The sequence below is a fragment of the Falco cherrug genome, chromosome 1 (genome assembly GCF_023634085.1).
Source record: "Falco cherrug isolate bFalChe1 chromosome 1, bFalChe1.pri, whole genome shotgun sequence".
Classification (NCBI taxonomy): domain Eukaryota; kingdom Metazoa; phylum Chordata; class Aves; order Falconiformes; family Falconidae; genus Falco; species Falco cherrug.
In genome coordinates this window covers 4,845,474-4,906,964 of record NC_073697.1, presented here as the reverse complement: position 1 = coordinate 4,906,964, position 61,491 = coordinate 4,845,474, and the positions used below count along the sequence as shown (strand labels likewise).

The window sequence follows — 61,491 nt, the reverse complement described above, 5'->3', positions numbered from 1 at the left end:
CCCTGACCTCTCCGTAACTGCAGGAGATAAGGTATCTGCAGTGTACGTCGGCGTTTACCCCCTTTCCAAAACAGAGGATCGTTTGTTTTGCCATCCCGCAAAATGTTGCAAAACATTCAGAACACTGATAGCAGCCCTAAGTCTCCAGCGCTGCAGGGGCCTCCCATTTCCAGGCTGCTTTTATTCCGCGTCTTGGAGGCATGTATGAGACAGTAGTGTGGCCACAGCAAGACTCATGCAGCTCAACTTGCTGAGGTCCCACAGGGATTTTGGTTGAGAAATGGAAAAAGCAAAACTCAGATCTAGTGAGATTAAAGTGAGATCCTAAGGGGTGTGTGTGGGGGTGGGGAATCAAGGAGAATTTAGCCCACCCGGGACTTTCAACATTGTTTTAAGGTGCAGGCAGCCCTGTCAGCCTTACTGCCATTGTGCTGGGCAGAGAGGAGTGGTCTTACCTGCGTGCCCCCGCTTACTGCTGGGGTACCTGGCAGTGCACTGGGGATTGCTATATGCCAGAGCTTTAATTTCCAGCCGGGATTAGCTGGCTTTGGCTTGCCAAAAGCAAGAGAGCCATGCCAGCTCAGGTGGGCTGAGGGCTGCACCTCTGCCGTTCCCATTTTACCATGAACATTGGAGTGACAGAGATGGCCTGTGGCCAGAAGGAGCCCTGTGATGACGGACACTCAACGAGCCCCCCAAGCCCCATGGCTTTTGTCCTTTGGGCATTTTCTTCAGGTTAGCAAAATGAGTGGCAGCTTTGTGTGCAAGCAACAGCATCTGAGTTCTGGTGGGACGTGGGAGACGAGGCAATGAGGAGCACCCGCACAGCGCCAGGCTTGTGGAGAGAAGTCGTGTCTTGTACCAGAACCACTAATAGAGTGGGAGAAAGGGACATTATGAGCAACCTGTGCTCCTTTGCCTTCCTCATCTCCCCAGCTGATCGGGACTACCACAACCTGGACACTGTGACTTAAGGAGAAAAACCAACAGTGCATCTCGGTCTTCTCTTTTGGTTGCTATTGTAGCTCACCTGTGCTGTCAGGCCAAAGAACAGAAGAGCAACGGTGAAGTTAAAGTACTTGCCACGAGCGATCAGATGGGATGGTAGGCCAAGTCATGAAGCTCTTCTCAGAGCTACCTTCCGTGTCTGTTCCCTTTTGCACGTGAATCTGTTTAATGCAGTGGCATTTGGCTTTGGCCAAGGGGGAGAAGCCATTCAGCCAGAGAGGCTGCGACTTCTGGCTTGAAGAAGTGAGAGATGCTGCTGCTGAGAGGGCCAGGTGCTAACACTGCTTTGGACAACTGGCCACGGACCTGCACTTACGGATGAGCACGTGCTTGTGGATGAGCTGAAATGTTCTTCTTAAGCGACAAGATTCCCTGGGTTGGGAAGAGAGAGGAGATAATGTGATGAAAACTTGAAATACACCGTCAGAAATAACGAGGGTAGCCTGTGCAAAGGCCACCACTCAATCTGCTAACAGCTTTTGTGGAAAGGTTCTCTGCAACTGTTCCACAAACCTATTTACGACTGGTTTATGTGCATTAAGTGTTGGCTTGCCAAGCAATGAAACATTACCCTTTCTTTGAAGCTGACTGGGAACTATTAACACCTGCTTATCAGGCTTTTACATATCTAGCCCAAGGTATAATTTTATAAGGCTTTCCCACACAGAGAACTCTTGACTCTTCAGCCAGATCCATTCCGCAAGTGAAACGGTGGTGCGAGAGGAAAAGAAATGCAGTGAAATTACACATAATTGCTTTTTCTCCACCTCTATTATACGGGGAGCAGGTGAGTCAGCATTCCCATGGAACTACTTTACTGGGAAAGGAGGAGCTCTGCCTTGGCCTGGCAGCTCTCTGCCCTCACCTCTGCTTTTGGTATCTGCATACCAGAACTTTCCTGCAGGGCTGGTTGCTGCTTATCAGCACCATAACATGCATACCTGTGGAGTACTCCTTTCATTAGCAGGAGGATTTGCCACCCCACGTGTAATTATTTAAAGCAAGGTGCAAATAGGGAAATAGTAACCACAAGCATCTGAGTTGTGTTTTTCAAAACGGTCCCACTAATTGAACGTACTACTGCAGTCCAGTTAGGTTCAGGGGTCCAGGTGTCATCAGAGCTAACGAAGCAAGCCTTCTCCCAGGTTTAAATCACCTAAATGGCTGCTTCTGGATGTTATTGTTGTTTACCTCCTGGAGATATTGAAAACACAAGCACAAATAAATTGTGCTACTGAAGAACCATGGTACAGAGCAATACTATTTCTTGCAGTACCGTACAAGAGCAGGATTCCTGTGAAAGTGAGACACATTTGTACCAGGCACTGTAAAACTGAGTAAGACGAGACAGCTGTTATCTCCATGAGCTTATCATCCACACAGGCATAAAAGACAAAGTCTGAGAGAAGTAAGAGTAATGGGGAAACCTCTCAGCAGGCAGGGAAGGTAACTTAAATCTCCTGAGTCTGAACTGGCACTGACTCCAGTAGCCTACTTTCAGAGACCACCTCTCTGAAGATCAAGGTTGATTGTTCTCCTGGTTATTTTTTAATTTGTACATTTTAAAAACCAAAACATGGGGGTTTTTATCTGTCTGCCTCTCCCTGATCTGCACTTGGGAAGTCAGCAGGCAGAGTGCATCGTGAGCCTTGCTTCTGCATTGCATGCCGCTAATTAAAGAAGCCATTCAAAATAAAGCTCCTACTCATATTCTCTATTAATAGCCAACAGCTTTCCTCCTCCCTCCCCTCCCACCACCTCTTTCTTTTAAAGGGATAAAGCTGCCCTGTCCAGGGTTTTGAGATTCCTTGCACTCAAATACCGACTCAGCATCTTTCAAGCTGCGTTACAGCCGTGCTCCCTATGGCAGTTTCCTCATAAATATGCCCCATCAAGACCCCAGTAGCGATCGCAAATTCTGGGACTAGATGACTTAAACTTGATGTCAGCTTTTACTGTGCCAAGGCTTCTTGTTAAGCCCCTGACACTCATTATCCACTTTCCTCTGAAAGAGCCTCTCCTCTGTTATGCGGGCTTAGCAAACCTGAGAGCAGGGCAACGGTCAGAGCAACAGAAATGACTTGTCAAGAGAGAAGTGCAGTGAGATGGGCTGCAGGAAAGATGAGTCATGGGTGAGCTGCACTCCAGAAACAGCTCAGCAGGGCCAGCTGCTGCCTTTCAGAAGATGAACTTGCTGGACTGGACGGGCTAGCACTGAAGGTGCAGCAGAGGAGCTCAGCTTCAGCCAGGTCAGTGCACTCCGAAGAAGCTGTACCTGCTCTTCTTTTGGGAGGATGGTCAGCTGGGTGTGCAGAAGCTATGGGAGACTGGCCTTGTCAGCCCAAATACACGCAGGCAGGCAGCAGGTGGGACTTGTTATCCAGAAATTACTCCGCTGTTAATAATTAAACACCGATTAGGAAAGGCAAAAGATCCAAAGCTTTAAAAAGGGTGCTGACTTGGAAATGGATTTGTAACTTGCTGTTTCCACTTTAACTTAAGGGAGAAGAGCCGTACATTAAATGTTTATAAATGGCTCCTCTTGTTGTTGTTGTTGTTCTGGAGTCACATCAGGTTGTCACCCAGGCTGTGCTGCAGTATGAGCTGGGGAGTGCACCAAAGAGGAAAGGTTCCAGCTATATTTAAGTAGCCCCCCAGACATGTAGCGTCAGAGGCAGCTGCAGGGTCAGACGAGCTGGGGGCCACACAGAGCAGCTGGGGGCACACAGAGCAGCTGGGAGGCACACAGAGCGCTGCCTGCTTTGCCAGCAGGAACCCTCCTGAGCAGGACCTGCCCATACTGGCACCTGTCTGTCTCCGCCACCCTTGAGGGGCTGGGTGAGGCGGCCATGCCCCAGCACCTCCTGCCTCTCCCCCTGAGCTGCGCAGTGGTCCCTACTGCCCAGCACAGGGATGCGCTGGCTTGGGCCGCAGGAGGCAGGGATGGGAGGTGGGATGCTGGTTCACCCATGTGGACGCATCTGCTAGCTGATGCCCAGGGCAGCCTGGGGAAGGGCCCATGGGTGGGTCAGCTCCCTCTGTCCTCCCATCCTCCAGCTCTGGAGGGGAGGAAAACACTCCTAGCATGGGGTGGGACCTTTCTCCTCACCAACGCTATGGGACCTTGGGAGGATTTTTGCAGAAGAGTGTTGTCTGCTTTAGATGGCAGTTGGTGGGGGAACACACCTGGTGAGCATTTCTGTGATGAGTGTCCCTGGAAAGGCTTCTTTATATGTGAAAATCCACTACAAAGAGAAAGTGAAAAGAGAAAAAAGTCCCTTCCCCCTCAACAAAGTGATCTGATTTCAATAATAAAAAAGTTCTGGATTAATAAATCAAAGCCTGTGTTTACACCTGATATGAAGCAAAGCTCTTAATATCTCGTTATTATCCAGAAGAAAAAGTATTTGTTCTGCTTTGTCAAGCCAATAGGCGATATATCACTTATCTTTTTATTCTACCTCAGTTTCACTGGGAAAATTGCCATAAAAGCTTCCACTTCAGCGAAACGCTCTATTAAAGCAGGACTAAGCGGGATCACTTTCAGGTAGGATCTGCTGAAGCAGCCTGGCTCTCATCCAGGTTTTCTTTGCCAAGCTCCACTCCAGCCCTGAAATGTCAAGATGCTGTACATGTTTTTAAAGGACTGCTTTCCTCCCTAAAATTTGCTGCAAGGGCCAAGAGACGTGAGGAACTAAAACTGTCTCACAGTGCTGGTGTTAAGCAAATTCCTCATTCCTTCTCTTCTCTCCTGTTAATGAACTGCGTACAGCAGCTGAGCTGGCAGAGTGATGGGCTGAAGTACTGCAGCCAAGGAAAAGCAGTGACAAGTAAAATGAACAGGCACTTCAGCCCTCAGTGGTGTTCTTCTTTGTCATATATACATGTTGCTGGTTCAGAAGAGAGGGTCTCCCCACCTACCTGTCCTCCTGGAGCACCTGGGTGCAGCCAGGCCAATATGATCCGGAAGGTATAAAAATTCTTTAGTAGAAAAGATGTCAGTTGTAGGTTATTATTTTATCTCTTGGCTCTTTCTGATTGAATTTGCTAAAGGATGGATAGAGCCGCACCTTAATGAGGACACATGCCTTTACTGAAATGGTAAGAGTCTTTGAGTTGCGATGGAAAAGTTTTATTTTGCAAGCTAGAGAAATTAGTGTTCAGAGATCTGGTCTGAGCGAATAGATTTTTCCATCCTGGAACAGTTTTCTGTAATTATGACTTTAACTATTACCAATAAAAACAAAACAGCACGCCCACCATATAAATTTTTTGCAGTCAGAAGATCAGCACAGCTGGAATATGAGAGCTGAGAAGTGCTTGCTAAATTAGACACCCTGTTAAGCCTCTCAAGGGCAGGTGTCCCCGCCGGTGTAACCCAACCGAAGACAAAGAAATTATCCCGTGGATGGATCTGCTCTGAAATGCATTAAGGAAATTCCATCTTTGTGCTGTGAATAGCACTGGGGTGGTGCTGCTGGCAGGCAGGATTGCTGCTGTGGTGAGTGAGTCCCTGCTGTGGCCGGCCAGGAGAAGCTGTGGCTTCTGTCCACCGAGGTGACACGGCTGAGCCCCACCAGGAAGGGGGCAGGGGTCCACATCCCATGGAAGCAGCCTGAGCAAGCTACATGCCACCCTGCAGCCGTTAGAGTGGGAAAGAAAAGGAGGAAAGACCACAAAAGGATGGAGCTGAGGAACCGAAGGCAAAGAGGGTGAGCTGGGAGTCTTCCCATCCGCCCTCCCGCGTGCGCACGTAACTGCAGGTGCGTGAAGACTCTCTGAACTCTGAACATGAGAGGAATTGCTCATGTCCTTGCATTTAAGGGCGCTCAATTGGGACTTAAGCGAGTCAGTCTTCCTCTCCCCCAGATGTGGGCTAAGGAAGAAGAGACCCAGCTGTATCTCCAGGTCAAACATCTGCGACGGTTTGCAGATGCTTCCTGATGGCCACGCTCTGCCCGGCCCCCTCCCCGTGTCCAGGCTGGGGTCACAGCAAACACAACAAAGGAGTAACAAGCTTTGGTTTCTATGAATTTTAAAATTGGCATAAATACTTCTAGAATGCTGCAGAAACACCAAAGACCATACAGTCTTTTTATTTACAACAGTATAAACACAAAGTAAATGCAACAAACAAACTCCTACAATGAATAAAACTGATTTCAGAGGAGGAATTAATTACAACTTTTTGAAGTGTTAGCTCGCATTTTTTCCATTATACTTGGGGTGATTATCTATGTTATAGTAATATGCAAATACTTTAAATTCTTAACTATAATCAGAAATGTCTTGTTTTGTTTGGGTTGTTTGGTTTGTGTTTTTTTTTTTTTTTAATAAGAAAAGTGCCATTACTATGTAGTATCTAAAAATATCAGTGCTACAGATTACATCAGCATCAGAATTTTTTTCACAGGACAAATTAAAATTGACAATAAATTTCACTGTACATCATGATCAAAAACATGTGTAGGCACTCAGGAAGACATGGGTAATAGTATTAAATAAGAATTATAGGACTCTTGCGATTGATTTATTTTCTTGATACGCACTGGCCTGTAATGCAAATTACCACCATGGCTTCTGCTGGAGAGCTTTCCTACTTTTAACGTAACAGAAAAATAAACAGGTCAGCTGTGGGTGAGTATGCAATCTTGGGACCCAGTTTCAGAAGAAAATTCAACTACTTGAATTCTACAGATAAAAAGTCCCGACCTCCATGACAGTGGTTTTAAGAACCAGAATGACGGTATAGTTGGCTCCATGTAAAGACAGGGTGAAGCCCCACAACAACAACAACAACAACAAAAAAGACAAAATGTCATAAATATTATTAAACTTTTCAAAAATATAATTCAATTTCAAAAATAAGCTGAATGGCTTGTTTTTCTTCTGGAACTTCAAGGATTCCCAGTTTCAAGTTTTTTCTCACAGAAATGAATGCCAGGCCAGCACAGTGACTTTTTTGTGAAGGAAGGATGCTGAGGGAAACAACCGATGCCAGTAGCTGTGTCCCTAAGGAAGGTGATTAAAAGAATAAGTTGCAAACCCTGGCAATTCTGCAGAGAAAAAGCTCTGGATATTTGATGCTTCTGGGTTACATTTCCTGATTCTAAAGCTTCCAGGTCCTACTGAAACAGCAAAGTCATGAGAGGTTCTGGAGGGAATGAGTCACTGCTGAAAGTTAAAGTTCAGAAAACAAAAGCTGGCCATTCCCATTACCTTTCAACATCAAAAAAAGAATCCCAACAGAAAACTAAATTCTGGTGCATCCTGCGAACCCGTGGTGCTAGAAGACATGGAGGGAAATGCTTTTTGTTTACACATTGGATGCACCCCATGGAGGTCCTTGAACGCGCCCCACTGGGATCGGCTGAAGGCGGTGGGGAGAAACAGCAAGAGCGAGCCGCACATTCTGCTCCATGGTTTGGCTAGTGTTTGCCAAGGAAGCCAACTGTGTTTTATTTGACCAAAACCAATTAATGTCATTCATGGCATTGCCACTTTGTGAATAAGCAGTCCTCTGAGCGTGAAATTAAATTATTAATATGATGGTAAGCATTTTTTCCCCACAGTATCTCCTGATACATAAGCTACAGTCCTCTTTGTCACAGCTGCCTCATTCCGTAAACAAATTAACAGCTCGTACTAGAAATGGCAACAGCCACCAAGCACTGCAGAAGCCAGCCCCAGCTGCTCTTCCCTTTGCTCGGAGGGAGGTGTTGGAGCGGTGATGGGCATCCCCCAGTCCTCAGCCATTTGCAGGCATTCCCAGCCAGGCCTTTTCCAAGGCTTAGGACAAGGGCATCCTCTGAACTGCTTCTAGCCCTTAGGAATTTGTGGCTTAGGGGGCTGCTTGGGGCAGAGTCGGTGTCTTTACATTTGATAACACTTCATGAAGTTTTTTTCTTCTGTGAATACCTATGGGTGCTTTTGTGGATCCTCTGTGAACTTTTGGCACCTCAAAGCAGGATGCCCTGCTGTTTAATTACCTGCTGCGTGAAGATCTACCTCCTCCCGTTGATGCCAAAACAGCACAGAGTAACTGCTCAGAGACCAATTTTGTCTTCAAGCAGCAAAGGTATTTATTTTGTGCAATGTTGAGGAGCTAGCCGATTCACACCGGACACACTAGCTCCAAAGTTTTCAGTGAAAAGTTAGGTATTTTATACAGTTTTTTTTTGTGAGAGGTTACACAACGTCTTTACATACATACTCATTTGATTTTGACACCGAATCATTCCATTCACAATAGGTGGGATCTAGGTGGAGCAGACCTTTCAATTTGCTTTGTTCAATGATTTCCTGACTTGATGGTCTCCCTATCTCCTTCAGGTGCCCACCTTAACTTTTCTAATTATGCAGAGCACATTCAGTGGAACCTTTTCTAATTATTCAGAGTACATTCCTTTCTCAACACAGAGCATCACCCAGAGCATTGTACCAAACTCATCCTGACTAATCTTTTTTTTTTTTAAGACCTTGTTCTGCCTTGTTCTGTTTCACCGTTTGCTTTGAATCTACCACCTGCTAGTTTCACTTGATGCTTTCTAGTTCTGAATAGTGAATGCTGTACCACTTATCTAAAGGAGGACACACCTATGTTTAGTTAAAGTCGGGAGATGTCCAAGGACCCTTATTGCAACATGATGGATGCACAGATTGCTAAATCCTTGGTTTGGTTGTCTTTAAAAGGGACATTTTGTCTTAGATTCCTGTTGTACATGCAACGTGGCGAAGATGGAGGCTTTAAACATGACCGCTAAGGAATAGAGTCTGCATAGAGACAACTCCTCAAGGACACTGTCCAGGCACAAGATGTGTTTAAGTTGTTAACTTGAAGATATACTAGGTCCTTGAATGAAATGTGCTAATTGTCCAGGTTTGAGATATGTTAATGAGTTCCCAGAAAGTTAATGAATAGACAAGAGCGACTTGTATAAAGAGGGGGCTGAAAGGTTCCCTCGGGGTGCATGACTTTGGTGGAGTGATCCCCCATGCACCCAGCGTTGCCGAATAAAGATAACCTCCGTTCACTCAAATATTGGTAACTGATTCTTCAAATCAGTTCTTATATTAGAAAAGAAAGCAAATAGTCCATCCCCACTCTTCTTTACTCATGATTCTGTATCCTCTCTTATCTGACCATTTTCTGTTGGTTATCACTTCTCCATCCTAAATAATCCTGGTCACCCGAATCCTTGAATCACTCTAACATTGAGGTCGCTCCACATTTTTATTGATCTTTATTGCTCTTTGGATCTTTGCCATTTCTGTTACAGGTGAGCCGAAGCTGCTGGAGGCAGGCACACTTCAGCCCTCCCCGTGCTCTCCATTGCGCTCTATCCTGCCATGTCCCACCAGCTTTCAACAGTTTCTGAGCACCAAACCAACCCTTCCATGGAGTTATTACCACCACAAGACCTTATTTCGGAGAGGGAACAAGTTGGTTAGAAACTTCTCACTTTCAATCACTTCACTGCTCTCTAATCGCACCCAGCATAGCAACCACCTCCATCCCAGTCAGAGAGTCATTAACACCATCTTAATACTACTGTTTTCCTAGTTAGACCTAAAGCCTGTGCAGATTTGACTTTAGTTGCTGGAGTTCGCTGATTTGGCCCCTTCTTTTGGCGTGGAGCGTATAGCCCCTTTCCCTCCAGCCACAGCCCGTTCTGACCCTCCTGTACAAGCTGTGTCCCATCACTAACGTGTCCTGTGTCCTGCTGATTATCTCCTCCATCCCCGCCCTGTCTGTTCACTCAACATGCCCGTTAAAGCCAGGTGTCTCAGGTCCTCACCCTTGTTCCACTGCGGCTTCACGGAAACCAGTCGCTCTGCTCTCTTCTCTTTTCTTCTGGAAGTACCTGTCATGTGAACACGACCCTTCACAGCTGCTCCAGAGGAACCTGTGTCCCTCCCCATGGATGTGGACCTCTCATCTTACTGTCAGTGTTTCTGGAGAAGCTTTGGAGGAGATGCTTGATTTTACTGTCCTGTCTGGTACCCTACATCTTGCTTCCAAAAGCTCTCCCTTGCCCTTTCCTACTTCTTTGGTGCACATGGACCACAGCCACCTGCTAGGCCCCAGTATTTTTTGGGAGGTGGTGGATTCCCAGCATGCATGGGTCCCTTCCAACCTAAATTGTGCTGTGATTAGGTTCCCCTCAGTGCAAGGACAGCACTTTCCAAACCAGGAGGATTTGTCACCCACAAGGCCTGACTCCCCACCCCACCTCTTGCTCGGTGTCTTCTGCATGTCCAGGGCTGCCACTGTGAGGGGTCCCTGCAGCACCTGGCACCTGGGGAATGTCTCCCTCTCTGTTTGCCCTCCCACTGGACAGCAGGCTGATCCTTAAGCACCCCCTGTGCCCCCCCGCCCCCCCCAACCCCTGGTGTCCCAGCATTCCTGCCTCTGCTGATGGCTGTGCATCACGCAGCTGCACCGCTCGCTTACCTGAGTGTGTGTGCACCTCCATACAGCATACATATGGATATCTGTGCACGTGGGAGAGGTGTACACCTCTCTCTCTTTCCAGATATAAGCTTTCGTAATGACTACGTTTCCTATCTCCCCCGGTGCTTGTGGCCTTTCCTTCATTATCTGTGGGTAGGACTGGGAATGACGTACCAGAACCTCTCCTCAGGGAATCGTATTTTGCATCAGGATTATCTAAATTCTGCACAATACCCTTGGTCTCTACACAGACTTCACGACCAACGGGATTTTGCAGAGCCTGTTGAAGTCCAAGAGCTCTCTCGTGAAGTAACCCAGTGGCGTGAGACTCGCTGGGTTCAAAGGACCTGGTCTGAAATTGTCCCTCTTGCAGTAGGGTGACATTGCTGACAGCCCCAGCACGTGTATGTGTACCAGCTCAAGCCCCCCGCTCCCACCGCAGCGGAGGGGGGAGAGCTGCAGGGAGCCATGCAGTGGGTCTGGTGGGGCTGAGGCGCAGGGATGCCCCAGGTCTCCGGGAAGCCCTGCGTTGGGCCGTGGGCTTGTGCCTCCCAGGCCGGTGCCCCGACCCCTGGCCGCCCACGGCAGCCCCGGGGCTGCAGGCTCCAGCTCTCGGCCCAGCCCCCTGCCCCCTCATCTTATTTAGGGGCCGGGCGTGGGAGCTATTTCAGCCACAAATCAAGCGATGAATAAATAAAACGTAAAGATTTCCACGCGGCCAGTCAGCCCTTGAATTACAAATTAAGTGTAAAGGTCCTGCAGCAGCCCGGTGCCTTTGGCACCCAACCCCCCACCCCCCAGCGAAAGGAGGCAGCGGCTCCCCGCCGGCAGCGCGGGGGGTCGGGGAGGAAGGGGGGTGACGGGGATGGCGGGGCCGGGGGGCAGCGCGGTGTGATGCGCCGTGCCGTGCCGAGCCGTGCCGTGCCGTGCCGTGCCGTGCCGTGCCGTGCCGTGCCGTGCCGATGACGGGCGCAGCGCGCTTCCGCGCCCGCCGCCGCAGCCCTGCCCCCGCCGCCTGCGCGGCCGGCCCGGCCCGGCGGAGAGGCGGGGGGATTTCCAAGCGCCGGCGGCCTCGCCGCTTCCTCTCCTTGTTTTGCTTTCGATCTGGCCTTTCTCCGCCCGGGCGGAGGCAGTGAACTTTTAGTTTTGCTCCCGCGATTATTCAGCGCCTGTTTTCATTTCCATTTCGCGTCCCCTGGCAACGGCGGTAACCTTGAGGAATTATATAAGGGCCGCGAAAACGGGCCGGCGAGGTAATTTTTAAATCGCTTTCGATTTATTTATTTATTTATTTATAATTTTGCACACACACACACACGCGCGCGCGTTGCCGCTGTTCGGCCGTGCGGGGCGGCGGGGCTCCCGGGGAGATGCGCATCGCTTTAAAAACAAAAGGTCGGGCTGCAGCGGCCGGGGCCGAGCCCCGATCCCGCCGTTGTGGTTGGGGAGGGGGGGGGGGGGGGGGGGGGAGGGGGGCGGAGGGTTGCGGTGGAGATGCGGGGGGAGGTACCCACTGCCCCCCGGGCGGGGGGCTCCGGCGCTCGGACAAAGGTGGGGGCGTTGGGTTTGGAGGGCCAGGGCGCGGCACGGCCCGGGCCGGGGAGCGGGGCGGCGGGGGCGGGGGGTGGGGGAGCACCCGCACTTGTTGCGGGCCTGGCGGCAGCCGGTAGCTCCGGTAAGGAAAGGCGGGGGGGCGCGGCGGTGGCGCGGGCAGAGGGGCGGCGGGCGGGGGTCGCGGTGGGGGGGGGGGGAGCACGGGCCCCGCGGGGCGGGGGGGGGGCGGGCGGGGCCTGGCTGAGGCGCCGCCCCCCGCCCGGCGGACGGTCCGTTACACAAGCGGCGGGGCGGTGCTGGCGCGCCTCGCTCGCCGCGGCCTGCCCCTGTCCCCGGCTTCGGCGGGCTCGGGGCCTCGGCTGGCGGCGGGGCGGCCGTGCCCCTGCGAGGGGCCGGCGGCGGCGGGGCGGAGGGAGCGGGGGCTGGCGCCGCGAGCGGAGCGGGGCCTGGCGGGGCCGCCGCGGGTGGGTCCCGTGGGCCCGGCGGAAGGAGGAAGCGCTGCGCGGGGCCGCCCGGGGCAGGCCGCCGGGGGGCTGCGGGCCTTCCCGCCTCCAGGGCTTACAGCAAACACACCTCGAGCGAGCAAGCGTTCCTGCCCTGGTCCCCCCGCCCCGTCCCTCCCCCGTACGGTCTCGGTGAACCCAGCGCTAGCGAGTGCGCCATTTGCACGCTTTGGCCTCCGCCAGCCGCAGGAAGGGCCTCTCTCTCCGGTGGGTACGGGCAGCGCTGCCACGTCGTGGCCTTCACCGCCTGGCGCAGCGCTGTGCAGCCCCCGCCAGCCAGCGAGGGCCGGGCCCGGCGTGCCTGCCCCCGGCGGGATTTATGAACGGGGGTTCTGGCTGTGCGTGGTGCCGAGGGTAAACTCCAAGCGGCTGGCAACGTCTGGGGTCAAAGTTGCAAGTGCTGGAGGAATTGCATCCCTTAGCCCAGGTTCCCAGCAGCATTTCGGGCTTTTAATTCCCATTACGATTACTGTCAGCTCCCAGACGGCCGTGTTGGAGGCTTATTTATTTAGACACCGAGCTCAGATAAAGGAATCTCGGAGCACGGAACTTTGCTCCTGGTTAGTGTTCGGGCATAATTTACAGCTCGGCTCGCTGCGCTAAGGTCTTGCGGACAGCAGTCTCTTGAACGTAGGAGTGGTTGTAAACTACAGCCTCAGTTTCTGGAGGTGAAATACGGCGTGTTTAATTTTGCGTTTGTTTTATTTTAAGTCTTAATGGGTTTGCATATAACAGCCTTTGCAGAATGGCAGCGTTAGTACCATAAAAAGAGAGTAGAGTGGAGCCGCAACGTTTAGATTCATCCTGATATGGAAACGGTGACATAAAAGTAGCAGAACTGATCTGCGAGGCAGATGGCTTCCATCTGAATTGCAGTCTTTCCATGCCACCAGCCCCTTCGGAGACATCAGTGTCCTTTTTCTCTGGCCCCTGCTGGTAAAGTCCCATGGGGGAGTTATTTCACGTGCCCCTTGGGTGGCCGCGTTCCTCTTCACTGGTAAAAGGTGGTGGAAGGTCTGAGAGTGCCGAGTCCTTTGACACGGTGTGGCTTTATCACGGTCACGTGCTACGCTGCAGCTCTTTCTTCAGCTAGGTACAGGCATGGCGAGGTGTCAAGTCTGCTGATGTTGGGGTTAGCCCGCTGAGGCTTACAGTCCTAGCCTTTATTTGACACATACCTCTGCAGTGCCTCCCAGTTACGTGCTGGCTAGAAAAGTGACAGATTTCAAAAGATGCCAGTCTTTTGAGAAGAGCTGTTCATCGCAGGCCATGCTGCATGGAAAGGGGTAGCTTAGAGAGGTATGGGAAGTAACGTACGGACTGTTGGGAAGGGGGGGTAAAGACCCCAGTCTCCATTGTGTGGTGGGCTTTGATATGTGGGGCCCGGTGGTGTTAGAGAGAGGAAGAGTCTTAATGCACAGTTGAGAAAATGATGCAGAAAAAAGGCGCCAAGAGTCAAGAGGAAATGGAAATATTTTTTAATAGAAAGAGTCTACATTAGAAGAATGGGCTTTGTGTAAATGTATTTGCAGCCAGGCTATGTGTGCCTTAAATTAAAACATGTATTTATTTATATATAATACGTATATATTAGTATAAGTTTAAAAAACAAATGGTGGGGAAAAGTTGACAGGTGAAGAAAAGTTTCACAGGACACATCCTTTCTTGGAAGAGGAGCATCATCCCCATGGTTTTAAAACATTTCCATGATGTAATACTTTATGCAAGCTCAGGTATTATGAAGACAGACTACAGATGACAAGAGAGAGGACAGAGTGGCTAGCGCATGCATGAAGCGGGATGCTTTTTGTTAGAGGTAATAACTGTTTTAGGAAGTAGCATGGGCTGTCATGAATTGATGCTCTAGGTCTGTGTAGGAAGAGCAGAGATTAGGGCTACATGACCATCTGTCTGTCCAACCAAGATGTTGGAAACAACTCTCATACATTACGGGAGAGTAGCGAAGGTACAGAAGTAGGAAATACTATGATAATTGGAGGCTTCAGTTGCTCCCATGTGTATTTTGTCATGCTCCAATGTGAAATTCGCCAGGGTACTAACATTTTAGGTGCCAAAACCCCCTACTTCCTGGGTGTAGCTTGTAAGGGTGGGTACTCTGTGGGTAGCAACTCTGGATAAGATCCTGGCCAGGAAGAATTAAGTTCAGAATTTTACATTAAAAATGCCAGCCAGCTATGATGTGACAGTGACCATAATGTACTTTGACTCAATGTTGCTTCAGGAGCAGTAAAGCCAAGGGTTGTTGCAGCAGTGTTTAATTTTCTAAAGAAAATCTTCATTGGGGGTGGGGTGGGGGAATGAATAGAATGGTGAGAGGCAGCCAAAAGTGTAGAATACTTGCAGGTGGCATGTAATTCTTCAAAGACACTGTAGTAAAGGCTCAGAGCGATTGCATGGCATCTGTCAGAAATACCAAAAAAGCCGAGCAGGCTGACGAGGAAAGTAAAGGAGCTCAGTAGAAGTAAAAAGACGTCTTGCAAAAGGTAAAACTTTGTCAACAAATGGGGAAGGTGGCAAAGAACATAAAATTGTATTGAACACAATAAGGTAGGCCAAAAAGAGTCATGGAACAAGTTGCTAAAGGCAAGAAAACAATTAGTAAATCGTCTTTGAAATGCATGAAAAGCAGGAAGCCTGCTGATAAGTGATCCATGCATGCCTTGAAGGAGGAGTGCCCAAGGAAGATAAAGTCACAGCAGAAGAGCGAAACAAGTTCTTTCAGCCTTGCTTCACTGAGGAAGAGATTCTCTTGCAGGAGGCTTTTTTTTTTTTTTTTTTTCTTTTTTTTTTTTTTAAGGAGTGAGCGTATTCGAGGGTTTCACCCAAGCTGAAGTGTCTGTAGGAGAGGGTATCAGAATGAACCACTGAGAAGGATGATAGATGGCAGGAGGTGGTACTTGTTGAAGTGTTTTGAAGGAACTTAAAATATGAAATTGCTGATACATTGCTGGTTGCATGTAACTTGTTGTGTAGGCCTGCCTTGGTGCTCCAGGAATAGAAGGTGACAAATGAGCTGTCAATTTTTCAAGGTTTCTGAGGAGACTGGTAACTCCAAGGTGGTCATTTTTGTTTGCCAGGGACTGGTGAATGGGACCAGTGAACACGAGTATAAATGGGATACATTGACAGACTAGACCTGAACTTTGTTGAGGAGTTTCATGAGTCTTCTGGAGTTGTCTAAAGGCATTGCTGAGCTGTTGTTGGATGTCTGGTTGATAAAGTCCTCAACAAAGCATGGCCAGTTTCAAAGTGGGATCGGGTTGCTCCATGTTGTATGGTTGTGGTCAGTTTGCTCAATGGAAAGAGATTGTCAGTTGTTCCCCTGCAGTCTGGCCGGTGTCTGTGTCTATGGTGTTCAACGGATGGAGGAAGGATTAGTGGTGATGTGACGAGTTTGCTGGTTGTATTAACTCATTTGAAGCATGAAAATCCCAAAGGCTGAACCACAAAGACTGCAGAAGTATCTTATATTGAATGTACAAGTGTAAGTTTGCAAATGAAATTCAGTACAGACCGGTGTAAGTGTAATGCACATGGAAGGGAACACAATCTTAATTTCTGTACACAAGGATGAAGTTTAAATTGACTTTTTACTCAGGAAAAGATGGTATAACACAGATAATCCTGTGAAAAGATAAGCTTTGTGCCCAGAAGTGGCTAAGGAAGAAGAGGGCAGGTTAGGAATTCTTGGGAAGAAGTAAAAAAATAAAACCCACTGTCACGGTACTGTAAACCCACGTTGCTCCCCTCTCCTGAACAGTGTTAACAATTTTTGTCCCCCATATCAAAAAGGATGTAGTGAAAGTTGACGAGCTACAGAGAATGGCATCAAAGATGGATCAAGGATACAAAAGGGCTTTTGTGAAAGAGTTAAGTAGCTTGGAAAAGAAGTGACTGCAGAGAATGTGGGGATGTTCTTCAAATCATTAGTGTAGTGAAGAAAGTGAATAGATAATAGTACAGATAAGATAAACACCACCCAAATGAAACAATTGGGAGGAAGCTTTAAAACAACAAAATTCATGTCCTGCAGTACACCAGTTGTGCTCAGGGCAACTGCATGTATGTCAGGAGTTTACATGGGTTCACGAGTGATTAGGCGGTCTGTGGGAGAGAAACTTGCTGTACAACTTAGCAGTCAGAACAGTTCAGTATCAAATTTTGGGCACTGACTGCCAACAAAGAGCTACTGCAGATGTCGATCAAGTATTATTGCAGAAAACTGCAAATAGACACCTCCACTGAGAAGTGTAAGCTATGGTCCATTTGCAGATAACATAGAGAAGCGAGACCCGTGCATTGCCCTTTGTTGTGTGAATCTTGTGGTATAAGATCTTATGAAACTTCAGCAAAAAAAAAAATGTTTCTGTGATGTGCCTGTTGAATCTGTGCTTGTTAACCTGACACAAGTTACAGTCAGGTTAACTGGAGCCTGTATGCCTTTAAGATTGCATAGGAGTGGTACCCCAGCAAAATGTCTCTGATGTTTGCAGGATTAGAATCTGTTTATATTTTGTGGATCTTATATTGAAAGTTATGGTCCATTTGTAAGGTAAAGAAGCAAAACTAATCACGTGTTACTCTTACTTATCTCTGTGACTCTTTTGTAAAGATTGCCCTTTTGAAACTCGATTCTTCAAAGGCCTGTGATGATTGTGATAATGAGGGCATAAACCATAAGGTAGTGTTTACTGAAGTTTTATTACAGTTTATGGTGCTATAAGCTTTGATTAGCATAAAACATTTTCTCGTTTGTCCTTGGAGACCACAAGCACAAAAGCACAACAAATAAGCAAGCCAAAAAAATTCTGGGTACAGTGAATGAGAGAAACAGATTTATTAAGTTGCATATTCCTCATGTATGAATAACATTATGGAAAAAATCGTTCAGTGTAATCAAATAATTTCCCCTTGTTTTTTTTCTCAGAAGTTTTGTTGGAACTGTATGAAGGTTCTTCCTTGTATTGACGATGTGTGAACTCTTGTGTTAGGATTAAAATAGTAAGGAAAACTGGAATCAGCAATTAACAGTTAGCGGAAGGGAATACATGCTAATAGTTAAGAGTTTAATGTCTGCATGTATATCTACACACATACATTTATGCACACATACATACCTACATATATAAAAAGTGTAAAATCAGATGGTTTGTATGTAGCTTAAATAACATTGTACAGCACACGTTTCTTATTGATAGACTGTAAAACGTTTGTAAAACTTGCTCTTCCATCTAGTGCTGGACATGTTTTCAATTTCTTGGAAGTTGATGAAAAATTAGGTTTTTTGAATAAGCTACAGAGAAAAGAAAGAAGTGGTAAGCAGTAAAGCTTTCTTAATGTGTAGTATACTTGCAAGCCTGGCTTTGTGTACATTGGAAATCTTCTGACCCCTTTTCTTGGGGGAAGATGGCAACAAACGTAGAGCAGTGTGACCACTGTACAAGGCAAACATTTTATCCTGTTACAGCTTGGACAGGCATCCAGGAACAAATCCACCTGCATGTGGCATGTTGTTTCACCCAAGGTACAGAGCTAAATTCTAACTTTAAAATATTTTAACATTCAGTTTTTGCTCTATAGGTTGCTAGCTCTCACGATGAGCTTGTAGGTAATAATTTCCATGTTCTTGGCCCTTAAAGCGTAGTGCAGGTTACAGTCTTAATAGCTTTTCAGCTGACCTTTACAGGCTTGGTTTGTAGCTCCCAGCATATCTGGTGTTAGGAATTGTGGTAAGGTGTGGTATAAGCCAAAAGTATTTAAATTTGTCCTTTAGTTTGAATTGCATGTGACAGTGGACGTTGTCAAACCATTTCCTTTTTGCTATAAAATGATTCTAAGTACTTTTTAAAGACTTACATGATTAATATTGATACAGCACAAAAGAAGGAAGGCTTGCTTACAGGTTTTGTTTTAAAAACTCTGAAGTGTGCTTAAGTTCTGCTTTTTTGATGTGTATGGAGGGATATATGTGACTTGAAGGGCTTGATGAGTGCACAGACCGTCGTATATTATAGGAATATCTGTAATATTCCTATGGATACTGGACATTGCTTGACAGCATTACAGGCAAACCTCTTACACCTTTATCTAAGCAAGATAGTGCCTTAATTCTTTAATAAATTAAGATAGCAGTAAGTTTAGGTCTTTATGTGCTTTTCATGCATATATGCAACGTGGATGTGGTGCATGATACGGACTTTTGTGCATTTTGTGTATTGGCTGAATTAAGGTGTTTTGGTGAATTGTGTAAATGTGCTTTATATGCAGCTGAGAGATGAAGCCAGTGGAAAATACTGAACTACTGAATTTAATTGGATGTGGCATATAAATCTGTAAGATCAAAATCAAACACCCTCACCCGCAAACACATTCCAAAATTGTGACAGCATCTTAAAAAGTTTTATCTAAAACAAAAATAATTCCACAGTAGGAAAAAAGGTGGGGTAGGAGACTAATGTTTTGAAATTACTGAAAGCTTTCCTGCAGGATCTGAAGTCCCAACAGTGTTACATGAAAAAAGATGAAAGCAAAACTTGAGGATAGAATTGAAACCAAATATAAACAAAAGTGAAACCGACTCCATTGCTTTTCATTTCCCAGTTGGCAAAAGAAAGAATAAACACAGAGCAAAGAAGCATGAGAGCTCAACTTGAAAAATTAGTTCAATTTTATTTATTTCATCTGTCGGTAAATTTCTCTTCTGCATGGCAGCACTCCTTTGGTAGATTGCATGGTAGGGAGTAGGAGTTGTTCTCTCTGGTTTGTCCGGGCACCACTTCTCCCACCAGCGGTCCGGGTGACGGCCCCGCTGTGCAGGAAGTTGACGTTTTGAAATGCTGTGGCAAGAGCATACAGAAAGTACAATGGAGGTGATGACATCCAGTATGATGAAAGGGAGCCATTCAGCTGGTAGGTGCGCTGGATTCTATTCACGTTGAGATTTACGTTAATAGGATCAGGTATAAAATGTGTGGTGGGCTTGGTTCTTGTTCCCTCCCTTTGGGACTGTCTGCTTAGATCTGGGTCAGATCAACAGTAACCCAAAGATGTTACCTGATACCAGCTTTGCTGATGGCGTGAAATGACTGCAAATGGTTTCACTCCATTTCCACAGATCAGTCAACAGCTAGAAGGTCCTTTTTGACCTTGAGAATTAGCTGGTGAATTAGTCAAAAGATGGCCAAACAAAAAAAGGTGGCCGTGGAATCTCAAATGAGTATCCTTCTCATACGTAGAGATGCATGCTCCTGGGCTGTATCAGCAAAAAGGTTGGGTGCTGGGGAGAAGCTTGGACAATTGCTGCTCCGCTGAAGCTGTACTACTCTGAAATGAAAGACTTTAATTCCAGAGGTCCAATTCTCACACATTGGCACACATTGCATTCGAGCGTATAAAACCTAAATTCTTTGGATGCCGAAACCGTACTGGAGCTTTGAGATTGATGAGGGAAGCTGATGAAGACTAGCTTTGTTCAGTTTAATAATATTTAGCCAGCTTAGATGAGAAATGAAGATGAGTTCAGTGGTCTCACTGTAGCTCAGTAGTATTTTAGGAAAGTTCCAAGATAGAAATAGCTGCTGCAGATCAGAAATTCAGGCTGTCTCGTTGCTGTTGGTCTGTGGTCAACACAAAAACTTTAAATTAAGAGCACATTTTGTAACCGATCCTATTAACTATTCATATCTCAACATGAAAATGCATTAAGAAGTTCCTGTGTGTCCTGTGGCAGTGGAAGGAGTAGCATTTTTATCAAAAGGAGAATTACATCATACCGTTTCAACATGTGTCAGTATTAAGCTTTTAATTTTTCGCACTCTTTTAAGTGCAAGCCTTTCAAGTATATGTACAAAGGAAAGACATTTCTCTCTTAAGTTCTCCAGTATCAAGCAGTATCTCTGTAATAACTAATTCAATTTATTTTTTGTGCTCAACACATCTGCTTCTTTCATGGTGCTATTTTTGTAACCGTAAATAAGTGCATGTGACAGACATGTTTCCAGTTCACAGTGTGGATGATTCAGAGGATCCCAGCCCCCAAGTCTGTGCCTGCTGTGGTCTGTCTGTAAAGAAAGCACCTTAAGTAAGCAGGAGAGCGTTTTTTACAGATCTGAAATAGCATATACTTTTCTTTCTTTAATGCCTTCTCTTGCAAGGGAAGGAGAAACTCCTTTCTTGAAAGGGCTGGTTCTGGTGCTCGCGGTGAGGTTAAGCAGAGGTAGTTCTTGTCTTTCGCCCTTGGTTCTGGGTGCTTGCACTAGCGATTAGAAGTTTGGGTAGCAGAAGTGTAGGTGTGGGTTAGCTATTAACTTCAGTGGTAGAAACTTCCCTTGCCCAGACAATAAAATGAAAGGTTTAAGCAAATATTAAATCACACTTTAGTGTAGTGTGCAAATACTTTTTGCTGTGTGTTGCAGAACAGTATGTTATACAAACAAAGGCAGCTGTGAGAAACAAGCCCAGTCCGAGCAAGGTGGATTACATCAGGTGCAGGTCACGGCCGGTGAATGTGTAAACTCTTCCTCGAACACGTTTCTCAGTGTTAGCTGTCTGGAATAATTTTTCTGCCTCTCTTGAGTGCCTCTAAAATGTCACTGTCTTATCTGCAATCCTGCCTGAGCCTTGCAAGCCACCAGTGTGGGAACATTGAGATTAAGGACTTTTGGTTTATGATGGCTGCTTTTCTTATATATAGCACCCTATAAAGCACTGACCCTGTGTTTAGGCAGAAGAATGCTAGACAGGACATGGAGATGAAGTCTGCCCAGGCTTTAAAAAGTATTTTTACAGCTTAAGATTCTGATCTTGCAGATACTTGCATGTGTGATTTTCCATTGCTTTCAGAGGGACATGTGTAGGAAACATGTTGTGCTTGTTAAAAGTTTTAGGGATGTCTCCTGTACATTTAGTCGCAGAGCTTGTAAGAGTGTGTTAGTCTAACGGCCACGGGGAAACATAAAAATCCTGGTGAGTTGCAACAGTGTGATAAAACAAGTGAGTCTTGATAATTGTTTGAGCCTTAATAGCCTTCTAATTTTCACCAGGCTGGAAAATTCTTTATGAATCAGGTGTCGAATGCTGAGTTTTCCTGCCAGCTTTCAAGAACGCGCAGGGTTTGACTTCCATGGATGCTGACTGACACAGCTAAGCGGCAGCAGCTATTACATGTGGGTATGCAGGACTGGATTTGTATGTGAGCACTTAATTCCAGAATAAAATTGATTTATTGGGGGATAACTGCTCCCCAATGCAAGGAATTAATTATGCCGTGACAACCATGCCAGCAATTTTCTTGTTGTAAACAAGCCCTTCCCAAACTGGTCTGAGTGAAGTACAGCTCCACTACTGAGCAGTCACCACCTCTCTTCTGAGCAGCTTCTGGGGGGGAAAAATAGATACTGAAGAGAAATCTTGATCAATTATCAGATGTAACAAAAAGCTTAAGAAGCAAATAAATCAGGTAAAATGTATGGCTGCTTTTGAGACTCCTGGAGGAAGTGGTAGGGGGAGAGTTTTCTGTAATCACATGCTTTTAACTATCACCTGCATAGATCCGTTGTTTTGGTGATGCCACCAGAATCTGGCATCTTCATCTTCACTCCAGGCAAGACCTGGGAAACAAATGAAAAGAAACGCCCAGGAACAAAGTATTCCTTTAAAGCTGAAAGTAAAACAATCATTTTGTATTGTCACCAGACTTGCAGACATTGATGTGCGTACAGATGATCATCGTGGCAAGGATTCTGCGGAGATGATCTTTAACAGTCTATTTGTTAGAAGCCTGGGCCAAGTTCCCAGCTGATGTAAGTCACTGCGATGCCAGAGAAGTGAATGGGCTCAGCCACAGACATTGTGTTGTTCAAGTGTCATGATAATATTCAATGCAGGCGCCAGTGCAAGGGAAATTTTATTGTAGGTATTGAGAGGTTGAAGTGTTGTTTCACTACAGCCAAGTCCAGAAGCAAAAAAACAGCCTTCTGGTTCTGGTGTATTAAAATCAGATGGCTTTTCTTCAGTGCAGTTCTAGTCTGTGAATCCAAGGCTACTTTTAATGATGCCTGAGATCACTGCAAAGTAACAACTCATGTCTTTGCTGCTGAGGGAGAATAAGCTTTGCATGGAAACCAAAGGAAAGAGTCTGTTTTGATGTGTAATGTCTGAATCCCAGCCAGGGCATGTTAACACCCTTTGGGTGGAACAGAAATGCTATAGGGGTGATGAAACATGCTATATACAGTATGAGTTCCCATTGTACGTTTTCCTGGGCATGTTTGTCATGCAGTCTGTAATGCTATTTCAATATGTTTGAGGTATTCGCTGCCTTTGTTTTGTTTGGGGTTTTATTTTTCTTGGAGGGACTGTCGAGTTGGTTGGTGTTCTTCACCCCCTGTCCCCGTAGAGTGCAAGGGCTTTGCTGCCTTCTGCCTTCGTGTATCTTTCTCAGGTACAGCAGGATGAGAGGAGGGCATGCTGAGTGCTTCCCTCCTCCTCCATCTGCCTTCAGCTCCCTGCAGCCCAAAGTGGGCACGGCCTGGCCCCTCCAGAGCTTGGGAAGTTGGGTAGCTGTTGCTAGCTTGAATCTGTCACACAGCAGCCTCGGTTCCCAGGTGTTTCACCACCCCACCAAGCTTTCCCCTTACGAGCCATTGTGCTGTGTTTGGTTTAGGAACCTGGGGAAGCAGCTGAATTATTGCTTCTTGATTGCCTGTACAGGTTCTTCCTAATGACCAGGCCATTCCTTACACTAGTTCGCCCAGGACCTGTGCCCTCCTGCCTTGCCTGCTCTCCAATTCTTGGCTTTCCATCCTGTTTTGATGGAGTTTGCTCCTTCCTGCAGGCACCTGAGCAAATAAGATACCACCTTTCCAGCCCGCGGTGAATTATTTTTCTTGGTGATGGACAGGAAGGATATAGCGTGCTCATGGTGCCTTTGTTGCTGCCACCAAAGTGTTAGGAATGAGCAGGAAAAATACTACCATTGCTGCAGCGTGGAGCAAGTGTTATAGCCAGCACAGGAGCTGGATCTGCGCAGCAGCCAGCCGTGGGGTATGCTTGAAGGGAGTGCAAGGCAAGAGATGCTTAGTGATAAGCAAATGCGCCAGCAGAGTTGCAACGTTTCCCCCATCCCTCCCTGTTCAACAGAGCATCACTGACAGAGTATTCTTAGGGAACAAAAGAGGCACCATTACATGCAATTAAAAGACCAGAGAGGGTGGGTTTTGCTGTCTAACTGTATGTAAATCCAGAAAGTCTCTTACAGGATTTTATGTGTTGCCTTGCTTCCTATCTGTTTTCAGAGACAAGAGCCTCAGGGTTTTATTTTGAACTCTTAACACTTGCACCTCTGAAAACGGCAATGCCCGCTTTTCCTCGTTTACTAATTCTACTTTAATTACATGTTTTGCCGTTGGTTCCAAAAAAGATACAAGTTATTTGCATGATTTGGGATTATCAGGAAGAAGGCATGTGAATTGTGCTTCTGCAGCATCAGTGGTGAGATTCTCCTTCTAGTGGATGGGAAGCACACCAGGCAGAGGTCTGTCTCCCTGCGGGCTGCGGGGTTTTCAGGTGTCCAAAATCAGAGCAGCTGAGTAAAGTGCAGTTCAGTTTGTCAGCGTTTAGCGGTCAATCTCGCATTTCTGAAGTATTTCTGAGCAGGCGAGGCCAACAGGTTTCCTTACCCAGGGAAAGTCTCTATCCCTCTTGACGAGTTTGACTTCCGAGCAGGGCTTTGCTCGGAGTATGTACAGTTCAACCTTTGAAAGGGGCATCCACAGTGGAATAGTTGAAAAAGGTGGTCCTATATGCAAAATCCTATATGAAGGCAGAGTGCGAGCTGTGACCAAGGGACAGAATTTTGCTCCAAATACTGTTCCTTAAAAAAAAAGATCATGTTTCCTTGTATCCTGGAGCAGTCTCGGATCAGGGACAAATACAGAACCCAGTTCTCTGAATCCTAAAATTAGCGTATGGTCTCATTTCAGCATATGTGTTTGGTCACACAGGGTGACTGATGCATTTCTGAACTGCAGCAGCATTAGCAAACAAAGGGAATACTTAAAAAAGTTCTATCAGCAAAGCACAAGTACAAGATGACTTTTTTTAAAAAAAAATTTGTCAGTTCTGTATTTGCGGAGAAAAGAGAAATAGAGACCATGCAATGTTCTGCACGTGTCCTTGGGGAAACATGTTTTTTCACAGCTCTGGGGAAAGGCTGTGGCTTCCTTCGCAAATGCACCTCCAAGTATCTTATCCCACCTTACCTTCTCACAACGATTACTGGTATTTCCATAGGCTGGCAAATCTTTTAACTGGCTACTTTTTGATGGGAAAAGATTTGCTTTTTCAGATTTTTTTTTTACTTCCATATATTTTTTTAAAAAATATCAATGGGCATAGAGTACCGCGTGTTTTTGGGATAACCTTTGTGCCTTTTCAGTTATCCAGACCCTGTCAGAGGGAGTGAAACTGAAGGGAAGAGAACATCTTGTACTGCTCAGATTTAATGCCTGCCGTGCCATTGCTTTCACTTTCTGTCTACAGCTGCCGTAATTCTAGTGAAGGGCTCTTCATTCTCAAAGGTAAAACTTTCTGTATGGCAGGAGTGTTACCTCTGTCAGGGAGAAACCGTAAGTCAGACTTACTAGAATGTTTTAGTGGAGAATAGGGAGGAATGCAAGCTCTTTACTGAACTTCATGCAGTGGAAATATTTGTATGTATATATGGATTACAGCCATCACGTCTTTTCTAATGTCTCTTTAAAGACGGACAGCTCTTGAAAGTAACTACTGCTTTTCTAATACCTCTTTAGAAATGAGTGCTGTGAGTTTCCTTCTGAAGGGTCTTGCGTAAAGAATCATAGAAAAATACATCTGTGAAGAAGTGTAGAGTTGAAATTCAGTATGGTTTATTACGTCTTAAGTACGCTGCGGTGGCGGCTACCTGCTCAGTGCGCTTTGTGTGACTCTTAAGGACGTTGCTATGCCCGTGCTTCCTTGTCTTACGCCGTCATGACTCGTCTTTCAGCCGCGTCTGTCTTGGGAAGCCGGCTCGCATGCTTCCCTCCAGGCTGCTGGTATGGTTTCCTTGTGGAAAGCTCACTTTGAATTGCACGTGTGGTAGCAGGAGCGGTGTTACTGTAGCCTCCTCGCGGTCTCCCTGTTCCTGGCCAGGTCCCGGCTCCAGCAGACCCCCCAGCCGTCTGCCCTCTGCCTCACTCTTCCTCCGTGCCTAGCTGGTTGGGGGGTAGCTTCCACCGTGGTTTTGGGGTATCTGGTTGCCAAAAAAAGAGGCTGAACTGACTGCAGGACCAGCAGGAATAGTACAGCGAATAAAGCTTGGAAGAAGGTCAAAATAATCCCTCCATATGCGGGCCATGCTCCTTGCACGGGGCTCGGCTCCTCGCAGCCCCCCGTAGCCTCCCCCTCCAGGAAGGTCCTGCTGAGTTGGGGTTAGTGTCTCTCAGGCTCAGCGCTGCTTTGGGAATAATTCTATTGATGTTTTAATGTCTGTTGATAACATTTAAGCTCCCACCACTGAAAAGGCAACTACCTCTGACTACAGTGCCCTTTAAGAGGGAGGCAGGTGATAAAAATGGAGCAAAAAAAGGGAAACGATATTCATGGGGCTGCCACCCTTAAGACATTTGTAGGAGGTGTGGTTAAAATTTTTTCTTTTTTTTTTTTAATTGGAGATTGGCTGTCTTGTTAAGAATGGCAAGTGCTCATAAAATAAATTCCTGGCAGGTAGCCCTACTTCCATGTCTAAATGGGCTCCTCTTTTCTTGTTGGGCAGAAAAATGCTTTCTTAGGTCCCATCTGCATTAGCAGTCGACTGTGTTTCTTGGCGATTTGTCTTCCCTTCCCCCACCATGGGACAGTGATAAACCAGTAGAAAAAACAAACAGGAATTATTTTCAACATAATGCCAGAAAATTTGACTCCAGTGTGGGGCTCTGGGAGTTTTAAGCTTTTTCCCATGCTTCCCCCAAAGAGATGCTGGGGGTCAGTACTGTCCCAAGTTTGAAGCTGTGGTCTAAAAGCATGAGGGCTTCATTAGCAGTTTTGGATTAAGAGGTTCCCCCCTGTCCTCCCCAGATGCTCCTTTCCCACTTCCATGCTGGAGTGCCAATCCTGTCTTGGTTGCACTGTCACACGAGTCTTTGAGCAGGATGAGAGCCATGGTCTGGGTTCAAACAGACAAAAAAGGCCTTACAGAAAGAGATGTTGCTTGTAAACCTGCAAAGTTCCTGGTCTTGTTCACAAATCTGCCCATACAAAGAGGCGTGTTACCGTGCAACAAAATTGGGATGGGATCGAAGGGTGATGGAGTGTTGGAGTGTGAGGTGCTCCTTTGCCACTGGTGGAGTTGGAGCTGCTCCCTCCCCCTGCAGCCCCAGCTACCCCCACTCCTCTCCCTTGGCCTTCTCCAGGGTCCCTCCAAGGTGGGGGAAGATGGTGCCAAGTGACCGATGGCAGGCGTTAAGCCATTTTTCTCCTGGTTAACCCAAGCGTGAAGGTTCAGGCTGGCAAAGGTAAGGGGCTTTGGAGAGGTTTGCTTAGGCTGGTGGGTGGGTACCCACGGCTCAGGAGCTCACAGTGGTGGTGAAGCTGGCGGGTTCTGAAAATACTGGTAGAAATCCACTTGTCCTGATACAAAAAATACAGATAACAGCACATAGCTTCTTCTACGTGTGTAAATGTGCAGGGGAGGCGCAATGTTAGCATTGACCAGGAATAAGAGATAGGTGCATAGGTGCTCCCGGTTTTACAGCCTGCTTCAGATTATAAATGTTGATGTTCTGTTCTCCTCAAAAGGATCGACTGTTTCTGCTTTTTCCTTTCTGCTGGGTAAACACTGGAGAGAGGCTGGAGTGAAGGAACTTGGCATGCCAGCTGTTTTGTATGGCTCACCTTAGTTTCTGGCTTTGCAGGTTTGTTTTATCATTAATGTATTCTGATGGAGGGTGAAGCTGGCTTGATGTTGGGTGATGGCCCCGGAAGCTCTACATGCCTTTGTTGCCTCTTTCGGATAATTTCAAAGGTCTTTCCAAACTTGAATGACTCTTAATGGCAGAAGGTGGTTGTTCCTCTGCTCGTTGATAGATGTACTTCACATTCGCCCGGTAAGAGAGTGCACCCCTTAACCCTGCTTAGGGACAGACGGAGGCTACTTTTAAGGCACTGCTGAAGTTGTTTCTTTCTGTACAAATAGATCACGCATTTGAGAGCTCTGGAGGGGAGATGTGGCACCGTCATTTCCCATAGGCAATTACTCAGTAGAGGTGACTTGGTATTTTCATCGCAAGGATGCTGCTGACGTGCAGCTGCCAAAAAGGCCACCACATTTTAGCACTGCTATGGTCAGTGCTGTCCTGAGGCAGACAGGTCTGGGGTTGTCTTCTGAAGACATTGGGCTTCATGTTTGGCGGCATGTGCTCTAAGAGGAGCACGGGGTGTGTTTTGATGAGCAGAAGCACGCTGTGCTTCTGTCCCCCTGTGAAAGACATTCCTCCAGAAGATGTTCACCGTTCCCTCCAGCTGGACATCATTACACATTCTTTTTTAGCTGGGTTTGGTTTTACTTTCAGATAAACAGATCTGGGGAGCCGTTCCTCCCTTCTCGCAAGCCAAACCTCTTTTCTGATTACCTTGGATTAATTTGCCTTGGAGTGGGTGACAGATGTGACGGTGTGTGCTGACAGCTGCAGGTGCTAATCCTAGAGGAGTCCCAGGGTGCAGAAAAGGAGATGAGCATCACAGCATCTGCAGGGGAGCAGCTGGGGAAGCCCCTGGGGACGTGGGAGGAAGAGACGACTGGTTCGACTGTGCCATTTTGGGCAAGACCAGCTTCCTTGCAGTAGCAATGTTGGCAGCTTTCTCGTCTCCTGAAATGCTTTGCTTCTGCACAAAGGCAGCTTCTGTTTCTTCCGTGTTGCCTGTCCCAAGTGGGATTTGTTGCCGCTGCCTTCAAGATGACTTTTCTGCGTTCTAATTTGTTCATTCAGATTTGTCTTAGGGGCTCATTACTCAGAAGACAAGTCCCACTGCTAAATGGGAGCGCTCATTGAACGCTGAAGATGATGCACAGTGTTTCCAGGAATTGTCTCAAAGTGCATGCATACTTAAAGATATCTTACAAAGAAATGCGTCTCAGATGATCATTGCATCTGCTTGTTTCTTCCTTGACAGACACCTAAAAATTTTGCTCATGGTTTTAGTACTTTGCCATTTGCATTTTTCAGCTTTGACCCAATGTTTAGCAGCAGAAGACAGTATAGCTCTCCTGTACACACTCTGCAGCCTGGAGGAGGATCATTGGTGCTAAGCGGTGGGGGCTGCAGCGGCATGGCTGGCTGCTTGCCACCATCCTGGGGGCCAAAAAAGCTGCACCCGCATCGCTCTTGCCCAGAAAACAGCTTCCCTCTTGCACAGAGGGCGGATTTGCACAAGGGCTTGGCCGCTGTCGGGTTCTGAGGTTGGCTGTTTTTTCGTGTCTGACCTGAACCTGAAAGGGAGCTGAGCAGTTGCAACCATTTTCTGAGCTATTTTAGAAATTTGTAGTTACTGGAAAACGCTGCGGCTGAAGCACAAGTGACCAGCTCCACACAGTAGTAAATCAAATGCCAATATGTTTGCAAAGAGATTAGTGTGAGCACGGCTGCTGGTACATTCCCTGGACACATCAAAGAGCCTTATTGTTGCACTCAGGTTTTAATTCCTTATTAGTTTCAGGAAATGCATGTCCTCAGAGCAATGAGAGGAAACTTTGAACGTTTTTCTTCCTCTTGTGCTGGGTGTGGGCTTGGTACTGCCTAATTGTTAGTCTGTCCGATGCCTGTACTCCCATAGGAAGCAAGAACAAATCCATTTACATTTGTGGCATTGCTTCGTGCTTTCAAATATGTGGCCTACTCATTTTTTTCTTTTTTCTTTTTTTTTTTTTGAAGATCAAAGGTGGCAAGAATAGCGGAGCAGAGAATTTAAGAATGATGCAGAGAACACAGATGTGAAGAACAAAGGGGAGAGGAAGGAGCTGAGCCCGGTGCAGAGGGGGAGCGGAGGAGAAGAAGCAGCCTAAATGCAAGTACTTGAACATGGAGATGATGGGTTGCAGGCTGCTTAGCAGGAGTTTGATGTGGTGCTTTAATCTGCATCTAGTGCCGGTTGGCATTTTGAGAGCGGTGCCTAAGATCAATTAATGTTTTTAAAATTTTCTGCCTCAGGTTCAAGACTTTGGACTCATGTCAATAATTTACAGCTCAAAACAGGGAAGTGGCATCAGGGTCACGTGTGTGGGGGTGAGAGAGAGAGAAGAAAAGAAGTCAGTTTGAGTCTTAACTGAATAATATAATGTGGTGTGGTGCAGCTGAGGGGAAGGCACTCACTTTCTAGCTAAGTAGTATCGAAATGTGAAATAGCAGCTAAAAAACCAGTGACTGCGTTGGGCAGAGAAAGCTGGAGGGAGGGGGTCAAACCAAAGTGGTCTGATAAATTGCTGTGATGTGAAACGTATTTTTCATAATTTTAGTCAAGTGTATGGGACAGAAACAGCCATTTGAAAGCACTCTCGTTAGCAGGTGCGTCATTTTAGCTAGTACAGTGATTGATGCCTCCTGCATGTGAATTTTTTTGGTTACATTTTTTTTTCTTGGCAAAAAAAGGTCTTCTGCAAATGCAGGTACGTGGGCCAAAAAGAGTGTAATTGTTTTTCTTTGCGGCCTCTGGTATCCCGCCTGTATCAGCAGACAAACTTATGCCAATATGATGTGTCTTCTTCAGGGGAAGGTTTTCCTAATCCAGGTGTCCCAGAAGAGTGTTTTCTGCCACAGAGAAGGCTTTATTGTCTCAGGTGCTCTTCAGGGAGGCTCCTGCACAGATCCAAAGTCACTATAATATTTATAATTGTTCAGTAAGTGTGTAATAAGTCTGTACTGCGCAGAGACAGGGTTGCTGCCTGGGAGTTCTGCCTGGAAAACAAGTAACTTTGTCCCTTGTTCCCTGCAGCTCCTTCCCGGGTGGGTGACAATGCCTGTCGAAAGGATGCGGATGCGCCCCTGGCTGGAAGATCAGATCAACTCCAACAGGATACCGGGGCTGAAATGGCTGAATAAGGTAAGGGGGGTGCATGTGAGTGCATGTGTTTGTGTGCTGAACAGGGACTGTATAGCAGTGCCTGAGGTTTGGATAGGTAAATCGGCTCATTCCTGGTTTTCAAAGGGGTGACATGGGGAGGAAGGGCAAAGCTGTATGCTTCCTGCTGAACCTGTTCCTCCAGCCTCCCCTGCCAGATCTGAGGCACCCTGCTTTGGCCTGCTGGATTTGTGGCTCCTTTGAAAGCGTTTTCCAAGTCTTTGTTGTTGGAGCGAGCATTTATGGAGACTCAGCTAGGTTTTTGTTTTTAATCTGGGAACAGATTGCTCACCAGGTAGCCTTGGAGGGATGTGAGCAAAATGCTCTCCTGAGGTGGAAGGCTATATTCTATATTAGGCTCTGAGTTGAAGCAACAATCTTCTGTTTCAGACTTGTGTGACTTCTCTGATACTTCTCAACCTGGGAGAAAACTGGGTAACCTTTCCCCTGCCAGATGCAAACCTAATACTCCTGGTGCTGAGCTCTTACTGAGAGCATTTAGACATTTTGAGATCACAAGCGTAGGCTCCAAAATATTGGTGCCCAATGTGTATTTTTATTCAATGGCTCAATAAAACCACAGAGCATATTGGAGAATTTGAACAGTAATAAACCCTGGAAGTATTGTGTGCATTCTGTGTTATGCAGGAGAGTAACTCACCACACTGAGAAGCATGAAGCAGTTTTGGCTGCAGAGGCTGCTTCATTATCAAAATGGGTAGAAATGCACAAAATCTGGAGTAGAAACATAAGATCTGCCACTCTGGTTAAGACACTAACCTGGTTAGTCTACTGTCCTCTCTGTAGTAGTAGTTGTGGTGCTCAGGTGTTCATTTTCAGAGCTGAAGAGTGGCAGTTGAGATTACGAATTTTTATTTCGGCTTTCAAAGCTAGAAATACACGTGACTATAAAATGATCAGGAGCCCTTTAAATTTCAGCTACAAATTTTGTTTCTCAGGAACTTCCTGCATCAGTGACTCTCACATGCTGTGGCTGGGTAAATAAATATTGCTTTATCCATTCCCTAGTTAGCTGCCCTGTGAATTTGAGTAGGTCCTTGTTCTTGCATAATGGGGTCACAGATGACGAGGAGGAAGAGACCAGTTTTTACTGTTGTCTTTGGAATTTGAGTCTCCCTGTTCAGGTCCCTATGGATTCTTCTTCTTGAGTATCTCTACTTCGGTGTGGGGTCTCTCCTGCTGAACAGTCCATCTCTGCTGTCGGTTGCTGGGCATTCCTGCCCAATCCCGAAATAATACCTCTGCCCTTCGTAGGGCGCACAGTATTTCAGATTTGAGCAGATCACTCTTAAATATAATGTCATCTCTAGGTGATGTTCATATAACCTTTTTCAGTACACCCCAGGAATGTACTTGCCTCCTTTGCTCTGCAGTGTGAAAATGCTGCCATGGTGCTAAAGTTGAGCTGACCAGCCTGTAAAGGCGGTTTGCAAGGCATGTCGTGGTGTTTCATGTTTGCAGCCCTGATTGTGTTGTTGCAGCAGTTTCTGCTTTGTGCTTCTGGCATAAACTGTTTGCATGCAAGTGTCAGTGGGAGATTTTGTCCTTAGCATATTCTATATTGACCAAGACCTGTCTCACAAATACAGTATGTTGAAATGTATTTTTTTAAAAAAAAAACAAACCAAAGCCGTGGCTCCTATCAGAAAGAGGATACTGGGCTAAGTGGCCTGCCTGGAGGTTTATTAAACCGATTCCCCAGTTCTACCCTCCGATTTGGCATTGTTCTGAGTTGCCTTTATTGTGCTCAACAAGTTAATTGCACTTCTGAGCATTTCTGTTTAAACATTTTTAAACATTCATCCCAACAATGAATCATTAAACCAAAAATATTTCTATTTTTACTGTAAATCCTGACCATAAACAAAGCCATGCATGGAATCAATGGTACAGTGTCATGTGTATCACAGCCTGTTCTGTACCCACAGAATCAACTCTAGAGGCTGTAGGATTTTGGGATTTATATGTTTTAGCCAGAGTTTGGCAAAGGACAGTTTACAGTACAGAAAAGAAGGTGGGGAAGATTAGCAAGAGAACAGCACTTGTGTGTGTGCACAGCTTTTAAGGAAATAAAATTCAAATACTAAAGAAACAATTACCATTCTGGGTTTGTCATTGGCTGTCTCTTCTTGGGAAATTTTTCCAGACTGAGGAAGGAATTAAGCCTCTCTTGGTTAAAAATGACAAATCAGGTACAGCTGATTTACTTAATCGCTTTCCCTACTGTCAGTTGATCACTTTGTATCTCCTGTTTTGTGTTCCCCTCCAGAACAGACCCCTCTCTATAGGACCTAAACAATAAATACTTGTGTACCTCCCTGGTGAAAATGTTATCCTGCTGAGTGGCATGAAGGAGGAAGGGAATTTCTTTACCTTCCCAGAGAGACAAAACTGGGAGGTGTGGAGAAAATTAGTTCAGTAGAGGACAGAGGTGGTGTGAGGAGGGGGATAATGAGAGGTCAGTGTCCCTCATGGATCTGGAAAAGGAAATTAGAGTGGAAACATTCAGAGTAGCTGTAACAGGAGTTGAGAGGCAGTTTGCTGCTTTGATGGATGCTTGGAGTATTACCCTCCAGATGGTTGCCACTATTTAAAATTTGTCCTATGACTTTCAGGCTAGTATGTGATCTCATGCTCATTCACCTGCTTGGAGCATTTTGATATGCAAGGGCTGCAGCGTTTGATACTATTTTCCTCTTCCTGCCTATTTCTAAGAATGTGACGCTTTCTCCCTTTTGATGTACCCACTGGAGTTTGCAGGAATTCCTGTTACGCTGCAAGAGTTTTTGTGGGTTGTGCTTTTCACTTCAGGTGAGACTATTTTCTTAATAGAAACACATGAGCCTTTGCCAATTAAGGTCATTATTAGGAAGCATCAACTGAAGAAGGATATCGGTAAATGTTTGATAGCGTGTGAAAAAAAATTAGTGTTTAAATAGAAAGCAGGTAAACTAGAGCAGAACACACAACCAGATGGTATTTCTGCAGTCAGCAGTCTTGCGGGATTTCAGAGAAGAGGAGATAATTTTGTATACCTATATAGAAATTACACCAACGTGATAGTTGGTGAGAAAGTCTGTAGTTTCCATATAGGTGTATGAAATTATAATACACATGAATTCTATGATTTTGATATTTATATTATGATTTGCTCTAAGTCCATGTACTTTAAGACATCTGGGATTGGGAAGAACTTTCTGAAATGAACAGAAACACTGTAATGAACACTTGAACTGCTGTTGAGAGTGTCCTGGCACCTTCTTTTGAAGCAGTGAATACAGTTGATGATGACAGGATGCTATGCTGTGAGTCTTGTTCGGTCTGCTAGTTCCTAAGGAACTTCTTGAATTTTCATACAGAATATGAAATCCATGGTATAATCTCCGTAGCATTGTACAAACCTCTCCCCATCACAAAGCATGAGAAGACTTTTTCATCTGGTCAATTCTTAAAGTTCTTGTCGATGGAAGTGGTTTTCTATGGAAGTGTTTTTTCTGTGCTCATTACAGTCGAGGGGAGAGTAAAGGCAAGGAAGCTTACTCTAGCTCTGATGAATGCAGTAGTGCTGTGGACCACAGGATGGTGGGGCTGAGGCTTTCTTTAGACCAATTCTGCTTGGGGAAAGAGAAGAGCTGTATAGACGGGGAAGAGTAAGGAGGCAAAAGGCACGTGAGGGAAGTGATGGGAATAGATTTAGAGGAAGAAGTGAGAGTGTGAGGGCTTGAAGGGGAATGAGGAATGTGTTGAGTCTGTGCTTTCACCAAACTGAAGAAAAGATGAAGGCAAGCAAGAAGGGAAGAATGCAGTTCTGAACATGTGACTGTACATGAGAAAAGACAACAAACGAGCTGAAGGACAATACAAAACACAGGCTCAAAAAAAGAAAAGATCACATGGAAAGGAAGGGAAATAAACCTAACCTTGACATTAGTGAAATATTAACCAGACACACAAGGAAGAAAAGTGGTTGTTGGAGAAAGGGGAAAGGGCAAAGGATTCATCTCACCCGACCACAGACATCTACAATGTAGTTGTTTAAATGAGAGCTGCCTGTCTGGAGTTGTTTGTAGTCAGTGGAGAGAAATAGGCTCTTTTAGGGTGCAATTCAGTTGGTGTAGCTCAAGTGGCCACCTCAGAGAGAGGGTGCATTTTGCCCTGGAAGTGCTTTTCTCTTCACAGACTGAGAAGCGGATTTAAACCTGTAGTGGCAGGTTTTATAGCGCAAGATGTCTGCATATGAAGCCAGATAAGATGTATTCTCCCCAACAGGGGAGAAAAAAAACAAGTGATGTGAAGCAAACTCCTTCTGTATGGCTTTGCAGAAAGGGTCCTGAAGCAACCCTATAGGTCAGCACACAGGAATTCGTTCCCGTAAAAAAAAAAAAATTATAAAAGCACATCTGACCCAGCATCCATCTGGCCCAGTATCCTGCGTGCTGAGTGCTTGTGGAAGGAGTGTAGGAAACATGCTGTTCAAGCTCTGAAAGCCATTGGGCTCCCAGAGCTGGAGCTGTATCCCAAAGCTATCATCTTTAAGAGTTACCAGTATACCACCTTCCATGAGTTTTTCTGATTCCTTTGGAAATCAGTTTATACTTCCACCACATAAGGCATGCCCTGGTTTAACTACATGTTGTGTGCCAAAAAAAAAATAATTATAAAAGCGCCTTTGTCTGGATTGCTTTAAATGCACTTCCCTTTGGCCTAAAGTTTCTGAACTAAAATAGGTTCAGTTATTTTCAGTGCCACCCCTTCACATGGGTGTCTTGTATTTTTTTATCCCTGCTGGAGAGTTGTCTACAGTTGATAGATTCATATGTCTGTTTGCTTGGCATATAAATGAGAGAGACCTTTCCTTCACCATGCTAGTATTTTACTGGCTGAATTCTAAATCCCTTGAATTTGCTCTGTTCCTATGGCTGTTTAGTTTCATATCTAATTTTTCTAATCATAAAAAGTGTCTGTGCTGCCAAAATTAGCCTTCATTTGAATGTTTAGAAATGGGTAGCTGTGCATGTTTTATCCATGTGTCAGCTTGAAAAGCTGCCAGGCTTATCATCCATGGAGGGGCTTCTGAGTATTTCATACACTTAGGGCTGTATTCTGCTTTCGGGACCACCAGTAGATATTTTCCTATTGAGTTCAGTGACAGTGGCACTGGGTTAGAAGGAAGCAAAACACTTGCAGATGCTGGAACTGTGCTTTGAAATGAGTGACTTAAAGCCATCAGAAGATCCCTCAAGTCAATCAGTGTTGGCATTTCCTGTTTGTTTTCCCTTCCAGGAGAAGAAGATTTTTCAGATTCCCTGGATGCATGCCGCAAGACACGGGTGGGATGTTGAAAAAGATGCTCCCTTATTTAGAAACTGGGCAATTCACACAGGTATTGGAACTCTCTTTCTGCAGGACAGATTTTCACATCGTTTTCCCTTTTAAAGTTAACATTTTCCTTCTTTCCTGTCTTTGCTTTTACTAACAGAGAGGGTGAATTTAAGCTTGTAGCCTTGTGGGAGGCTAAGTGCTTTTCTCAAGGCCAGCGATACTCTCCAGCTTTATTGAAGTGCCGTAACTGATTTGCATTGAGGAGCACGGTAAAACCTGATTGATTTAAACATTAACAAGATTGGGTTCAGAATTGTCAAGAGTAGAGCACACAGCATTTTTTAGACTTGGGCCTTAGGCTTTCTATGCCTTTCTGTGGATTTGAGCCAGACACAATAGAGGTAAACGCTGTGCAAGCTTTTCCACATGGTTGTGGAGTCACATCTGATCTGCAGTGCCCTGGGTCTTTCTTGAGCAGAAACTGTTCATCGTGTTCTAGAAATGTGGATGGGAATGAGATCACAGCACTCTTGCAGCCTCAGCTATTGTTTGAATGCTTTTCTTGAGAACCGAAGGCTGATACCTTGAAGTTAACCTGCGCTGTTATTAATTCGCCTTAGGTTTTCAGTTGCATGTCATGTGTGCCTAACTTTCTTTTCTTGCTTAGGAAAATACCAGTCAGGAGTAGATAAACCCGATCCAAAGACATGGAAGGCAAACTTCCGTTGTGCTATGAACTCCCTGCCTGACATAGAAGAAGTGAAGGACAAAAGTATAAAAAAAGGAAACAATGCCTTCAGGGTGTACCGGATGCTGCCGTTATCTGAAAGACCTTCCAAAAAAGGTAGAGGGGAGAGCTTGTCAGCATGAAAATGGTGTTGGGGGCATCGTTATTATTTTGGGAGTCTGCAAAATATGCCAATTCTGCTGCTGCTGTGAAGCTGGATTTTTTTATCCAGATGTTCCCCAGAACTTACGAACAGCTGGATGAAAAATGGGCTACGTTCAGTTCAGGGAACAAACCACTTGGAGAGAGGATCGTTGAGATGTGATACCCCCAAGCTGATGATGTGTGTAAGAGTTGTGTTGAAGCCAGTGGAGTTGTGTTCGGATGCTAGTCCCAGGCCTCCATCAGTCAAGGAAGATGATTAGGGGGATACTAGGGATCAGTGTGCTTAACTCAGTAGAGCTCATTCAGAATCCAGTGGCAAATGTTTTGGTATCTTTTTTCAAGCAAGGGTAGAAATAAACAGACGATTTGTTTTGCTGAGTGGGAGCAGTACACTTTCTGCACAGAACATGAAACCGTGAAACCACTTTGTTAGTTACGTAGCTACACTAGGCCATGAAAAGAAAGCCCCCACAACATGATAATGGTGAAATGGGAAACTATGTTTGCATCCCCAGGTTTAGAGATAGGTCTCCCACCTGCCAGGAGAGCACCTAACCACCAGGTCAATCTCATGAGTATTTGGTTTCTTATGGAATAGAAACATTCACTTCTTCATGGCCTGTTGGGTTCCTTATGGCTTTGTTCTTGGTTTTTGGAGTAGAACGATGGCTTCTTTAGTCCTCTGGTATCCTCTGACGTGTAGGATATTTGGACAAAAAGTTAACATGCAAACCAAGCACACGGTGGTCCTCTAAAATCCAGTTCAGTTCACCTGTAGCTCAGCTTGCTATTTTCTTAAATTGAGAAGTGAAAGGCACGTCTTCGGTTTAAGGTCAGTGTGGCTGGAAATGACGAGCTCTGGCATTCTGGGGGCAGAATCAGACTACCAAAGGGAGATCCTTCTACAAAATGTAGCGCAGTTGCTTTGGAACTGTTTCCAGTCTCTTGTCAATGGTGTGTTTTGTATGTTCCTATTTCCCTGAACCATAACCTGTCCCACTGCGGTAGGTTCCTCTCGTAGCTGAAAGAACTCGAAAAGTTTGTCATGAAAGTTGAGATTCCGGGGATGGAGGCTGTAGCAGGAGAGGATTCAGCAGCAAGTCCTATGTGACAAAATAAAACTGACATATTTTGGATGCTGTTTGTTCTCACGTGCCCTTTCTGTGTGGCACGTGGTGAGATTTATGTACGAGTGAGCACAGGTGAATTTGCCTGCAGACATTCTGATTCTCAGTGCTGCCTTGTAGTAGGGGTAGGAGAAATTCCTGGGACACACCAGCCGGTGCGAGCTTCCACAGCAGGGGCTCGTCAGGTCAGAGCAGGGGCTGAACACTGGGGTCTGCCAAGGCACACCGCATTTTGGGAGGGTCAGATGCTGTGTGGTTTGCTGGATTCTCAAGTCCAGCATGATTGCATAAACCACTTTTGCGTGAATTATAATATATGTCGTCGTCATCCCCAGGTTGCAGTTATTTACAAAAAACATTTGTTCAAGTTTATTGTGACCTCTTTTCACATTAAATCGACAATCTCCCTGTTCCTATAGCTACAGTGAGAGTGTCATAAAAGTGATAAATTTGGTTTTTTTTCTCCTTTAAGAGTATTTTCCTCCCCCTTGCTTCTTTTTTTAACAGGCCTTGTTCCTTAGTTTGTCACTCTTCCATGTTTTTCACCTTAATTTTTTGACTGCAGTTGCTTTACTCAGTCCCATTGTGGTTCTTTTTTGTAGCCCTTTAAAAAATGAAACACAAGGTGAATTTTTGACTGCCCAGGCCATAAGGGGAGTTTAAAATTAAGCAAAATGCGTTCTTCCTTTCCTAGGAGGTGCTGCCATTTTGAGGCATGTCCTGGGGCTGTTTGTTGGTGATTGATTATAGAAAGTGTAAAAGGATAACTTGTGGCACGCAGGACTTTAAGAAATCTTCCTTCTTATTGTTGCAGGAAAAAAACCGAAATCCGAGAAGGATGACAAATTGAAACAAATTAAGGTAAGAAGTGGGTGTTTAATAGTGCAAGAGCTTGTGAAAACAATCTGTTGCAAATTTTTGTAATAGCCCCAATAGTATATTGTGGTGGCTGTTTGCAGATCTCTCATGCTTGTGGTTTGGTTAAGTAGCTACAGTTACATGGGATGTTTGGTTTCTTTTTTGAAAACGTGAAGGCTGTTAGAGCTGTGACTGACGTCACCAGTTGACACAGCCCTTGTGTTACAATGCCTGGAGGTTGGAAAACTGGCAGCCTCGGCAATACATTTGCCATTTGTTTGTCTGTGTAAGTAGAAATGCAGTAATTATGGAAGGAATGCTTCTGAACAATAGAGCTACTTTTTGGAGCAGTTCTGTGAGTAAGACGTTGGAAATTCATTTTCGTTTAGGCAAGGGGGACAAGTTCTGTCAGAGCTGCACCTTTTGTCCGTTACAAGACCTGAGTTGTGAAACTCCTCCATCGCTGCCTGAGATTTCTGCTTGTTCAGAGCACAGACCCAGGCTGACGTTAGCTTTCCGTGCAAGGCATGGTTTTACCTAGCTTTTGCCAAGAGCCTCTGCAAGGTGGTCAGCTCACACTGGCAGGATTTGGTCTGCCTTTGATTTTTTTCACAAATTGCCAAGGTTTCTGACTTGCAGCCTTCAGTAAAGTTGATGTTCTTGGGTTGCAGGTATCAGCCATGCCTGCAGCAGAAGGGCAGCTCGGTCCCCTGCTGCTCACTGGTGAAGGGCTGAGCCACCCACGCCTGGGCGCAGGTGCTGCACCCGCTGGCCAGGAGATGCTCTGGGCCACGTGAGCCCAGAGGCCTGGGAGAGCTCCACTGAAATGGGGTTTGGTGGGCAGACGCTGTCCTGGCGGTTGTGACGTGTGGAGTTGCGTATCAGAGCACTGTGATTTTCGAATTGTCTTAAAGGAACCACTTTTTAATCATCCTATCTGGATCGTGCAGCCAGTGTGCTTGTTATAACGTGACTCTGACGGTAGCCAGTGTTCAGAGGGAACCAGTGACCTCCTTTGGTCAGAGCAGAGCAGCATCTTATGCCTGCCAAGCTGGTGGCAGCGCTTGGCCATTCCCCTACTTCATAATCTTTCTTTTAGTCAATATATTGAATGCCTGGAAGGCTGGAGAGGCGCTTGAACAATCTTGGCCTCTCCATTAAGATTAATCTCACAAATAGTTGTTGCTGAGGGAGTCCCGGTGATGCCTGGCAGATGAGTACATTGGGAGTAGGTGCTGGTGGGGTGATGCTTGCAGCTTTTGGGACAAACTTTCCTCCAGCTCGGTGGCCCTGAGCTGCACAGAAGCGTTAGGCCAGGTGAGGCAGGAGCAGTGGGCTGAGCTGTCTGTGCCTCCAGCACATACACCTACCAGCGTCCCTGCTACGAGCATTCTGTGCTCACCAGCCACCAGCTATGGTATGGCCACTTAGCTCTTGTAGGCTTTGAGCTGGAGCCAGGCAATATTCCTGTCTGTCCCCCCTTATTCTGACAAATGTGTAGATGGGCTGTCCTCCAGGTATTCCTAGATTTTAAAACAGATGCTCCTTCCATGCTCTGCTGCTGTTAGACTGACTATTGAATGTTGAAGGCTATAATAGCAGAGAAGGGTGGTGGATGAATTAATGCAAATGCACATTTCTTGGCACTGAAAGCTGCTTATAATTGCTTTGCTCGGCGATGAGAATTCCTGGGATCTGAGTTGCATGGTTTGCATTCAGTGCCTCGCAGTTAGCCTGAAAATTTCTCTTTAGTGGAGGTGAGTGGGAGGCTGCTCCGTGATCTGCCTGGTAGCTGCATTGGGGTGACAGCAGCAGAGGGAGAAGCTGTGGACCCAAGTGCAGGTCTGCGAGGGGATTTCAGCACAGCAGGAGTCTCACATTGAGCTGCCCGCCGTTGCCACTGCTGGACCCTGTGGGCGCCTACCGTGGGTGGGGGTGAAGAGCCCTGCCAGACCTTGCTGAGCTTGAGCAGGTTACTCAGGGCGCTCACTGCTTGTCCCGGTGGATTTGGGAGACTTCAGCAAATCCCTGCTCCATGTTAGGCAAGGGGAGGCTGTGAGCAGGCCTTCCATCTTGCAGGTAGGTCTCCTACTACTGGACTTTTGGACAAACAGGGTCTTTCCACTACAAAAAAGAGTTCTCAGCAATGGGAATAAGCCGTAAGTGTCTGAGTAGCCCAAATAAAAATGGGCTTTTTCCTTTGAAGCAAAGGATTGAACTGCCTGCCTGAGGCTTCATTTCTACATTATGCTAAATGTATCCTTTTGACTGTGCATGCAGCTCCCTGTTGAGACTTTTTAAAAATCTAAGTGACACCTTGCATTTAGCGTTGGCTAGATGTCTGGACTGAAGATTTAGGTGATTTAACACCAGCTGCGCCAGTGTCTGAGTCCCTTTGCGGGTCTGGCACCATCACCCAAGTTCCCAGATGCGTGTTTGTTTCTGCAGCTTGAGAAGGAGCTTCTCTGTACCAATGCCTCAGTAAAGCTGAGCGAGGTGCTGCGTGTGCAGCGGTCCCACGAGGACTGCAGTGTTTGCTGGGGCATTGAGCAGCACCAGGGGCTCAGGGCTTCGGTGTACAGCCCTAACCTGTCTCTGCAGTCATGATCCTCAGTGGATCAGCAGCAGCTAATTTTATCTTTTTTGGCTCTCCAGGTCTTCGACCTCCGGGTTGAAACAACCCGTGCAGCTCATCAAAGACCTAATTGCCGTTAACATTAACTTTGCACCCTTCTGATGGGCAGAGGGGCCTTGGGAGCAGGGTGCGTGTCTGTTTTGCTTAATGGCTGGGAAGGTGCAGGCTTGTGTCAAAGTGACAGCTCTTTTTAAGAGGGTCACGATACAGCGTGTGGGATCCTGGAAAGGACCTGTTGCACTGTCCCCAGTTTTTTGTCTCCGTGATAACAGTTCGTTCAGTTTGTACCGTGAAGGGCTGGCCCCACAAGTCTTGAGGCTTACCTTTACCCTGCCCTTGCCAAAATGCTTTAGAGCAGTGAAAATGAGCTTTTGCACCTCTTTGCTGCAGATGTCTCTGGTTAGCGGTGAGGTAGAACTTGCCTTGCAGGGCTGGCACGGCCAGCCCGGAGTAAGAGCAGAGGACTTTAGACTTTGTAACTGATAATAACCCTGTAAGGGAGCCAGTACCAGGGAGGAGGCTGGACCTGTCGATAATCCTTTAAATGTGTTTATAGCTTTTTTTAAAGAAATCCTGAGCTTACGGAATTAAACTTTTTGGTGTCTATTCTGAAGGGAGGTTTTTAGATTCCCACTTGAGTGTGCCAGACCTACAGAGGTGTATCTTGTGGAAGGCCAGTCTACGTAGAACGGGTGGTGTTTTCCCAAAGCTCTTGCCCTGTGGTAATGTTTATGATGTGATCTAAAAATCTGTATGTAGTGTAAACACTTCGGTTTGGTTTGGGGCTTGCTGCAGAGAAAAATTAAAGCTAGATTTTAGTAATTGCTGTACAGAAGCTAAGGCTTCCTTTCAGAGCATGCTAAGAGATACAGCGTGTTTGGAAGGCAATGAGGGTGAATATTAAGTAGACTACCGTTCTAAAGCAAGGTTTCTTCCTTGTTTGTTCCAAATGTTAATCTCCTGTAGTAAATAGCACACTAATTTCTCGCTCTCTGAAGTCTCACTCTAAATGGAAAATAAAAAAATAGCTTTCATTTCAAAGCAGGTTTGGAAATGGAGTAGACTGGCTTCTTCTCAGAGAACCAAAATACTTGTTCAAAGTATTCAGTTCCAAGACCGTGTCTAGCAGAGAGCAGGGAGTATACGGCAGGCAGAAGTGATACAATTTGTTACCATCTCAGAACAAAAAGATGAACTGAGTCCAGCCTCCTGAAATAAATCAAACCTGACCCAACTGTACTGTTTTCATTCTAGCAAGAGCCAGTTGAATCATCTTTTGGAATTAATGGGCTAAATGATGTCACTTCTGACTATTTCCTGTCCTCCAGTATAAAAAATGAAGTTGACAGTACAGTGAACTTTGTAGGTAAGTACTCCTATGCTTTTCTTATATGCTAAGCGTACAGGTGACTTCGAAAACCTTTTGACTGTGTCAAACTCAGCTTTCCATCATCATTCTGTGCTTTGGACAACACCACGGTTGCAGGCAGGTCAACCCATTTTTCACTAGCCGAAGCCACATGAGGTCCTGGTTGCAGGTCAGCCCCACCACCTTGCAGAGACAGTGAGCAGCACTGTGGCGGTGTGGTGGTTCCCCTGAGAGTAAAGCACTTGCAGACGTGCCCAGGTGGCTTTTCCTGACATGAACTTACTCCACAGGGTAGTCCTCAGCTATGAAGAGACTGTAGCCAGTGTGATGTGGGAGTTAAACTGCAGCCGGATGACAGTTTCCCATTGCTCAAAGCAGAGGCTGATGTAGCATACTGTTTTACTTGGGACTTCAAACCTGCAGATGAAATGGAGGAACTTGATTCTTTTTACTGGTGTCTCAGTAGCAAAGTTAGTTCTTAACATCACTGAGCTAACAAGGACCTGCAAAGACTGCATTTAGAAACTGGTATATTAAGAATTAGCTGTCATCTCAGCACATGAATAATTGGTTCTCAGTGGAATAATTGGGCTGGGTTTTGACAGCTCTTTTTTGGCTGAGGTTGTCATTGCAGCGAGGGCTCCTAGAAATGCGACCCATATACCATTTTGTCTGGAATTATACTTTTGTATGTGACAAGTCTTTGAAAGGTGTGTTGGTCTTCTGCTTGGAGAGACGGCAGAAATTGTGTGCAGTGAGTGTTTTCCATCCCCATTTCTTAGGCTGCAGGGCTTTGCATAGTCTTTCCCCCTCAAGTACTTCTGTGGCTGAGGACCTTGTGAGTAGTTTTCTTCTCTATGGCCGTTCATTTAATCAAGTTTTGCTTTGTAAGAGTGTCAGAACGTGATTGATGCTCCTATGGTTACAGAGAGTTTTATAACTTGAAGGCATAGCACTGCAGTGCTGTCAGTGCTTCCTATTTACTGACTGACTCATAACCAAATCTGAAACACCCCAAGGCCAATATGCAGTTCCAGGGAAGAAGCTTTATACACCTTTGCTTTATTTTGCAGTCTTAAAGTCAAATAGAGATCTATTAACAGCAGTCTTTGGAATGTACTTGGTGTTCCCCAAAATCCACTAACATCAGAGAGAGTTATTTTGCTGCAGACGTCTCAGTTCTCTACAGTACAGTGTTATCCTGAACGCCTGTTTGATTTTATGATGAAGGCGTGTTGCACCTTAGACCTCAGTAATTCACAGGACAGGACCCATAGTGGCAACATCTAAGAATGGTCAAAGGTCCGCTGTGGAAATCGAGCAAGAAGTTCAGAGGGACAGAACTGAATTTGCACCTTAAGGGCTTTCATTTTTCTGTGGACTCAGAACCCATTTTCAGAGGTAGGACAGCAAGGCTTGGGTGGGTAACTTCATCCAGTGGTGTTTAATTAATGGCTCGTGAAGCGTGCTGCTTATCCAGACTGGAAAGAGAAATCCTTATTTAGGACTGCAAGCAGGATTTTAATGTAAACAGGGGGAAAAGGGCGAAATAGATCTGCTCTGCAGAAAGGAGGGAAGTCAGCTGGAGCGGTTGAAAGACAGACAGCACCTGCAGTGTTTCTGACATACATGCAGCTCACGGGAACTTGTGGCATCTTGCCCAAGAGAGCAGTAATTTTTGCTGTGCAAGTTCTCTCTCAGGGGTGGGTAAGAATTCATCAGGTATTGAGGAGAAAGATAAAACAGTGCAGATGGCCTGCTCATACACTGACAAGGTTGCACAATGTTGGTTTCTCCCAGATAAAAATTAACTCTGTGTGCGTGTGCTCTTGCCTCCCGTACTCCACTCAGTAAAAAGTTGGTTGTTTCACAACCAGGAAAGGTGAAACACAATGGAGGTTAAATATCTGGAACAAAATCGTAGTAATTGTAGTGATTCAACTCAGAAAAAAACCCCAAACTATCCAGTATGTATGTAATTTTCTTTATGCTGGGAATTGTCTCATAAAATACACATCTAGGTTTGGGGGATTTTCCAGTGATTACCTGGCACTTCACAAAGCAAAATGATACGCAGGGAACTGGGAGAAAAACCCATCGCTTTTCTTTTTCAAAAAGTCCTGTTCTAGCCTTGTCTGAACACAGAAGGCAGGAATGGATTGTGTGTATATACATGTGCATTCATATATATTTATCTTCGTTCGTTCAGGAATAGATACTATCTTTTGCTTTTTTAAAAATTAATAATCAGAGTACTTAAGTCTCTTAACAGAAGAATTTCAAGATCTACTGTGTTTCATTGCCTACATGTTTTTCCCATGATGGGTCTAGAAAATGTGCTGTCTGAATTTCTAAGAACACAGCCCCACGTTTGTACAGAATTTGTCTGTATGAAGATCGTTCCTTTTGAAGCTTTATGTTCCAGTGAAAGAATATCTATAGTCCTTCCCTTTCTCTTGGACATCTGTGGATTCAGGTTAGCCATGCTTCTGAGATGGCTCTAACCCCATGTGCTCTTCTGATCTAGCTAGTGGCTTTCAGCTTCACGCTGGATTAATGCAGTTGTCATGTGTTCATACTGCCGAGATCGACCGGGGAGTTGTACAGGACAGAGGGATTTGTCTAAAGCAGCTCCGAGAAGTGAGATTCTGGCTTTCACCATACTTTTGTTTTGCTCAGTAGCTTCGTGGTACCTCGTTTTATTGCCCTGTTTCAGAAGGGTGTTGTGTAGCACAGATGTCTGCAAAGCATTTCAGGACACTGGCAGAGCATCCATGGTGCCTTCGTTTTGTAGAAATAAATAATGTTCCTTTGGCATTAAATATCACGTACCTGGGGGAATAGGAAAACCCTCTGGTAATAACGAGCCAGACTGTAGCTTTCTGTCACAGACCACGGGAGTTCCGGACTACAGGTGCAACTCTTGTTTTTCAGCATACCATCACTGGCATTGCAAGGATCAGTGAGAATAAACGTCTAACTGGAGAAGTAATTTTCACAAATTCATGTCATGTATACATCAAGAGTCCCACCATGTTTTACATGACCATATTTATGACGTGGCCGTATTTTTGCATGCCAGTTCTGGTCTTCTGGTGCATAATTTACATGAGAGCATCCAGAGGCTGGGGAATGTTGGTAGCTTGCTCGGTGAGGACGCTTTCCCAGGTTAGGAGAGATCACTGTGGTACATATGTCCTGGTGAGACCATGTTTCTGGGTGGAGGAGGAGTGTAGCCGTAGTCTTGCCTGGGAAAGCCTTTGGACAGGTGGTGTGTCAAGGAGGGCTCAAGGATGTTACGTGTGAGAGCCAGGGGAGAGGTGGGCATTTTCAGTCATCACAAGTGGGGGAAAAAACATCTCTGAAGGTGATGGAAACTAAATAAATTGCACAGGTTTCCTTTCGAAGTCCCATTGAAAGCAGGTGGTGGGCATGGAAGAAAGTGCCAAGATAGTACTGGAGCAGCCTCCAAGGACAGGCTTTCAGAGACCCAGTGGGCTTGAGGTGTTACGAGTAATCCATTCTTTATTTCTAACCCCAAGTTGTAGGACAGCCGCACCTTGACGGCAGCAGCGAGGAGCAGGTGATAGTTGCCAACCCGCCTGATGTTTGCCAGGTAGTGGAGGTGACAACAGAAAGTGATGAGCAGCCCCTCAACATGAGCCAGCTGTACCCCCTACAGATCTCCCCTGTCTCGTCCTATGCAGGTAAGTATCCTGGCATTTCTTCACACTCATTTTTTTGGGGAAAGTTTGGAAGGCAGTGGGGGAAAGGGGACTCTTACAGGGTAGCTGGCAACGATCCAGAAATGACTGTTTGGCTGCCTTCTGCGTTTTTAATGAAACTCAAAAACTTGCAGTCCTCCATTCATTTCACCTTGGGAAACAACTTGGCAGATCCGAGGCTGGAAATGTAAGCCGCAGATTTTAGCCTGTGACTAGTGGAAAAAGAACCTCCTTAGATGTAACGCGGAGAAGTCTTTTCATCTTTTGTTGGAGGGGCTTTTTCAGTGGTACAATACACCTCTGAAACACGGTGTGTTGTCCTTGCCCTCTGACTTAGTAAAGATAAAAGGTCTCTGCTATGTTTCCTCAGTGCCTAGCACAGTGGGCACGGAGTGCCAGGGGCTGCACTAACGGTATAGAATGCAGACGTGAAGCTGAGAGCCCTGGGGGAGTTAACAAATAGCCTGCAGACGAGAACAGCCATGTAGTAACCGGTAACAAGTGGTCCTGCAAGCAGCAGAGCTGCAGACATCTGGCTGCCAATGTGTGCCTTCCGTCTGGATTCTCTGATATCCAGAACGGGCGAGATAACAAGCTTTTCCCCAAGTCAGGGTGCTAATGGTTTCGCTTTTTTCTCTGGCCGCTTATTTTTGTAAAACTGGTAGGAAGTTAAGAGTCTTTGCACTCATTTATCCCTTGAATATTCAAGTCTGACAATATGGTCAGAAGTCGTTAAGGAGAAAAGACGCAAATGCAGATGTGGGCACACTGTATGCTCGCTGCAACTAGGTAAGCCTTATTTCTGTAGGAAGCAGGGCAAAGCCACATTTGAAAGTAGAAAAAGTTTCAGATCCAACCTGTCCTTCCTTTTTTAACATGTTGCTGACTTGCAAGCCTCAGGAGACTGGGTAGAAACACAAATGTCATCTTTTTAGGCAAACTGAGGTATTAGTTGATCCCCAAGCAATTTATTATTTTAAACATGGTTTTGTCTTTGACTCATTAGACTGAAATTACTTCCAGACACACACGTTTTTATAAAATACGTATTTAGTAAATTTTATCTTTGGGTCTGGGTGAATAGCATGATGTTCATTTGAATAGCCTCCAGCGTTAGTCTCACAGATGTTGATAAACGATGATGCTTTCCACCGTGTTTGGTCTGTAACGGCCAAAGCATTTAGAAGGGTTTTGCAAAGCATAAGGCAGGGGGACGAGGGTGCTTTAACTTATTAGCAGCTGGGAGATGGGACCTTTGAAACATTGGTCCTCTTTCCAAATGCTTCTTGCAAAACTTTTCCCATCTATGTGAACATGACAATGATGCTTTCTTTAAAGCCTCAGCTACAGGATCTAAGTTGTTGGAACGCAAACAAAAGTCACTGTCTTGGTCTGGAAGTCATGGTGGTTGCTTGGGCTAGGACAGTACAAAGGGGTGGTCTGGTGACGGGAGAACCGCTCTGACACGAGCAATTCATGAGCTACCTCCCTTAAAGTCAGTGCAACAAGCCTGCATAAGGAAATAAGGCATGACTGAAGTACTTCTGCTACCCCCTTATGTTGTCTTAGTATCCTGGTGGCCTTCACCTGTCTTAACTTAAACCGGGACCTGCTAGTCCATAACTCAGATAACGCAGAGATGATTTCATGCCACTGACAGGCCTTTGAATGCATCCCAAGGAAGCTCTTGATGATCGTGGTTACTTTAGCTAGAGGTCAGCAAGAAGTGGAGTACTGCAAGGGCCTGTCCTGGGACAAGTCCTATTTAATGTGCCAATGAGCAGAAGTTTTGGAATCCGCGGTCGCAAAGTATACAGGTGACACGAGGTGGGGGACACCAGCTGATCTGCTTGAGGGCAGGGCACCGTCCAGAGACGCCTGGAGAGGCTGCAGGAACGGGCCAGCAGGAACCTTAAAAAAAATTCGGCGAATACAGATGCCAAGCCCTGTGCCTGGGAAAGAGGAGCCCCTTGCAGCGTTGGAAGCTGGGGCTGGTGGGACGGGGAGCAGCTCTGCAGAAAGGTGGGTGGGCAGTCAGCTGAACATGAGACAGCAGAGCACCCTGGGCGCAGAGAAGGCTTTCAGGAGCATGGCCAGTAGGTCTAGGGAGGTGATTATCCCCCTCTTCTCAGCACTAGTTATACTACTTCTGGAGTGTTGGGTCCAGTCTTCTGAGTTCCCTCAGTCCAAGAAAGATGCAAACAGATGGGAGCCAAGCGCAGGGAAGGGCTACCAGGATGATCAAGGGCTGGAGGTCTCACTCTGTGAGGAGATACTGAGGGACTGGGGCTTGTTCAGCCTGGAGAAGAGATGGTTTGGAGGACCTTACAGCAGCCTGCCCCTACATGCAGGGATGTTACTGGGAAGGCAGAGCCAGGCTCTTCACAGTGGTGTGTGGCAGGAGGATGGGTAACCGTGGGCACAAATTGAAACAAGAGAACTTGGTCCAGCTGGATATAAGAAAAACATGTCACCTTTTGCACCACAAGGACAGTCAGGCAGTGGAGCAGGGTGCCCAGAAACCTTTCACTGTCTCCATCCTCAAATGTTTTCAAGACCTGACTCAGACCCTGAGTAACCTGATGAAGTCCTGTAGCTGGCCTGGCTTTGAGCACGAGGTTGGGCTGTAGACCTCCTGAGGTTCCTTCTAGCCCAAATTGTTCTATGAACCTCTTTTTTTGGGGTTTTTTTGTGTGGGTTTTTTTTTTTTTAAAGCATGGATTTGCCCTTGAGGCAGGAGTGAGGACAGGGGTCTGTGTTTTGTTAGAACCCTGAAACTTGTAGGACATTCTTGTGACTAATCGTGCCTTTGCCTTGCTCCACGCAGGCCTGTACAGGGAGAACCACAGGAGCCCTGGCTCGGTGCTCATGGGTTTGCTGGGTAGAGCTGTCAGCTCTGTCAGGTGCTACCACTCACTGAATGGCAGGAAAGAATACGACCGTAGCAGCTGTGCAGGAACAGTTAGTTTAGTTTTTCTGTAACAAAAACAAAATGTAGCCTGAAGGTATCAGCTGTCCTACATAAATCTGTTTTATTTCAAAAACACCTCTAGTTCCTTTCTGAGGTTACTCAGGCAAATGATGTGAGTGGCCTTTGTGAGTTTTCTCATATTTCCACTGACATCTATGAAATCCTTTTTTTTTTTTTTTTTTCGGTACCAAGGCTGTTGTCAGCCTCCTCTTGTGTTTGACAGTGATTCAAATAACCTTCTTGATTGAAATAACCTCTCTAACTTTCCATGCCTGAGTGGCTAGCTTTCCTGGCTTTGCTAACTATAGTGCTATCTCTTGCTCAGCATTTTGTTATGTATAAACACCAAGGATGGATTCCTTTTCAGCTGCATCATTCTTTTTTTGTTGCCACATGTTTCTTCATGTCAAGGAATATCTGTTTCTTGTCTCTATCTGGATTCCTCCTATTGATTCTATCTCCAGGGCCATTTCTCCTTTGCACAGACTAATTTCTGCCTCTCCTCTTTGCAAGTATGGCTTAATTAGCCAGCTTGATTACGTTGGTGCATCTCTCTTTACCTGGGCCGGTGAATGGGAAGCCCTGCAGAGTGTTAACTTCACAGGGCTTTGCAGTTAGATTTAACGTTTCAGACTGCTCCTCTGCGTACTGCACACGGAGGCAGACTGGTGCAGGGGAGCTGCTGGCTTTGGAAGTAGTGGTCTGGAGCAGCTCATCTACCTGCTTCCTTGCTTCAGAAGAACTTTGGGTGCAGTTTAGATCCTGGGGTGTGAGAGAGCAATTCAAACCATTGGTTTACAGCGCTCTGCCTAGACCTGATGCTTAGCTGAGCCTTGAAAGAAAGGCAAGGAGCTGCCAGTCTCTCTGAACACGTGCAGGAGCATGATCCATGAGGCACAGTCCACGCACCCTTAGCACTCATCTTATGTCCAGTGCACAGCACGAGGTTGCTCCCTGTGAAGGCAGGATCACGGTTTATGGTCACAGGGGTGCAGGGTGTGTGCGAGGCAGTCTGCATGGGCTAAAAAATGGGTAACAGAGCAGAGAGTGGAGAATGGGACTTGAGAGCTCCCTTGCCTGCTACAGTAACTCATCACATCATTCTTTCAACCTTGTAATTTCTTTGTTCCCCTTGGCTTAGGGCATGGATGAGTCCTATGTGCACAGCCCCGGTGGTGAGGGGTTGGAGAAAGACCTCTTCCAAATGCTCTTAGGGTTTTCCTCCCAGGAAGCAGGACACAGTGGTTCAAAACCCCATGAGCTGAAGGGGAACCTGCAATCCAGGCCTCCGCTTTTCTGGATGAGGGTCTGTGCACTGGGCGGCTGTGCCAGAGGCAGCAGCCATCGCTGCAGACTGGTTCTGAAAAGAGGGGTTTGTGCCCTGTCTCAGATGTATCTGGGGCACAGCACTCTCAACCAGCCCATGGGCCAGGAACCTGACCCTCGAACACCGGGAGACCTGTGTCCAGACCCACGTGGGCTTGAAAATACAGGCAAAACTTCTGGATTTCTGCAGGGGAGTGATGCAGCTGCAGGAGGATGGCCATCCTGTTGGAGCTGTGGCCCTGTGTTTGCACTCCGGTTGAAGTGACGAGGGTGAGGGAGGCTGTATGTGGCAGGGGGAGGTGGTGGGGCTGAAGGTAGTAGCGTTTCTACTTGCTCAAGTGGTGGGTGAAGGGTTGAGAAATAGGCTAGGGTGGAGGCTGGGCATGAGTGGCAAAAGCAAAACGAGAGCAAAGTATCACAGCAGTAATGAAGTGCCAGAAGTGAGAACAAGCCCCTGAGGCAGCAGGCTGAGATAACAGTTCTTGAAACAGAAACGCACTTACCTCCTCTTCGGTGGAGTTGTTGCTGGTTTTGCAGGGAGAATAAAAAATAAGAATTTGGACAGAACTTTGTCCTTTGCCAGGCCTGGACCTGTCAAGAGAGGGCAAAGGAGTGGGGGCATCCCCCGCTTGCAAGAGGCTGTTCCCTCTGCCCAGGAAGCTCAGATCTGCCTCTTCCCTTTCCATTGCTGTCTTTGCCAGGGCATAGCCACGTTAACGGTGATAACCGTGTGAATTTACCCCAGTTGTTCAGTGCAGCTGTGCTGTCTAGCCCTCGGATTGCTGTTGCTGCAGTGGGGGGTCCGTGCTTCTTCATTGTTTTCTGGTGGTTTGGCTTGACTCTGTTTACTTAACACTTATTGGTAGTGTATCAGGCCTTTTGAGCTGGATTTTGCTACTGTAGATTGAGTAGCGCGAGTTTCACTTTTGTTTGTTTTGTTTGACAGAAAGTGAAACAACCGACAGTGTTCCAAGTGATGAAGAAAATGCAGAGGTAAGTGTTTGCTGGGTTTTTACGCTTTGGAGCAAGGTCTGAAGAGCAACGTGCTGAGATACTCTTCCCCCTTCTCCATTTGCAACTCTGTCTACCAGTGGAGTATTCATTTTAATAATAGCTGGGGGAGAAAAACAAACCAGGAGGGTTCAAGGGAGAGACATTTGGATGATTGTTGCAGAGTGAATATCCGAATATCCCTACAAGTTCTTTCCTCCTCACCTGTCCAAACTGCAAGGAGATTAATTTGCATTGTAAGATGTTCTGGATCAACAGTGCCAGCTAGTTTGTTAATACTGTGCATTGACATTGCTGGGTAGTGAGTATTTCATCTTGGTTGAAAGCACGCTTGCTTTGTTTTCCTTAAATGGCACCTGAATTCGTACAATTGGAGGAAACGCTTACATGTGTGATAGAAATACAACTTGAATCTTTGAGGTATGTGAGGCAAAAAACTTTCCCAAGCAGTCAGTTGGGTATTGCTGGGTGAAAGGAGTCCATGGAGAAAATACCCACCCCGTGAACATTTTGTGAGCTGCACCTATGCCAGACCAGCACTTGCCATGCCTTTTGGGGCTGCCATCAAATGACCAGACCTGCCGATCTCCGTGAGTACTTAGAGGCCAGGGAAGGCTCACTGAGGGCAGATGCTGTGTGTTCCAGCTGCATTTTTCCAGAAGGCCTCTTGCAAATCTCAAGTCTGCTGTGCCCCCCCACCCCGAAAGGCCTCTGAATCCTCCTCCTTGGAGAACTGCAGGTTGTGCAGTGGTGTAACAGCATGGCAGACCCTCTTGGTTTTGTGTCTCGTGCCTTGGTTAGGGTGGAGCCCGCATGTAGGTTGCCAATAATGACCCCCCAAACCTCCCTGGACAGAACATGCCATTGGGGCGTGCATGGTGGGGAAAGGACTGGGTGCTCATCTATCCTTGGTGAACCTTCTCCCTGTGATGGTGGCCCCGCCATCAAGTGACAGTGGTTCTCCTGGCAGCCTGACGTGTGTTGTTAGTTTGGATGGTGCTGTTCGGGAGGCCTTGGGTCTCTGCGCCTGCCTGTTGGTGGGAGGATGCTCTCTCCGGTAATGGAGGAGGCGCTTCCATTTGGAGCTTTGAGTGCTTGGTCGTCTGTGTCCATATTTGTCTCCAGTGTACTGGGAATAAGGCCTTCATTTGGCACCAGAAGAATGGGCAGAGCCTCTTGAGTGCTGGAGAGTCGCCAAGGTTTAGGCACGTAACTTTAGAAAGGGAGAAGTGGCTGAGAGCAGACATTCGAAGCCGGCAGCTAGAGGCTCAGGCTTTTGGAGGCAGGGTAATTCCTGTGGAATTTGTGGGTGCTTCTGTCTTCCTCTCGTTACTCAGAGTGCTTCGCAAAGTCGCATTCGCTCATATAGACTTCCCTCCTTTTCCCCCCACCTTTTCTAGGGACGACTTCATTGGCAAAAGAAAAACATTGAAGGCAAACAGTATCTCAGCAATCTGGGAATGAGGAACACTTCTCATATGCTTCCCAGCATGGCGACTTTTGTAGCCAACAAGCCTGACCTCCAAGTCACCATCAAAGAAGAAAGCTGCCCACTGCCTTACAATAGCTCCTGGCCCCCTTTCCCAGACATCCCTCTGCCGCAAGTAGTGTCCACAGCCTCCACAAGCAGCAGCCGGCCAGACCGCGAGACACGGGCCAGCGTCATCAAGAAAACGTCAGACATCACCCAGTCAAGAGTCAAGAGCTGCTAAGCCTTTGACAGTGTGTTTTTTTTTAGCTTTGTTTTGTTTGGGTTTGTATTTTACGTTTCTCTAGGAGAGGTTCATCCCTTGACGCACACGAGACAAATCTAAGGTAAAGCCTTGGCAATAAAAAAAAAAAAAAACATTGCTGTGTCCGACTCCAGCGCCGGAGTGTTTTTAACTCAGGACTCCAGCTGTCAGTATGTACACCCGAACCCAGGCGGATTTCCAAGGTTGCTACATAGGAAAACAACCCAAGAACTTTGGCCCACTCGCAGGTTCCAGTGTTTCAGAAGAGGACCAACTGACCACAAGGGAAGTGGTGCTGCTGCGCTTGCTGTCAAGGCTGTGATGGAACTGAAAGCCTCAGAATGGAAGAGAAAATGTGAACTAGCTGGAATATTTTTAAATAAAGAAAAATCTATTGTGAATATTGTACATAGTGCAGTACTAGCAACGTTGCAGTCTGCTTCTGCACCTTATTAAGAAAGCACTTACAAAAGGCCTTTTATTACCTTGCTCTACTTAATGGCACATTGAAGGTCCCTCCCCACTTGTATTCTTTTCCAAGGCTATTCTTGCTAAAGTGTCTTTAAAGAATAGAGGAAAGGAAAGGAAGTTAAAACTTCCCATGTGGATTTCATACATTTTAAGACTGCTTTTCTCATGTTTGTTCCTAATCTGCTATGCTTGAATGCCGCGTGGTACAATAGGAAAAAAAAAAAAAGAAACCTATTACAGAGATATTATGCAAATTCCCAGATTTAAAAAAAGAAGAAGAAAAATACTCTAATTCTAACCAGAGCAAGCTTTTTTATTTTTTATACAGGGGAATATTTTATTCAAAGTAAAATTCTAAAGTGAATATAATTTTTTTTAATCTTTTCTACAGCAAATTTATAATTTTAAGATTCAGTCCTTGGTTATCAGCAGTTATTACATCCTTGTGGCACATTTTTTTTTTTTAATTTTGTAAAGGTGAAATAGCTTTTATGAGCTCATGTAGCAATCAGATTATCCTGTGGATTGATAATAAATATGGTATATAGTTAAATTTTTAATAATCCCCTTGCTTGTCTCTCTTTTTTTTTAATCTTTCAGAAGCCCCAGGTGGCATGGGTTGGATAGGTGAATGTGACCTCTCGGAGCGAGCAATTAGCGTGAGCCGCCTTAGCAGTTTCTGGAGGAAACTTCTGGAGGAAACTTCCATCTAGCAGGATGGAGGCACTGTGCTTGGGGTAGCTCCAGGCAGAAAGAGGAGCCACGGTTTGAAGGTGGCGTACTCAAGTGTGGCCTCTCGTGCAGGGGCTGGGAGTTGGGGCACCTCTTCTGCTGTTACTCCGTGGTCGGGCTTTGAGCCGATCACCTCATGGAAGGGATCTTGTGAAAGTCCACCCCCCTGCCCAGTGCAGGCTCAGCTGTGCTTGCCCCATTCCTCCTGGATCTCTTGTTTGGCTTGCTCATAGTTTCCTTGTCTGGAAAAATCTCTTTTTTTTTGGTGGAGTTTCAAGCGATAACTGCTTATTAGTGGAACAAATCAGAAGTCAAATAAACATTCCCCAAGGCTTTTAACGTCTACCATGTGATGGCAAGTCCCGATTCCTCTGGGTCTTTGAGGGAAGCTGTTGAGTATCTGATTAAGGGTGTGCAGTGGCTCGCAGGGTTACGTGATGGTGGCGGACAGGTTGTGCCCTAGGCGAAGTGCTCTGTGCTTTGGGCTGTCACTGCCATGGGCAGAAACTGAGAGCACTTGCCCTCTGGCGGATTTTGAAGCCGTGGGGAGTTGCACAGATTGATTCAGGTGTGTGAAATGTGTGGACACAAGAGTGTCCTTCAGGTGTGCTTACCTTTCTGGTACCAGCCCAACAGGCAGCGGAGCCGGGTGGGCTGAGGAGCAGTAACACGCACCAAAATAGCTGGATCAGGGAGATGTGCTGACTGGCTGTTGGAAAGGGAAAGCAAACAATAGGATTTAGGGTTTTGCTGTGTCCCTAACTGATGCCGCATTCCAAATTTCATCACAAGTCCATGTGAAACCTGCACTTTTGTCTTGCCAACCCACTGCCCAGTGGTCTGGGAAAACATGGTTAGGGCTTTGGTTAGGGTTGGGAAGAAGTGGAAGCCCCAAGCAGTACTTGAAGTGAGGCTTTAATGGTTAAAATCACGGTACGTAAACTTTCTGGTCTGCCCGTTTCATTTGGCCGTGCGTTTACTCTTCCAGTGGCCCTCTGGGTCCAGAGGCCACAAGGTTTGGTCTTCGCCGAGGAGATTGTGTCTCTGTGCGTGTAGGGGGGCGAGTGCTACAGTCCTTTGCCAGCAGGGTTATGAGGCTCACGGCAGGTTTCTTGGTTTTGGGGCTCACTTGGGATTGTTTTTATATTTTTTTAGCACGGTCTGCTTTGAATTTTGGAAGATTTTCCAGACTACCCAGCTAAAATTTGGAAGTTGCTCTGTAACATCTCCTAGCCCCTTTTAAGATGATGTGTTCTTGTTCGTTAGGGAGGGTCCTCACAGAGTCACAGACAAGCTGGGACTGGAAAGGGACCCCTGGGGCACGTGGTGTCCGACCTTCTGCTGAAAGCAGGATCTCAGAGCAGGTTATGCAGGACCCTGTCAAACCAAGTCTTGAATATTTCTAGCAAGGAAATTCTTTTCTAGGCTTCGTGAATCCCTTTCTTCCAGCTGTTCTTTGGGTGGCAAGTTGCCTGCCCTGGGAAAAGGGCTGTCCAGGGACCCCTGGGGCTGCAAGAAGAGTCCTGATGAGCTTTTCTTGTGGGGAAGGAAGAGCTGGGTGAGGTGAAGAGAAAGCCCAGAGCTGCAGTTGTGCTGGGGCTGGGAAAGGGCCACCAAACCCAACCGAGGGCTGATGCTGGAGCCCTTCTCTTGGGAAGGCTGGCTGCTGGGAAGGAGGGGCTGCAGGGGTCAGGGCTGAGGGAAGGGGAAGGCTCAGTCGCGTGGGGCTGAGCGTCATGCGATGGAAACCAAGTGCTGGCACTCATCTTCTCCTCTGATGACTGTTTAGTCTGTGGACAGAGGGAGGCTCTTGCCTCCGGCGCAGCCTGGGTTTAGCATTAAGTGTTAAGGCTGAGAGAAAGCCCAGAGGTAGAGCTGGGGGGGGAGGGGGGCTGGAAAGCATCTTCTGAAGCAAACAGAGCTGACTGAAAGCTTTTGCTTTTCTTAAAGCAGGGCTGCTGTTCACCTCTGCGATGGCCAGCTCTAGCCTCCCCGTTCAGGTTGCCAATATTAGATGTTGCCACGTCTCTGCAGGCCTCCAGGCCGGCAGCCGTGTCCTGTGCATTACATACTGCGAGAGGCAGTGGGCTTTCCTTATTCGCAGCAGCAGCTGGAGCTCCCTGCCCCTCACCCACAGCACTGAGGAGGCATCTCGGAGGCCTTGTACCTTCCTGCAAAGCCCCTCTTTTATGCCTGACCTTCTTGCACAAGTGCTCCCTGAGCTCCGTCCTGGGTGTCCATCTGAGAGAGGGAACGCATTTGCCCTTGGTGGTGAAACATTTCAACTTGCTCAGCCCCCAGGGCTCACGCAGGTGCCTGCAATGAGCCTGGCATCTGACGGGGCTGCAGGAGAGGAGTGAGGACCACGCTGCCTTTTCTGTGCATCCTGTGTGACTTTGGGTGAGAGCCTGCCTTCAGCCAGCCCTGCTGGTCACTAGGGTAAGGAGACGGTTGCCCAGGGGCTTCCCCCCTAGCAATTTTATAAAAAAATAAACCTAATGTTTCTAGGTGTATAAATGCTTGTCTACGAAGTAAACCGCCAGGAGGATTGCTGCTCTTAGCATCAGCCATCTGAAACAGGAGCAGGCGGTGGGGAAAGGCAGGCACCTGCAGTCCGACCCCTGCACTAACTTTTACGTAGCTAAAGCAAGTTACGGGGTCACGTCCTGCCTCCGGTCATTTGTTCCACGTGAAGGTCTGTGCCAGCATGCTGGTGGCCAGGTAATTTGGCATGCTTTCCCCTTGGTCCTGCAGGGAGGACAGCCGAGCTGCAAAACCACTAACCGCCACCCTGCTCTGGTAGCTGTGCAATAGGAGAGACGCACACATACCTCTGGGGTGGCGTGCATACTTGGTAAATTCCCCTCTTCCCAGGGCTTATATGTTTGAAGCTCTTCCAAGAGGTATCCAAGCACAGGAGTTACAGTACGTATCCATAACACTGTTCCATCAAAGAGAATATCCACCACCCAAAGGCGGTGACGCCTCAGCAGCTCGCTCAGGCCACAAGCAGTTGGCCAGCCGCGGGGTGGTGTAAATGCAGAGGAGGATTTCTCGAGGCTGGGGCATCAGACGTTTATTCTGTGAAACACAGTGTTTGATGACGTTTGTTATCCCTGCTTGCAAAACTGCACCAAGTCATAAAAAGCCATCCAGCCTTTAACAGCGCAACCAGCAATTCGGTTCTGAAGCGCTGGAAAACAGCTGCCTGCCCGTTGGCACCACGAGTGATGCCGAGTTGACCTCACGGTGCAATTTTGTGATGTGGTCAGCAGGCGAGCCTGCAGAAATCTCCCCGAGTGGAGGCTGGGGGGGAGGTAAGGGCCGGGCTCTCCCCCTGCAGCACCCACACAGCCTGTGGCCAGGGTGCTGCCCATGCTCTGACAGCTCCAGCAAGCCCCCTCTGGGGGAGCTCAGCTAGCCAGGAGCTGGCGTACCAAGGTCTCTGGCAAAGTCTGTCCCCGCGAAAGGGCTGCCCATGTGGCTTGGGTAGGGGGAGAGTCATCTGGGGAGCAGCAGAACTGGAGAAGACAGGTTTGCTTTGGGATCTGGGCTGTGTTCAGGAACATTTCCTGGGGTGCAAGGTATTGCTGAAGCTCCCGGGTTGGTTAGGGCATTCACGCAGCCTGCCTCTCTCCCACCACCCGGCCTCCTTATGAACTTTCTAGTGAAAGGTTAACCCATGCAGCAGCCTCTTCCTCAGCAAGGACCTAGCAAAAGCTGGCTTTTCTATCTGGCACCAGTTTTTTTTTTTTAGACTTGCAGGAACTTTTCATCAGTGGGACACCCTGATCTACAGCAGGAGCTGTAGAACGATTTGGGTCAGGTGGGACCTCAGGAGGTCATCTGGCCCAACGCCTGCTCCAAACCTGCAGAGGCAGGTCAGGTTGCTCAGAGCCTTGGTCAGGTTTTGAGTGTCCCCACGGGTGGAGGCTGCTGCCTCTCTGGGCCCCTGCTCCGTGGTTTTGAAGTGTGAAGGGTGTTGGGGGGCATCGGCTGGTGGGGCTCAGCATGACGATGTACATCTCGGATCCTTGGCAGATCAGGGGTTTAGGCCATGGAGCTGAAGGCTCCCCGTGGTGTCAGCCGGGGACCTGGCTGCGAGAGAGACGGCAGCCACAGAGACAGCTGCTTGGAAGTCTGAGAAAAAGCCAGGAGCGGCAGTATTTCGTGAAAAGGAGATAACAGAGCACAGGCTCCTCCTGTATTTGCAGATTTACCACAAGGGAAATCACCCCTCTTTTACTCTGGGTGGCTTCACTCTCGGCTGTTGCTGACGTCCATCGCCTGGGCTTGTGCTTCTTGCATTTGTCACGTTGACTGGAGTCAGCCCACCCTTGCTCAGAGGAGGCACCGAACTATAAACATTTCTGGAGCACCTGAGAAAACGAAGAGGTCAAGTACAGGGTCTTCGGGGTTTGAAAGGAGCAAGTCCGACACATGCCGTGAGGGTAATTTTACACGCTCTTCTGCTCTCGTCCCAGACATGAGTTTACTGAGTGATGGTGCCTCAAGGCAGATGGTATTTCCATAGGGGGAATGTGTATACCTATGTCCACGAGATGAATTTACAGACAAAGCAGTTAAGGGGAGCTGGGTTTGGAGGGGGTCTGTTCCATTGCCCAGGAAAGCTGAGCCCAGGCACGTACATTTTTTGCAGGAGAGTTAATGAATGAAAGTAAACAATTTTTTCTTGGGTTTGGAAGGGACCAAGAGAGCTTCTGGAGGACTCCTGCAAAGGCAGGATCATCATCCTTTCTGTAACTCAGCTGAAATAATGGAAAAAATGAGGCAGAATGTGAAAAAAAAAAAAAAAAAAGAAATAATGGCCCCAAGCATGAATTTATCCAGGTGTGCTTGCATGTAAGCCACATAATGTTACAACCCAGGTTCCCGCTGGTGTCTGGGGCTGCCGCTCCTGACAAGATCCTCACCCACGAAGATACTCAAATCCCATTCAAAATGACGATAGGTGCATCAGCCTAAAATTCCCCAGGACCAGGCCCTTACTGGTTTTTTCTCCCCAGCAGGTAGCACTGGCCTTGGGTCCTGTCTGCGTGTAACCACGTGGCCGCCCCCCTCCTTCCCTCCCTGCATGCATGGGGCTCGGGGCGGGCGGCGAAGCTCCGTGCACATCCTGATGCACTCGCACCTTTGTTGGAAGTACCTGGGAGGCAGTAGTTGTACGTAACCTGTACGCTGCTTCGCCACAGGACTGCAAAATACATTGACTGTGCACTTGGATAAATGGGAGAAAGATGCACCCCTAGGAAGTATGAAAACTGCCCCTGCCTGTCCAGGCAGGGCTCCTTGGAGTCACCTCCGGGCTCCTTGGAGTCACCAGATTTGCTGCAGGGCTTCTGCCTGGGCCAGCAGGAACCAGCTTCGCCTTCCAGTCATTTCCCTCTTGCTCGAGATGAGTCTCCTTTCTCTACTTGCAGCTGGGGCTTCCCCCAAAGAGGGAGGTCGGGTGCTGCCAGGTCCCTTTGTCCAGCCTGTCCCTCCTGGTCGCCGGCTGGGGTCAGCCGCCTGGCAGAGGAGCCGGGAGGTGGCCAGGGCGGTGCGATGGTGGCCCTGCAAGGCTGTGCATGGGGGCCAGGTGCCAGGACCCCCGGCTCACATCGTCAGATGCGTGCGGGAAGCGATCCCTCCCGCTGCGCCCCAGTACAGCAGCATCCCGCCCGGTGACCCAGCGGCAGGCTGGGTTAGCTCCATCCCGGCCACCTCACGGCAGTTGTTTTTGCTGTCTGTCTGTTAATTGCTTTTGCTGATTGGGTTGCACGAGGATGAACCGGTGGTGGGGACTTGGCAGCACGCGTGCAGGCGTTTCTCCTGCCGGAGAGGCCGCGCTGCGTCCCTGCTGCCGCCGCAGCAGAGGAACAGCCCAGTGACCTTTTCAGAGGGTGCTGGAAGGAGGGTTTCCTCCTCTGCGGTGAGAGCAGCAGGTGCAGGACTTTTCTGTCAACAATCATGAAAATAGCGGTGGGGAGGAACAGTGGGGACCAACAGCAACTGCTGCCACAGGCAGTGCTTGGTCCGGGGCGCTGGGCTTTCCGAGGAGGTAAAAGCAGTTGCAGTAAGATTTGGGGTGCACGAAATTCAACTGCTGGATGTTACAGCTCCTCGAATGAGCTTTTCTCTGGGTGGCAGCTTTAAATAAACCAGCAAAGGCAGAGGAAGCCCTATCTGCGTTCAGTGTGTTGTTTTTTGATGAGTAGCTGATGGCAGGTAGCTCCTTTGGGCCGGTTCTGTTCTCGATTACACGCCTGTGGACTCAATAATTCAGCGGCAGCTAAAAGGCGTGCTGGCGAGCTTCCCGCGGCTGCAGCTCCGAGCACTGCCTGGCCTCCTCGATGGGTTCTGTTCAGAGCTACTTTTGGACTGGCCTCGGGAGGTGAAACATCAGTGGAAATGCCTCCTTGTTTTAGGCAGGCTACCGTCGGTGTAGAGATGGTGGAGACGAATCAGAGTTACTGGGTTTATTTTGAATTTTGTAAGGACTACCTCTTTCAGACCCTAGTGCTGTAGCTCCTCTCCGGAGGCTGCTTGATGGTGCTGCCTTCATCCCCTCCACCCATTTGATGTATGGTTTCTCAGCTGATTTATATGCCTCATCCTGCCCTTTAAAG

The 61,491-nt window shown here is 47.0% G+C and overlaps 1 protein-coding gene across 5 annotated transcripts; it reads left to right on the top strand.

The window, feature by feature from the left end:
* The first annotated feature begins 11,496 nt into the window (after positions 1-11,496).
* IRF2 (interferon regulatory factor 2) lies at positions 11,497-54,693 on the top strand. Of its 5 annotated transcripts, none has more exons than XM_027814156.2 (10): positions 11,497-11,715; positions 29,487-29,623; positions 30,544-30,651; positions 35,974-36,073; positions 36,680-36,856; positions 38,846-38,892; positions 42,779-42,890; positions 46,436-46,600; positions 51,862-51,908; positions 53,327-54,693. In XM_027814156.2, the coding sequence occupies exons 2-10, from the start codon at positions 29,618-29,620 to the stop codon at positions 53,636-53,638; spliced, it is 1,074 nt and encodes a 357-aa protein (XP_027669957.1). In that variant the 5' UTR covers positions 11,497-11,715; positions 29,487-29,617; the 3' UTR covers positions 53,639-54,693. The 5 variants fall into 5 exon arrangements, with proteins under 5 accessions (XP_027669957.1, XP_005445416.1, XP_027669958.1 ...); XM_005445359.4 differs by having other exon boundaries at positions 11,498-11,715; positions 29,487-29,619; XM_027814157.2 differs by lacking the exon at positions 11,497-11,715 and adding an exon at positions 11,738-11,857.
* The last annotated feature ends 6,798 nt before the right edge of the window (positions 54,694-61,491 follow it).

Bases quoted from the DNA above. Each gene is read 5' to 3' on its own strand.
- IRF2 (XM_027814156.2), top strand. The intron at 38,893-42,778 runs GTAAGAAGTGGG...TTTTCATTCTAG, and splicing joins ACAAATTGAAACAAATTAAG to CAAGAGCCAGTTGAATCATC. The intron at 46,601-51,861 runs GTAAGTATCCTG...TTTGTTTGACAG, and splicing joins CCCTGTCTCGTCCTATGCAG to AAAGTGAAACAACCGACAGT.